Source organism: Urocitellus parryii, chromosome 7 (genome assembly GCF_045843805.1).
Source record: "Urocitellus parryii isolate mUroPar1 chromosome 7, mUroPar1.hap1, whole genome shotgun sequence".
Classification (NCBI taxonomy): domain Eukaryota; kingdom Metazoa; phylum Chordata; class Mammalia; order Rodentia; family Sciuridae; genus Urocitellus; species Urocitellus parryii.
The window spans coordinates 86,262,777-86,334,865 of record NC_135537.1 but is presented as its reverse complement, the minus strand read 5'-3'; the positions used below and the strand labels follow the sequence as shown (position 1 = coordinate 86,334,865).

General features: G+C 38.6%; 2 pseudogenes; both read right to left on the bottom strand.

The window, feature by feature from the left end:
* Nucleotides 1-44,935: 44,935 nt before the first annotated feature.
* Nucleotides 44,936-46,214, bottom strand: LOC144255753 (GMP synthase [glutamine-hydrolyzing] pseudogene; annotated as a pseudogene).
* Nucleotides 46,088-47,036, bottom strand: LOC113178151 (GMP synthase [glutamine-hydrolyzing] pseudogene; annotated as a pseudogene).
* Between the last annotated feature and the right edge of the window lie 25,053 nt (nt 47,037-72,089).

The window sequence follows — 72,089 nt, the reverse complement described above, 5'->3', positions numbered from 1 at the left end:
GAATAGTTGTTCAAGAGTTAAAAAAAAAAAGAATGATGTTGAAGAAAACTGGTAGGCTAGTGTAAGGATGAAAACAAGTAAAAAAAAAAAGAGGTTTAATTATCTATTGAAAATAAGGGATTGAGATTCCCCTCCCTCTTCTTTTTCTCCTCTGAGCATTTACCTTAGAAAATTTGTAATTGTAAGTAATTTCTCATCTTTTTAAAAATGTATGTATGCATACAAGTCCTTTTGAAGACTAGACAGGCCTTTTTCCAGTTTCATGACCCAGGAAAGTCATTTGCTTTGAAATGTAAATATCAAGGGAGAAAGTACTTTTTGTGAAAAGGTAGGAACCTAGTTTCAGTGGGGACCTTGCTGTGAGCTGTAAAGCTACTTCTTGTCATGAGAACTGAGAACACCTTTCCATCTCTGGGTAAAGCCAATTGGGTAACACAGATGGTCGCTCCAATCTCTAGGTCAAGTTAAAATGAACTATGTTCTATAAATGGTGTTGTAAATTGTATTCAAGGACTATTTACTGTTTATCTTAAAAACACTGATATAATGGGTTGTATGTTTGGCTATATAAAAGGGAGACATTTCTTTCTGTCTTTGCAATCAATCTCTTCTTGATGGATTGCCCAAGGTGTACATCACATTCTGATTTAATGCTTGTTCAATTTAAAAACTTTTCTTTCTCTTATATTGTTGGGGAGAGATTTTCTGGGTTGTCAGAAAATTTTGTTTTTAGATTATATTTATGCAACAACAGTAGCCTCATGCTTTAAATCCAAGGGTGTTATAGTCAAAAATCCAAAGAGGAGAAGAATATAACATGAAATTATGGCCAATGCTGATTTTGGGCCTAGAAATCTCTACAGTGGGTTATAAAGACATATTTGTTAAACTTTATAGGTAATTTTTATTCAACACTCTAAGATCATTATCAGCACTCTTGTTGTAAAACAAAGCCTATAGAGATTATGAAATAAAAGTTAAATTGACTTTAAGTACTCTGATACTAAATTGCCAATAATTGGGCATCCTACATTTGGTTATCTATGTCTTCCTGTTATCATTTTATAGGCTGAAAATAAATATCAAGCATTCAGATTGCTTTGCACTTCAAAACTTAAAGGAGCTAAGATTCATATTCCAATTCTTCTGGTTTTTTGAATTAATAGTCAAAGAAATTAAAATTTAAAATCTGCCTCACCCCATTACACATTTTGCTAAATCCCAGCTAGAAGAGTTCTAAATGCTTCTGAACCATCTTGGATTTATCTCTGCCCTTGTGTTCTTGACTGCTTCACACTGAATGAATATAATGTGATCAAGAATTTATATCATCAAGATCAGGCCTTTGATGTTCCCCACCTCAGAGCATTCAAGGATTTACAAACAAAGGATGACATGGCACTGGTCTCAGGGCCACCAAATTTTGTTTGATTTTGCCAGCAAGGACTGTTATCTACTAAAACGACTTGGTTTTGTCTGGTCCTGAGAATCTCAAAGCACATGCTCTCTGTAGATTGGCAGATCCCAGAAGGGGGGAAAATGGGAAATGGGAATGAGATGTGTGAAAGTCAGGGAAGTCACCAAGGGGAGTCTCTTTGAGCACCTCTCTGAAATCAATTTCTAGTCTGATGGGTAAATCTTCATCTCTCTCCAGAAAGAGTAAATGAGAAGAAAAGAAGATAAAGTTAGTGTACTAAGGGATGTCCAGTCACCTTTGAAAGGGAACAGTCGGGAATAACTACTTTTCAATAGCCTTGTTAATAACAAATGGTCTTGGAGCAGTGTGATTTCCTAGAGTTGTTCTGTCCATCTTCTCTTAAGTAATTTTTCTTTTTCATTTTACCAAAGCTGCATTTTATTTTTATTTTCCATCAGTGTTCTTGGTTTCATGTTGTATCTTTGTCTTCTTGAGATTTCTGACTGTGAGATAATTTCTTGGCTTCATGAGGTTATGAGTCAAGTCATTTCCTTCTCTGTCAATTAATTTGTTCAAACTTGTGAGAAATAATGGTCTCCTTACAAAACGACTTTTGTGTATGACTAGGCAAAATCTCAAGTCCTTTGATAGGTATTTTGTTCCACAGGCTTTTATTTCTTGGAGTAGGATTTTAAATCTTGTAAGACAGTTTATGCTCTCCTCGTGAGTGAGTGGAGTTAGAAACTGGCTGCATAGTTCACATCTGTTATGTCTGTCTATGTTGTTAGATTTATAAGGCTAGCAGACCTGAACTATCATGAAACTATTTCAACATTTAAAAATTTTAAATCAGTAGTAGCAGTGATGTAAGCAAGCAAATTTGAGACATGTGAAGCAGAGATAGTCTCCCATGTATCATTTATTTAATTAGGGATATAAAGAAAAATCTCAATTAAAAGTGACACTTAGGAACTGAGTTCACAGAAATAAAATAGGACCTTCTATTGGATGAGAAATTTTAGTATCTTCCTCTGAATAGAAATATCTACATGGCAGGACAGAATTCTGAGGATTTTAATTTGATATTTTGAGGCATTCCACAAATCTGAAGATCATTTCTGCGAACACTGTTCTATTAGAGGGAAGTAAAAAGACACATAAGGAGGCTGAATTCAATGACAGATGTTGACATTTAAACAAGGCAGTGTTTTCTCAATTCAGAATTTCACTCATTCATTTATCATGCAATGCTCCCTTTAATGCTTTTTGTCATCTGAAACAAATTAGCATCTACACCCATGGGAAAAAAGACACCTCAGACTGCTGTATCAGCACTTACGGTCTGGAGAGTATCCCTGTTCACTCTCTCTTATTTCACAATGTGTGCTGATGGCTCCAAATTAACTTCACGGTGAAAAAGTCCAATCTGATGTTTATATTTGAAGTACCTAAAAACTAAAAGACAATGGCTTTTCTTTTAGAGCCTGTGAATAAATAGTGAATTAATATATAAAGTTATAATTACAAATGTGATCACTGAAACTAAAATGAAAAACATCCATTTGTTAAAACACACACACACAATATTGTAGAGAAATGTCTACAATTTGAAGAAGATGAAAATTTTGGCACAAATCTGGGATTTAGGGAAAAGGAATCAAAAAAATTACAAAACTGAATGCAAAAAATTAAAGTTGAGAGTATCATGGTTTTAATAGCTACAATTAGACACAGGAAAGAAAAAAAATTGGAAAATCAAAGGATAGACCCAAAGAATCAGAGAGAGAGAGAGAGAGAGAGAGAGAGAGAGAGAGAGAGAAACACACGCACACACACACACACACACACACAAAGGCCTGAAGTCCTACCTTCGAGCAGCAACTGAAATGTCTTCAAAACTCCATCATTAAGAAATTCCAAGAGATAACTGAAATTATGGGATTAAAAAGTAGACTCTGCCTTTTGTTGGAATGGGTGGAAAAATCACAAATCAATTGATGGAAGAAGTTATGTGTTTTCATAATAAGAAAATGGAATAACATTTCATGAGTCCATATAATTAAATTACATACAGTGATATAAATAAATGAGTTTATTCAAGTGTTGTTAGAAAGCAAATTTGTGAGATAAATGCTTCTGGATTCAACAAAGTAAACATGCATGTATTTGTAAGCAATTATAGTCATAACAAAAAAGAATAAATCACATAAACTTATTTGTGCATAGACTATCATTTCAAACACTTGCAAGGATGGAGGAAGCATGATTGTCTTTTAAAAGATTAACTGGATTGTAGATTAAGGAATTATGACTATATTATTCTATAGTGTTTGACTAACTCAGTATAAGTCAAAACATTTAAAATAGATTGGTGGAACATTCTTTGATGGAGAATAATCTGATAATTGAAGTCATTGAATATTTAAACAATGAACTAGACATTTTTATAGGAAGAAAAACTTTATATAAATAATTAGACATGACGGAAAGTGAATTTAGAATCAGAATAAGACGTTTTCATATAAGGCTAGAGTTTAAACTTACTTTTAAAAGTAGTGGTGATGATTTGAATATGAGGTATTCTCTAAAAGCCCTTGACAATGATCCAGGAATATTCAGAGGTGAAGGGTTTGGATATGAGAGATGCAGTCTAATCAGTGCACCATAGTTTGATGGGTTAACTGGGTTGTCACTGTAGGCAGGTGGGATAAGTCTGGAAGAGGTGGGTCATTTTGGGATGTGTTCTGGAAGGGTTCAGCTTCACTGGGACCCCTTCCCCTTGCTCTCTCAGCTGCCATGACTGTAGCAATGGTCCTCTGTCATACCCTTCTGTCATGATGTTCTGCCTCATCTTGAGCCCAGAGCAATGGGGTTGACCCACCATGAACTGAACCTCTGACACCATGAGTCAAAATAACTTTTCCTCCTCCAAATTATTCTTGTTGAGTGTTTTGATCACAACAATGAAAAGCTGACTAACACAGTAATGATAAGACATCCTTTATTTCTGCATTGAAGGGGCACAATGAAACTAGAACGTTAGATGCATTAGTCTGTCAGTTTTGTGCAATTAGAATGAGGAAAGCTTAGATGCAGTTAGGAGTCTATTGCAAGTCTAGAGGGCATTGCAGTTCAGGAGAACTAAATGTATTAAAAGCTGGCACCAAGTTGCTCTAAGTTAATTCAGGTCTTCTGAGATAGATGAAGCAAACCACAGGAGCTGGGAGAAGTTGTGGATTTGATTACTTAATTTCTGTGAGTAGTCTTTGAGAAGCATTGATGGTCTTGAAAGATGCCCAAATGATGTAAAAGGTGATATATTGCTTCAGTGTTTTCTTTTGTCTTTCTAGTAAAATAAAATAGGACTAAAATATATAGGAAATAAAATGGAAATGCATACACTTAGAAAAAAGTCTATTTCTAAGGGCGAGGGACCAGCAGAGTTTTATTTTTTGACTTAATTTAAAATTAATTTTAATTAGGCAGAACCCAAAGTACCAATGGAAGTATTGGTGGTAAGATTCTGTGCTATTAAAAATGATAAATGACTATAAATTTCATAATATTTAAAACAATTATTAGTAAATAAAAGAGTCCTGCTTCTTGGAAGATAAAATGTGCGTTTTTCGTCCTTCACCCTAAGTTCCCTTGCACATTATATGAAAAAAATATATAAAGATTCTGAAAAGCATAGGAAAGATGACAGATTGGCCAGGAAACTTGGGATCCAAGAAATGGCATGGCAATGGTATTTTCCTTTTGCCTCATATATACCAGACTTGAACACAAAGAAGCCAGAAATGCAGAAATATGAGTGAGTTCAAACAGAAACCCCAATCCCACCCCAGACTCCAAAGCCTTGTCTTTAAAGAGATGTCCAGGAAAAATAAGAACCCAATGTCCAGGAAAAATGAGAACCACTCAATTTTAGCCAAATAGCACAGGAAAAACTGTGACCTCTCTAATGTTGTGTTGAAAAAGCCAAGTGAGGAGCCCAGACTTCCATCTTTGTCAGGTTATGACAAAGTACTTCACCCTCCCCCCTCTGGATGGAGTAAGAGAAAGTCAAGTAGAAAGCTGTGATTTTCATCTTCCCCAGATACTAATGTCCCTTCACACCAATATCAATGGGAATGGAGAACATGTTGGAGGCTGGAATTCCATTCCCATCTGACAGTGGGGCACCCTGTCCTTACCTACTGAGGTGATGTCTGAAGAGGCCCAGTAGTAAATCAGGACTTATACCATCTCTTGCTTCCCAGAAGCAATAATAACACTCCCTCTGAGGTGTCAGTGGAGGGAATATGGGAGAAATAATGAGGTATTGCTGCCTCTCTCAGCCAAGTTAGTATCAACTGAGACATAGCAGGCAGTTAAAATTTCCATCACTCTTGACCAACAATGAAGACCTCCTTCTCCACCCCAAACCCCACACTATCTCATGTTACCAGCACCTGAGTGAGGAACCTGGGCTTCTCACCCCACTTGGAAATAAAAAAGAAACACCTCCTCCCCCATTCCTGTATTAGGGGAAGCAAACTAAAATACATTTAAATGTGATCTGGATTCTCATAACATAGACCCCATAATGTTTAAGTCATATCAAAAACAGGTTCTCAAACTCCATGATAAGTGATAATCAATAGATACTACTTCTGTTAGGAAGGAGATGTTAAAATGATCTGGCAAGGACTTTAAAGCATCCATCATAAAAAAATGCTTCAACTAATAACTGCAAACACCTTTTAAAGAAATGCAAAAGTCATAACAGAGAGTCATAAGAGTAAATGAAAGTCAGAAAAAAAGGACAAAATGAAAACTTTAGAGGTGAAAATAATATAAATTAAAAACTTAATGGACAGGTTAACAATGGAATGGAAGAAACAGAGAAAAAGTCTCAGTGACATGAATTTTATCATTCAAATAATGCCCAAGTATTGATTATAGGCAGGAAGTTTTCAATGAGAGTGGAAACAACCCAAAGGATACTTTAGTATATTAAAAATCCAAAAGAGAATTTAGAATGAATTTGAAGTGTAGTTGGAGTGAAATTTAAAAAGAAATTCACCTCTGATTTTTTCAATTTTCATTTCCTTTATAAATTTATTAAGAATCATAAAGTCATTTAATACAATTTTGTTTAACAGAAATGCTGACTTAAATGAGCAAACAGCTTAGTATGCGCATATATGATATTATAGAAACAGATGACACAAAAGAAGGAGAACTAGAATACCAATAGCATTTCAGTAAGTAAGGAAGTATCTAGTGAGGGAAAGATCCATGAGGGATGTGGATTTATAGTCAACCTCTTGTGAGAACTACTGATGAAAAGCTCTTCATCTCAAGGTATGTCTGGAAATGTTGACTATCTCTGAACTATTTAAAAGATTCAGGAAATATAAGCCCATAGGAGGACCCCTGTAATCATAGAATCCTTTCATATTATATAAGTGGACTGACCAATAATATAATTACTAATATTTGTATTTGCAAATCTTATTCTTTCAATTCATCAGTTTAAGGGGAAATAATTTTATATTCATTATACCTATCACAAATTGCTTGGACAAGAATCGAGAACAATGCTCAGTGTCTAGTTGGAACATATTAAAGCTCTTTGAATAAATGAAATCATATCATTAAATTATTAAAACGTATTAAATAACTGATTTGAAAGTGAAAGCTAAGGAATAATTCAAAATACAATATGGAAGCCTCACGACCTTTGTTGTATTGTTTGGTGAGTATAAAATGTAATGAGCCAAACCCTTCCAATATCTGAATTCTGGAGTTACCCAATGTTCAAGAGCTTAACTGCATAGATGGTTCTGATCTATATTTGTCATAAGAAAAAAATGAATCTGGCATTTTCTCTGGTGGAATTTGAAAACAGGGATCTTAATTCATTAAGGGTAATTTGACAGACTTTGGGAGAACTTGGAAGAGTCATGTTTTTTTTATGTACAGCAATTTTCTGAACTATAAAATTAGAGAAATTGTGTTTTATTCCACCAAGGTTTTATTGTCCTTCTTGTTGTTTTATTTTTGTTCTTTGTTTTTTTTTCTTTTTAAGTAAACTTCTATTATGTTTTTTCAATGCCAGTAATTCAGAATGTCCTTCATATTTCATGTTACCAAAAGTATTTCTCTGTGATAAAGGGCTTCACAAAAGAATCTACCATTTCCTTAGAGAATTTCTGCCTCTTTCATGTTGAGTTTTTTGCTTTTTTTCTTCTTATTTTAGAGATACTTGTAGTTAATTGATGACTCTTGAATTTGAAGACTACACCTGAAAGAGAATCAAAGATTCTGTCTGCCTTTGGCCACACTGACACCACTTTGGTACCTTCAGAAATCACAGTGCTTTCATTTCAGTGTCACAAGATTGAAATTGTTTTATTTGTCTTAGATACATTCTATAAGTTGCTACTCATTTTAATGTTAACTCTTCTGAATTTATCTTAATCGAATTATACTGTTTTTATACTCGTTTTTACCACATTGACTATTTCTATTTCCTTTGCTTAATTTATATTTACATTTCTATGTACTTGTAATTAAGGTTTAGGTAAACTTCATCCTTATATGGTTTAGGTCAGTGGCCTTGAAATAATTCTGAAGATATTAACTCTTTTTAAATTTTTTTTAATTTGTCTTTTAGAATATTTTTATTTTCTTTTTCAAGACACTATTTGAAATTTAGGAAATCTATTTTTTTTGAAATTTATTATGTTTACATAGTAAAAATTTTATGTGTATATTGTAAGCTGAAGGTCAAATGATTTGTCTCACTTGACCTAATGAAGAAGAGACAAGCATGACATTATATTTTCAAAGTTCACTCTTGAACAAAACAGATTCTGTGTGCAATCCATTTATAAGTGGATTTTTTTAAAGATCTGGGACAATTTGAAAGAATTCACAGACAAACTTATAGTCTAATTCAAGAAAAGTATGAACAAGTAAAATATTTGTAGTCTCTTTTATCATTCACTACCATGTGTATATTTTTTAAAATATACATATCAATCTATTATGAAAAGGGCACAAACAGGCGGTACCTTGTGCTTTTTGTAGTGGAGAGAAATGTAAACAAACATAAAGAGATGCAGTATTCAAAAACAATTGCATAAAATTAAATGTAACACATTGACAATACTGCAATAACCTTGTAGCCACCTCCTGTGGCTAATGCAGTGAGCTCAAGCATTGCAAGTATCCACTTTAAATGCTGTTTGTCTCTCCAATAAATTTAGAATTGTGGTACAAAATGATCTCTTTTGATTCTCTTGTTTTTTACATAACACAACATACAAAATAAGTGTTAATCCACTTTTATGTTGTCAATATTTTCAAGTCAACAGTAGGTTATGATTTGGAGGAGTTAAAAGTTGTTGTACATGGGAGCCAGGGGGATTGTGAGTTCAAAGCCAGTCTCAGTAACTTAGTGAGGCCCTAAACAACTCAACAAGACCTTGTCTCTAAAAAGACTTATAAAAAAAGGGCTGGGGATGTGGCTTCATGGTTTAGCACCCCAGGTTCAAACACTGGTACCAAAAAGAAAAAAAAGAGATATACATGGATTTCCCACTGTGTGTTGGTCCATAACCCCTCATATTGTGTAACGGTCATCTATTTTATTTTTAATTTAAATTTATGAAAAACAATACAGGAAGAAGTCACCCACTAGCCTTAGACTGCATGGATTGCCCTGAATTGCTACTGAATCTGGATGTATCCCTCAGTTATAGGAGGCAAGCCAGTTAATCTGTATTCAGAAGAAATGACATAAGGTTTTAATTCTCCCCCTCATTAGCCATTGAATCTGGAATTACTCTGTTAATCTTGAGCTTGGTTGGGTGCAGAAAAGAGTAATGGGAGTTTAAATAAAGGAAAGATATAACTATAACTGATTAAGAAGTCTTGAGATAAAAAGTAATTGATTACTATATTTAACAAATTCTCCTTGAGTTCATCAAATACTGTGCTAGGCATTAGGGAAATAGTCCTGATTAACAATGAATCTTGCCCCTAATTCCTGGAGGTTTTACTGAGGCAAGGTGGAACATACTAATAAAAAAATTAACACTGAATGTACAAGTACACGTTGAGCTAGGGATTTAAAGAAAATTAATACAAAGTGGTGTGAGCAGGGCCAAAGGACACTGGCCTTGAGTGGAATTCAGGAATGACTGCCCTATGAACATGAAGCTAGAGGAGGGAGCTAAGGTCTAACCAATTGAAGGGACAAGAGAAGAAAGTGGAGTCCCAGGCAGTGACAGAAGCCTGCATGACATAGCTCTAGAAAGAAGGACAAGAATCGAGGAATTCAAAGAGGGTCGGTGTGCAGTGCAGTGAAGGAAACAAAGAGAAATGTTTTCCCTGGGCTTGCAAACCAAACTGAAGACATGAGTTCTTATATTCAAAGCAATGATGGTAGCATTCAAGGAAGTTAAACTTGGGTAGCAATTAAGATGACCAAATTGCTGTTTTGGCTATAATTTGAAGAACAGATTGGAGAGGGGCCAGAAGAGACTTATAGAAAACAGTAGCTGGTCATTGATAATATATGATGGTAGCTTTGCTATGGTGGAGGCAGTAACAATAAAGTGTGGATAGATGAAAAATTCAAGAAGTAAAATATTAATAGGATTGGTGACAAGTTTTATATGGTGGAGGTGGGAGAAGGCCATTCACTGAGACAGGCAACAAAAGAAGATGTGCATGTCTGGGGCAGGAATAAGTTCAAGTTTAGGATGCATTCTAGACACAGCTGCAGCTATAGAATCAATTCCTACCTTTACTTGTCCTGGACTGATGGGCAGGTCTTGGCAAGTCATTGAGAGGTAAGTTGTGATTTACCTAGAGCTGGATCCACTTAGAACACAGGAAGTAGCAGAAATTAAGGTCAAAGGTGTGTGAAAACCATCGAGAATAAGTTATTAATTTTCACATTCAAAATCAAATTCAGTCAATCACCAGGCAAACTTTTATAATTCTCCTTTGTTTAAGCAGATGAAAGAATCCAACTAAAACGAAAATAGAGATTTAACTGTTCCAATTTCCTTTAGATCATCTTCACTAGACAAGACGTGTAGACCTGGCTGAGGTGTGGAGCAAAATGAATTTCTCATGTGCTTCTTCTTTCTAACAAAATATTTCCATATTGATTATCTTAGGAAAAAGAATTTTTTAGAAATTGTTGATTTTCCCCCTCTTTAGGATGACTCAATGCCCAACTCTAGAAATAGTTACCAGAACAGAGAGAATAATAGACTTTGTTTCAGAAACAATAGCTAAGGTTTGGAAATTCTTAAATAGTCACAGGAAACACAAGTTTAATAAAACATGATGGTACTAGAGAAGGTGAATCCCCTTAGGTCATGAAGAACACTTGCCTTAGCTCCTGGGTGGGGCTCAGACTCATGGAACTGTTTCTTGGCTCAGCCACCTGGGTCACCATCTGCTGGAGCCAGTCTGACCCCAACTACTCAAAATCACTCTCCTTGTTTAGCTTCTGTCCTCCAAGGATGATGGAGATTTTTCTCATTATGTTCTTTAAGGACTCTATGTTTCCTTAATCCAGATCTCAATTTGGATTCATATATTTGCACGATTGTTTCAGATTTATCTCTGGCACTGTAGGATATTCTAAGAAAGGCAGGATTGCACTGGTCTAGACCTTGGACAGCTACATAGTACATACTCAAAGCATTTTGAGTGATTAAAAATATGATGTTAGAAGGCCTGAGCCAAAATAAATAATATTTTAAAATAATTTAATACAAACATTCCTAGTATTTCATAATAAAGAGTCTAAATTATATCATTTAATGATAAGGCCACAATATTTTAAACTACATTGAAAGTAATTGAAAAGTATATTACATATATATGCATACATTGATATTGTACTAAAACCCCCAAAGTATGTATAAAAACATAACTGTTTTTCCATTTGTGATTCTTAATACTCTAACAGAACAGCTTCCCCATCAGCATCTCATTTTGTTTTAAATCACAAATACATACTTTGTACAAATATCAATCTAAAACAACTTCATATGCACAGATAATTAGGCTCTAAAATTTTAAAAGGTAAAAGAAAGCATAAATGTCGCCATAACTGTTATAAAATTATGGCAAAAATTTGCACTATGGACACAATATCTTTCAAAAAGGCACTAATAAAAAGCAGCATGTAGTCATTAAAAATACATAATGATGAATAATTTTGGTGAATAATTTTGTTGGGCTAATAATTTCTGTTATATGCTGAAATGGTCACTTACAAGATGATACAGACGTCTTCTATAAAATCATTTAAAAACCCAGCAGTGTTTGAAAAAGAAGATTCTGGTATGATAGACAACGTGAATTTGGAAGGAATTTTAACAATCACCAGAGATTGGATTTGCCAAGAGGAAAAGAAAATGGAATTAGAATAAGAAATGATTTGTGATGATAATGCACTAGGTGTATTAGGTGCTAAGAATTGTGCCTGAACTTTTGTGTATACATTCTAGCATTTTATATATGTAACACATATAATTATATACACAAAAACTTTCTAAGTAATATAGTGGAACAAACATTCTTTGGTATATAGGTGCTTCAGCTTACTTTCTAGGTGGCCCTGGGTAAATCAACAGAAACAGTTGGTCCTCAGTTATTTGATGTTGTAAATAAAAATATCATGTCTCTCTCTTGAGATAATTATAATATTGTATAAGATAATACAAGTCAACACTGAGTCTAATACCTTGTGTGTGGCAGAGAGTTTAGACATGAAAGTATTCTTCTTTAACTCAAGTTTAAGAATCTGTTCCCCAACGTTCATGAAAAATCATATCCAGCTTTGCTTCTCTCCTCTTACAGTGTAAAAACTTACTCTGTGTGGGTGTGTATGTATGTGTGTGGCAGTTTGTTTCTAGATTTGAAGTTATATAACTGTGGAGTGCATTTTCATTCATTGAGATAATATTTGCTTCTCACAGCCCATATCTTGAACATAGTGAAAGAACAGCCGGGAGATTGTAGTAGGGGAAAAGTATTGGTAAACATGGATTCCTGAGACTGATGGCATTAAAAAATGAAAGAGAATATAATTTTAAAATGCAAATTAATGATTATTGTGTAACTAAAATAAAGATATAGGAAATGCAAGTATAAAAATATGATCAAATAAAAATATAAAAATATTTTATTGCTAATATAAATTTAGCACATATGTGTCTTTCTTATCAGATAATACTTAGTCTGAAAAACATAATGCTAGGGGCTGGGGATGTGGCTCAAGAAGTAGCTTGCTCACCTGGCATGCGTGCGGCCTGGGTTCAATCCTCAGCACCACATACAAACAAAGATGTTGTGTCTGCCGAGAACTGAAAAATAAATATTAACAAAATTATCTCTCTCTCTCTCCCTCTCCTCTTTCTTTAAAAAAAACATAATGCTAAAAAGTAGTATTATAAAAAATGGGAAAATATTTTTGTAGGATTCATTCTTAATTTGAAACAAAAGACTAAATTGTTGTTCTGTGAATGCTTTTTTTTTCTTTTAGGGAGTTAAATTAACTCAGAAGCACTTTGGATTTTTCTAGTCATTTGATTTGATTATGTTACATATAATTGCTTTATTTAGTTTGTGCATCACTGTGATCAAAAAACCCAACATGTACAACTTAGAGGAGGGAAAGTTTATTTGGGGTTCATGGTTTCAGAGGTCTCAGTCCGTCCATAGATGGCAGACTCCATTACTCTGGACCCAAGGTGATGCTTCACTTCATGACAAAGGGCATGGTGGAAAAGTTCTTCTCCCCTCACAATGGCCAGGAGACAGAGAGATGGAGAGGTGAAGGGTCTGCAAGGAAGGTACAGCTTTCCTTGGCACACCTCCAGTGACCCACCTCTTCCTGACATGCAGTTACCTTCGGTTATCACCCAGGCAATTTGAACTAGGATAGACTGATTAAATTACAGCTCTCACAGTCCAGTTGTTTCCCTCTGAAGTCTCCTGCATTAACAAATCTTTTTGAGAACATGTCATATCCAAACTATAATAATAATTTGTGTAAGCACAAAGGAAGAGAGAAGGAAGAGAAGAAATGTAAGAACCTTGGCCTATTCCTAAAAGGAATGCCATCAGGAATCTTTTTCTTTAGTTGAATCTTTGCCAGGACCTGGATAATAGTTTGTATCAAATGATACTGTTCAGGGGCTTGAAGTCATGCCATTCTATGCAATTAATGGGAAGAGTATTCTCAGATATCAACTAGCTGGAGGCACACTGACATAATGTAATAATTAAATAATCTGGATTGCAATCTCTTCCCTGTAGAAGATCTATTCACAGAGGACTGCTGCAATAATAGGAAAATTTCAAATATTTGCCAGGAAGAAAATTCAGAGCTGATAAGAAAACACAGAGAAATGATAGCTTGAAGCTATCACTTCATCACAGTAGAAGACTGGCATAATACCCCTTGGTTTAGCCATATTAAAGGCAGCAGTTGTCAGTTATCTGATTTCAATTAGTAAACAGATGTTTTGGGGAGGTTTTACAGTTGTGATAATTTAATGTCTACACTAAAATATGGTTGGTACAAATCAGCCTATTTTATTGGACACTTGATGAGAGCTCATGTGAAAATTCTGATAACGATAATTAATTGCAGAGTATTGGCATTACGCTGTCATTTCTGAAAATGCATGAATCATAATTGGAGTAACTGTGTTTTTTAATTAAGTTTATTTTTCAGTACAGGGAAGCATTCATGAACAAAAGAGGGAATTTTATTTAATGGTCAGATAATCCCAATTTATTTCCGTCATGAATACAATAAATGTTAAAGGACCATGTCAAAACCAAAGCTTCTCAAATTTTTCAGTTTCTCTCTCACACTGGAAACACTATAGGAGAGCTATTATCTTGAACTCATTCTTAATTTGATATTTATGTTAGGGTAATGCAAACAAAATTTTAATTAAGAAAATTTTGTCCTAATGCTGCTGTGAGTAAGGATTTTGGTGTATTTTCATCTGGAAGCAGCGCCAAGCACAGGACATTGGTACAGGTAGTTTACTTAGAATGTGATCCAGGAGGTAGGGTTGGCAGAACAGGGAAAGATGGGAAAGAAGGAAAAATCCTTCTGCACCTATGATGGATTTACTACTCCTGGGATGCTTTTCTAGTGGGTCCTCGGAGAAATTAACTCTCTTGCACTTCCTGACCAGGTTTGAATGAGGGTTAACCCACTGTCACACAAAAAGACCGAGTTGCAAGGGAGTGTCCTTCACATCTCCAGCTCACATCACACAAAAGCAGACGGGAGGTGAAAGGAGGCAACAGAGCTATCTGCTACTATCAGCTTCCTATTTTCTTTCCTCTTCTTAAGCAACTGAGTTTGTTTGTTTTTATCTTATGCATAAAATCTTCAAGTGTCTCTTTGTTCCAATTTAAAAATATTTTATTTTTTATCTTTCTAGGTTACTCTTAGTTAGCAATTGTGACATGTACAGATATAACATACTTTTATTTTTCTGTCATTGTGTATTTCCTTAATAACACTTCATTACTTGTTATTACTTTATGCTTGCTTTTCAACCTGGGTCATTTACATGCTCACCAGTCTTTGAGAGACAATAATTTGGTGAAAATTTTAATACCCACAGTGTATGCTAATATTGTAAAAATCCAATGATCTTTAGATTGTGTAATACAATAGTCTGATATCTCAGAATTAGATATTTTTAAAGTTTTAAAATTCTAACTTCTTTACCATGGTTAAAGAGCTAGAATGCCAACCAGCTAGCATGCTAATAAGATAATAAGATCTTGGGTAATGTATGCCTATAAAATGTGAATCTATGGCTTTGGTTGTGGTTTTCTGTTCCAAACCACTGGAATTATTATAGTTCTAGGGAAAGCAGTAAAATATCAACTTGCCTTTGTATTCAATTTATATTTGCTATTGTGATAAAATATTTTGTCAGAATCCTGCTTTATCATGGTAAAGAATTTGTATGAATTAATTTTTCTTCAGTTAGTTATTTTATTTAAATAATTACATATTTTAATTATTTCTTTAAATTTTTTACAAGTTCTAAGGATTTTCCTGGAAAATAGCTATGTAAGACAGTCACTTTGTCAGATGCCATTAAATGCTTAGTGCTCACATTGTTCAGTCCTTTAGTTTCATATCCAGAAATAGAAAAATTAAGACTGATTCTTTTTGCTGATCTGGCACTTTCATCTGCTGAGAAGTTGGCCAAGAGATCAACAGTTCCATGACAAGTCAGCAAATATAGAATGTGGAACTTGTTTTGATCTGTATTCAACAAACAGTGTAAAAAATGTAGGTTGCCTTAATATTACTAGATATTTGATATGAAGGGATTATTTGAAAAGATATTTAAAGCTAAAATAATGATTTTTTCCACTGTTAAAACACGTCCTTATATTTTGGAGAAACATGTTAAAGTATTTGTAGATATGAATATATCACATCTGGGATTTGTTTGAAAATAACCCTGGAACTTGAATAGGGATATGATTAAACAAGAATGATCTTGGTTAATTGTTGTAGTAAGTAGGTGGGAATTCATCATATGTTCTAATTTTTTATGTCCCATGATAAGAGTGTTTAGAATGCAGGCATATCAAAGAATAACAAAATAATCCTAAGTCTCTCATACCAAGGGAAAAAAATGAATTGCTTAAATGACTGACAGGTACTTAATGCCCTTCTTCCTTATCTTTTTAATCCATCATCTCTTTCTCTTTCTCACATCTGTTCCACCTTGACTGTGCCTGAAGCACTTCAGGCAGCCTCCTGTTCAAAACCTTTGGCACCTAATAGCCCTTCTTTCTGGAATGTGCTTCTTTGCATATCCACTTGACTTTCAACTTTTAGATCTCTTAACAAGTCTCCTTCCTCAGGGAAGCCTCCCGGACTGACTCTACTTCAAACAGCAATTCTGCTAACATATGGACCTTCTGCCTCTCAGCAGTCTTAATTCGTTTCACTTAATAATGCTTTTAACATTTACTTTATTTTTCATCTGTCTATTGACTTTCTCTCCCAAATACATAATAAACTCAATTAGGGCTGATATTTTTAATCTGTTTTATTTTCTGCTAAATCCCTTAGTGACTTCAAGGAATTTAACAAATATTTTTTGATGAAATAAATGAATCAAGTTATCACTAATATGTGTTAGTATGTTTATATGTTGCTATGTCCTATTGTTTTTTTGATTTTTTTTTTTGCGGTTGGAAAATATTGTCAAAATATTCTCATTAATTTTTTTCTCTTTCAGCTACAGAGACTATCATTTTATTTAGGATGTTAATATTTTATATATAAAAAGTTGATTATTATTCTTCAACAACATTATATTATATTTGAACTTTTGTTATTGTTTTTATATAATAATAAAAACATGAGAATTCCTTCTGCAATCTATTATCACCAGACTAGACTTTTATACTACCTGAAGTAGAAAATATGTTCTCTGTACATTTACTGTGCATATATTCTACCAGATTTTTCAAATTTTCAAATACAGTTCTCTATATAAGTATCTCCCTCAGATTTTATTGTTTTAATACCAAAAATTTCATACATAATATGATAGTAGAACAAATCTTTCTGAAAAAAATGCTTATGAAAAACTATTTTTTAATTTGGTGCCTTTTCTTCATGGGTAGACCATCACATTAATTAAATTTGGAACACTAAAACACTAAGGGAGAGAGAAAGATTATTTGAGAACTTAAGAAAGAAAACCTTAATGTTTTTCAGAAAATAAAATTATATTTCAAAGCAGTCCAACATTTAAATTGACTTCTCAATTGTCTTGGTCATTTCTATTATTTTATTCTCTTTTTTTCTCCAGGACTTTGTAATAAAATGCTACATGTTGTATATGTTGCATGGATATCAACTTTTACAAGAAAGTAGGGTTTGGATTTCTGCCTATTAGTAATTAATAAATCTCTATGTTGGGGTTTCATTTAACCTAGCATTTATTTGAGAATCCTAAGCATTTTGAGTGTCTGAATGGAGCTCATGTTCCCCTAATGCATACAAAGATGAGAAGCACTCAGGGATTCATGACTGTCACTTTCATTTTTAAGTAGAAGGTGACCTGTACAAAAATAAGTAACCCCTATTCTGTCTAGAGAAAAAAAAGAATTTGATTGAAGTCATCCTCTGTCAAACACATATCATCTTGAAATTTAACATATCTATAATGTTGGAATTAAGTAACAGCCTTGAAAATTAATCAGCACAACTTAAATTTAGTGATTTTTATATTAGATGTCTCTGTTATCACAGAAATTATTGATTATGTTCTTATTGGAATGTTGAAATAAATTTACAAGCAGAAGAAAAAAACTGGTAAAACTGGTCAATGTCCAATGTCCATATCAACTATATTACACCAGTGATTTGCACTTATATGGATAAATATTATTTGCCCTGCAATTATTTTTCTACTAGTTAATTTTTCTCTGTACTGAGTTGCAAAATAGTATTCTCAAATAAAAAGTGAAGATAAACTATTTGAATGAACTAGTCAGAGCACCCCCAAAATTCTAATGTTGGACATTTTTCTTTACCTCCTCTATCCATCTGATGCACTCTTCAGACACATTGTGTAGGAAAGAAAAAATACATGAGGAACTGTGGATATCTTACCCAATTACTCCTGTTTTAAGCATATGGCATGTTTTCTAAGCTAGATAGATGTTTGAACACTCTCTCAAGAACATTTGTGAATTCTCTAGAGCCCCCAGTTGCTGAGACATGTCAGAGCAATTTCTTTAATGGAGTAATGTGTTATGTTCTGGATGTTAACTTTCTCTTTGTTCTGCATTCTAGAAATCAGGAGATAATCTCTGCTTCTCTTTGTTGAGATGTATTACTCTTTTTTTTTTTTTAATAGTTCCCGAGTAACTAAAGGAATCTTTCCATCAGAGGACCCACAATTATTTCATGGCAAATGAAACTCCACCTCTTGCTTGTTTTAGTAGCTATTTGCTGCTATGACTAAAGGACCTGACCATAGCAATTTTAGGGGAGAAAAAGTTTATTACAGGGCTCATGGTTTCAGAGGTCTTAGTCCACAGAAAACTGGTTCCATTCCTTGGGGCTCAAGGTGAGGCAGAACATCATGGTAGAAGAATGTGACAGAGGGAAACAGCTTACATGTTGATCGGAAAGCAAAGAGAGACTCCACTTGCCAGATGCAAACATATATACCCTATACCATACCCCCAATTCCTACCACCTCCAGCCACACTCTACCACTTTAGTTACCACTCAGTTAATTCTTATCAGGGGAGTAACTCACTGATTAGGTTAAGGCTATGACCCAATCATTTCTCCTCCAAACCTTGCATTGTCTCACTTGTGAGCTTTAGGGGAACATGTCACATCCAAACAATAACATGCTTTAATGAACTTGGGATTTCAGATCTCCTGATGAACCCACTTGAATTCTAGCCCTTCTATAAGTGGTTTGCAATCTAATTGATTATCTTTTATATTACTCACATGGAATTCAGTCATACCTATGTCTTTACTGCAGGGGTCACATGTCAATATCTTCAAACACTCCCTTTTAAGACCTACTTCCTTCATTGGATGCTGTGTGTGATGGTGGTGCAGGGGGTGAGACTCACTGAATATCACTGATTCTCAACAAAAACAGTGTCTATTAATTAATCTTCATTCTCTGTTCTCTTGGCTTTAAAATCTTTTTTAATTGCTGGAGAAATGTGTCTTGGAGTTGAAAAACTGATGTTGTGATTTCTGCTTTGGAAGTCTTGAATAATAGTGCAACTTATAGATATGCATTCTGTAGTTTTAGTGCTTTATAAAATCAGAGACTGGAAGAGTTTTACTTTTCACATTTTAGATGTGAAAATTCTCCACTGTGACCTTAATCTCTAGGCTTTCATTTTTGACCTTTGGCTTGTCAAATAAAACCAAATTTGAACGTAGATAAGCAGACACGTTATTTGGAGGAATATTGCAATAAGGGGAAGGGAGGTATTGCCAGTAGGGAAAAGGATTGTATTTTAGTGGGGAGGCAGCTATGATCTTGAGATCTGCAAATTACATTGAGGTCAGACATAAAGGCACTTTCTTTATTTTAGGGAGGAGTAAATAAAGGTAGAAAAAAACCTGGGTGCAGCTAATTAGTATGATCAGAAGGTAGAATGGTCTGACTTTTAAACAAAAAAAAATTCCCTGGAGGGGAGGATCTGTTAAGGAAGTATTATTTCACACCTCAGGCTGTTGCTGGCTTTGGCACAGTGAGTCAAAGTGCAAGAACAGGAGAAAGAAAAGAAATCTAATATTGGTCAAGTCAAGTTAGCAGGTGCTTTGTCTAGGTTGGTCAATGGGTATAAACAGTCTAGCTATTCACTTATAAAGCAAAGAAGGGAAATTTGGAGATCTGTCAGACCTTGTCATGGGTAAATGTGAGGGGCATCCATGAATCTTATGTAAGTTATATGGGAAAGGCTGGTTGTTTGCAGTTAAGCTATTTGGGGAACAGGAACAGGTAGGGAAGCTTAACTGTGGGTGTTTTTCCCATGAGGACAAGGCTCATATTACTTCTCATGATTCGTGTAATCTGACCAACATATCTGTTAGCAAATTTTCTCTAGTTGTGTATGTCAAGAGATAAATTAATGAGATTTGTTTTCTTTTGGAAAGTGACAAAACCAAAAAGGTTTGTATGCAGTTTTTCAAGGGACACTGGAAACAAAATTGTCCTTGGCAGCTCTATTTCTGAGGAGGCACAAAGCTTTAGGTTCTTGAAACGGGGCCATGTAGCTGAAAGCTTTATCACGTCTTTCTTAAGAGGCCCCATGTGAATCATTCCAGGAAGTTCTAAGTCTGTGAAGAATATTGTCACTTTAAAGAAACTAGAAATCTCCCTAAAGTCTATCCTATTAGTCTGATCACTGGACTGGAAGATAGAACTCCAGTGTTCTATTTACAGCTTTAATGGGAATTTGCTATGATCACTTGAGGTCTCCCTTGTCTCAGTCTCCATGTTCCTATAAGTTCTTTACAAAAAAATATTTCAAAAGCTCTTTAAAATAGAGTCTATAAATTCAGCAATAAACATTGCATGTATGTCCACAAAAGCAAACACTGATTTATTGAAAACTTACTGAATGTATGCTTATTAAAGCCTATGTAATTTATAAAAGGTGGAATGAAAACTTTTTATCAAAAGCTTATTATGTTCCAGGCTTTGTTCCAAGATCTTTGCATGTAATTTTCATTTAACACTGGCAATAATATTTGGAGATTAATCTCATTATTACTTCAGTTTTACACAAGAGTTACCTACAGGAAAGAGAGGTTAACTAGTTTGTCACCAGGTCCAAATAAGCTTTATCTTTAATTTGTCCTTTCCTGTGCATCTCATTTTCCTAAGCCAAAAGAAGACCTTAATTCTCTTTCCATGATTAGACTATTACAGAAGTCTCCAAACTGGCTTTCATGCCTGTAATTTTCCTCTTACTCCTACTGGTGACTTCTGTAGAATATCTGTTACTGAAAGCTTTCTGCAAAGGAAATATTAGTTCTGCCTGCAGATTACATTCACCATCTCTCTGCACTTTCTCTAGCTGCTTACACCTACTGCTGCTATATCCAGACCAGTCTTGTGCTTTCATGCCTCTTGCCATTGCTTATGCAGCTCTAGCCACATCTTTCCCTTTGCCTGTTTATTCCAAGTCTAACTTAAATTTCTTCTCTTCCCCAAAGCCCTCTCTAACTCCCCTTGGGCCTCTTGACTGAAGACTATTATTTCATCAGGTTTTTTGACATCTTATTTGTCATACCTGTAACATTATGTTTAGTTAGTCATTTTGCCCTTGGATTTGTTTTGTTTGCAGTGCCAGGGATTGAACCCCAAACCCTGCATACGTTAGGCAGTTCCTCAATCACTGAGCTACACCTACAACCCCTTTTTTTAAATTTTTGAGATAGGGTCTCACTAAGTTGCCCTAGCCTTTAACTTGTGATTCTTCTGCCTAATCCTCCCTAATAACTAGGATTATAAGGGTGAGCCACCTGCCCCACTACATTACTACCCTTGGTGTTTAAACTAAACGTTTATCAGAGCCAAATAAGGAATAGAATGTAGTCTGTGATAGTGGTCTTGAGGTAGTTTTAAGACTTCAGTATATTATATGATAATGTAAATATTTAGTTTCCTCATAGAACCTTCTGTTTCTTCTACAGACAGCCGCTGTACTGTATTAAGGAAACAAGATAGTGGTGAAGCTCCGGTAAGCTACTTGATCACTTTAAATAATATGTTCTAATTTGCATTAGCCAAAGGAGAAGAGGAATAATGAGGCCAGTATTTGCTTACATCACAGGTAGCATTTCATAACCAAATTGAGAGGATTTCTGAATATGTATGCCATTTCATTAGAAAGTTATTTCCACTCATCCTCTTAGGAATGGGGCATTCCTCAACAAACTCTGAGGCTTAAGTTAAATACTTTCCATAAAGTTTTACAACTAATAAATGTTAATATTAGAAGGAGAAAAGTAAAAGTTCTTTAGTTGAGAAAAAAATTGTGGTATTTTTGTGCTGAAGGAAAATAAAGGGACTTTGTTTCACTTAGCTCCAACATGAGTTTAACTTAAGAGTAATTCAAGAGTTGTTTTCTTTGACAACTTGTGGTTGTCTTTTATTCTTTCTGGCAGGCCAGAAATTCTTCATTTGAGGAACATGATTAAATAATGAAAAGGATAGCACTGTGGCAGTTTTCAAAGAGAAAGATACTTGTTTATCAGTTTTTAGGATCAAATATGTGGAATTCTGTCTTACTCTGCTCTATCAGATTTTGCCCTGCTAAGTACAGAAGTACAGCTAACATACCCATATAGAGAAATTAATACTGCGCCTTTCACTCTTTGTGCCCCATTATCTGGCTGGGTGTGGAACATCTGTTTGCTTAGTGAAAGGGATTTCATTACATGCTATTATAGCAAATAATCAGAATTACTTAAAAGTTTAGTTAATTATTTAGAATGACATAAGCCCTGTTGAAAGTGAGATTAAAATGTTAGGACAATTTAATTTTAATCATAACATTTGGCATTATTAAGCCTTTTCTTCATTTTTATTATAAGCCATAGCACTTGGGCTGATACACAACATTTCATATACATATAACTGATGATTAGTCTGTGAAACTTAATGTGGTTTGTTTATGTTGACCTACATAATGCTGTTATTTGAGTGTTTATTGTTTTGTTTTGTCCCCCCCCCATTTTTCAGTTTAGTTCTACCAAGGTTAAAAACAAAGGCAAGAAAAAGAAGCCAAAAGACCCAAAGGTATGGAATATTTTCTGAATTAATTCCTGCCCAGACTCTTAAAAATGGATATATAAGTTAGAAATAAGCAATTCTTGCAGTATTTTGAAACATTTTGTAGAGAAAGACTTTCAAGGGTTTAGTCTATTTTGGCAGTCTTCTACATTTTGAGGAAATTTAAGGTTCATGTTGCACATAAATAACTCTTGAAAGAAACTCTTAATCTTTATAGATATTTATATTTTCTAGATATTTCTGACTAAAAATATAATGTAGTACTCTATTATGGATAGCCATAGGGTAGAGTTCCTGTCTTGGTTCTACCAATTATTTTCTGTGACCTTGAGCAAGTTATTTGACTTTCCTGTGCCTGTTATAATAACCTTTGATTATTGGGTAGTAAATCTTTAATAATTATTTATTATTATTTCTGTGCTGAATTTTAGGGAGAGATAAGAATATATAAGATATTGGTTTCTATATCTCATATAAGAGCAGATAAGATATTGGTTTCTAGTATTCAAAAGCTCTTGTTGGAATTATTTATTTAAATATTTATCATCTAAAATATTCAAATAAGAATGATGAATTCTAGTCATCATATCAGTCTTAGAATTGATGGGAACTTTTCCTTTTCACCTAAGGCTCTATTCTCACTATTTCAGCATCATAGTGCATTCCTCTTGGTTTCAGCATGTCTTGGGGGCAAAAGAGGAACAGGGGTAGAGAGAATGAGCAAGTGTTAGAGGAGGATGCAGGCAGCTTGCAATTCCAGTATAAGCTTCCTTGTACCTTTGACCATGTGTCTTTAACTAATATGGAAATTTAAGTGACATTTAAAGTTTTTTGGAGCACTGGAAACTAACCCAAATGTTAATTTGAATTTATTTCTGGCCATTGAAACTTATATTACTATGTGTTCCTATTTATCAGAAAATTTGGATAGGTTTTACATATTGTTTTAAATATTAAAAATAGGTTTTAAATATTATATAAATGTTTATAAATTTTAATGATAATGTTTTTCTTTCATAGACTTTTAAATTAGATGTCATTGTCATTTTTTTTTCTTTTAAACCAGCCAATGTTAGTTGGGTCTGGAACAACAACAGTAACACCAAATAATGAGACTATCAGTTCAGGTGAAGATTATAAGTAAGTATGATTGTTAAAATTTTTGCCTCATTATAACTCACATGCTTTTCACTTGATAAGGCATGTTAATTTAATGTACTCTAAACTTGTGTTTTATTTCCCTTTCATTTTTAAAGATTTACATATTGACAACTTGATATAATATATCTCAATTGAATTAATAGCATGGCTTGTCATTAAGAATTCATTATGAATTAAAGTCTCAGGAATGGTGATTTATTCAGTGAGCATATATTGAGGACGCACTGTGTTCAGGGCACTATGGGAAATCCCTAGAAAAATGTCTATAAAATGGTCCTTTAAAGTATTCAGTAAAGAGAATGTCCTATTGATAATTAACTAATGCTACTATCATAGGAGAAAGAAGCTATTTTGGAAGCTATATATGATGTTATGGTTTAACTTTATATGATTTTTCATGCCTCTCATTGTTGAAACTATGTTTTAAAGAAACTGATAATACCAAACAATCAAGCTCACATTTCTTAGGGAGTTTAAGAACAGTTAAAATTTGGGCTGGGGTTGTGGCTCAGTGGTAGAGTACTTGCCTCAAATTTGTGAGGCACAGGGTTCAATCCTCAGCACCACATAAAAATAAATAAAGGTATTGTGTCTATCTACAACTAAAAAATTTTTTTTAAAAAGAAGAAGAAGAACAGGGGCTGGGGATATAGCTCAGTTGGTAGAGTGCTTGCCTTGCATGCACAAGGCCCTGGGTTCGATCCCTAGCACCCCCCCCCAAAAAAAAAAACAGTTAAAATTTGCACTCATTGGGGCTGGGGATGTGGCTCAAGCAGTAACACGCTTGCCTGGCATGCACGGGGCGCTTGATTCGATCCTCAGCACCACATAAAAATAAAGATTTCGTGTCCACCGAAAACTAAAAAATAAATATTAAAAAATTCTCTCTCTCTCTCTCTCTCTCTCTCTCTCTCTCTCTCTCTCTCTCTCTTAAAAAAATTGCACTCATTTTCATGAATTCTCTAAGTAGAGGAATTAAGATCCAGTCTTTGTCCATTTGGGCTGCCAGAACAATATTCCATAAACTGAGGGGCTTACAAACAACAGAAATTTACTTTTCACAATTTGGCTTTTCTCAGTTCTTTAGGCTAAGAAGTTCAGGATCAAAGAGCTGACATATCTGTTGTCTCATGAGGGTCTGATTCATAGATGGTACCTTCTCACTTTTTTCTCACATGATACATGGACAAGTGTTTTAGTCAGCATTTTTGCTGCTGTGACCAAAAGATCTAACAAGAACAATTTTAAAGGAGGAAAAGTTTATTTGGGGGTCATGGTTTCAGAGGTCTCAGTCCATTGACATCAGCTTCATTGTTCTGTACCAGAGGCAGCACATCATGGTGGAAGGAGGTGGTAGAGGAAAGCAGTAAGGCTCTCAGACCCCAATCATTTTACCTCAAAACTTTCTTGCATTGTCTCACATGTGAGATTTTGTGGGACACATCATGTCTAAACCATAAAAATAGGGCAGCTTTCTAAAGATACTTTTGTAAAGGTACAAATCCCATTCATCATGTCTTTGCCCTCATGACCTATGAGTTTTTGGGGAACGCAGACATACAGATCATAATATAACAGTCTTCATTGAAGTGAACAAATATGTATGAGGCACTACTCTAAGACATTTACATATATAAATTAATTTAATCCATTCCTCCACTCTAGGATATAAATACTGATATTGTGTCCATAGTATAAATAAAGAAACTCAGGCAGTTGTAGTTGAATGACTTGCTCCAGGCACAAGGCTCATATAAATAGCAGAGCCAGGATTTAAACCATACTGTCTGCTTTGGGTCCCACACTCAATCTACTGTATCTTTTGAAAGTACTAAAATCTCATATTCTTTTTATAAAATATTTATTTATTTATTTTTAGTTATATGTGGATACAGTGTCTTTATTTTTTACTTTATGTGGTGCTGAGGATCAAACCCAGTGCCTCACGCATGCTAGGCGAGCACTGTACCTCTGAGCCACAACCCCAGCCATCATATTCTTTTTTAAAAAAATCTTTTTATTAGTACTTTTTACTAGTCTCAATATCACTTAAATTAATAGTAATTATAAGATCTTCATTTGTCTCTCAACCCTTTAACAAGTTACAATTAATACAATATTGATTTTTTTTTTTTTAAACTGGAGCTGCGGGAAAATGTGCTTGGTTTAGGGCTAAATTAAAAGTGCTTACTTAGAATGTCAGATATAATGTTCATTGACTATAATTATAAAGGGTATCTTTACCACACTAAGCTCTCTGGTAGTACTTTCCTTCCACATAAAATCAAGTTGTATGTTCATTACCATCATGTTGTTTTTTTCCATTAAATGTTCATCTAGCCTATCCAAAAGTTTTTTCAATTTTTTCAATTGTTTCTTTTGTTTCAATTTCATTAATTTCAGCTCTGATTTTAATTATTTCTTGCCTTCTACTTCTTTTGCTGTTGTTTTGCTCTTCTTTTTCTAGGATTTTGAGATGAAGTATGAGATCATTTATTTGTTGGTTTTTTCTTTTTTTGAGGAATGAACTCCAAGCAATGAATTTTCCTCTTAGAACTGCTTTCAATGTGTCCCATAGATTCCGATCTCACTTCTTCTTGTTCTCCTGCCTCTCACCCCTCTTATTTACCAAGGTAGACCACAGACACTACTAGAAGCACTCTTCCATAAGGTCATACAAACCAATGATGCTTTTCCTCAACACCAGCTGTAAAATGGAAAAAAAATCACTCTAACATTCCCTCCACTTGCAGTGTGAAGAGTAGGCCATAAAGAGATTCTTGACCTACTTTGTTCAACTGCAGGACATAAACCTTCATGCCAGATAGGCAGAGCTTGCAGGGTACCCCCTGAGCCTAGTGACAGACCACACCCTTCCTGTCCAATTATTCTTTCACAGCACTGTCTACGCTTCATCAACAAAAAATGGATAGTTCACTCTGGGTCTTTATGTGTTCAATCCATAGGCTCCTATGTCATGGAAAACCCTGATCCAATAAATTTTCTATGCTTTTCTCTTGTGAACCTGTATTTGTTACAGGGTATGAGCCATGGCATTGGGTGACAGACAGGAAAGGGACCACCCACTCCTTTGGCCACTCCTGCCACTTCCTTAATAATACATCATCTCTGTATTCTAACTGGAAATGAGCAATGCAAAATGCACTCTAAAAAAAAGAGAGAGAGAGAGAGAAACAGCCATGTATTACCAAGAGTTAAGTTTTCCATGTACCATGGATTGATCTCCTTCTTTAAAATACACGTGGGCTATCCCCATGGTTCTGCAGGTTGATGGGGGCCCAGTTTGCCATCTACACCACCCTAACCTAATGCACGCTCCTGTTTTCCCAAGCTTGGCTCAGTCCCTTCCTTGCTTGGATGCAATACTTAGGCTGCCTAATTGGGCTTTATGAATCAAGTCCTCCTGGATTTCAGTCATTTTTTTTTTCCTGGTTACCCATTTAGGCTTTTTCAGGAGTTTGGCCTGGGGCCAGAGGCAGGCCAGGCCTAGGGTGAAACTGTCCCCAGAGAAAGCATGTCACAGGTGTGGAGGAGCCTGACTTTCCTGGTTATCTTGCAAAACTGCATTTGCTCCTGGCTGAGAGCAGACTGCTCTTCCCCTCCCCCGACTTCCTCCTAACTGTGAGAACAAAGAAGCCAACTCCACAGAGAGAGGAGGTGTTTGGCAGTGTTCAAGATGATTAAAAAGAAGAAAAAGATTCCTCGTGGGTTTGGATGGGGCTTTCCCTTCCCCTTGGTGGAAGCTGGAGCTTTAGTCAACATTCTGATACCAGGCAAGTTTACAGGGAGTCTGAACCAAGCCTCACCAAGAACAAAGGATTTCTTCCTGCCATGAATCCACTGAGATGCATTTTTGGGGGCTGGGTACTCTCCCCTTTAACCACGTCCAGCACGTGGGTGGCTCTGGGCCCCCCGAGTTCACAGGGTGGCTTTGGGGAATCTCCTGTTCAATCTGTGTGTGGACCATGTAAATATGTGGTTTTCCATGTCATTCTTTGCTGCAGAGTCACCATCAATCAAGTCGCATTTTTAAATTTGTTGTTGGAGCAGTGTTTATGTGCTATGAGTATTTGGGGGAGAGAGGGAGGGAGGAAGAGGGTGACCTTTCAGAAATGTGGCCTCTGAGGCTATTGGGGTGATGTCCTGACACCAATTTGCACATTTCTGGGGTGGACTTCCATTAAAATCAATAATTATTTGCTGAGTGCACACAGTATCATTCAAAATGATTCAGGGTCATGCTATTGCTTAATGACAGGGGTGTGTCCTGAGAAATGTGCCATTAGCTGATTTTTGTCCTGATGTGACACCAGAAGGTACCCAAGCCCAGATGGCAGAGCCTACCTCAAACCCAGGCCATGGGGCAGGACCTATTTTTTTTTAATTTGATCTGACACAATAGTGAGATTTTTCAGCCAAATTTTCTGCCAAATGACAACAAGGATCCCCTTCCTCCGGTGTGCAGTTACCCATTTCTCATTTCCTCCTGAGCTCTCCCAGCAGTGCTTTGTTTGTCCATGTTTCCACCCACTTTCTGTGTATGATCATCTATGCATTTCCTAAACCCACAGATGACATCCCCGCCATGCCACTTGGCTCCCTCTGGGTACTGGCTAGACTCTCCTTCAGATTTATATTTCTACCAAGAGCCTATTCAAGGAAAACTAGATTTTTTTCTATCACACTTACCCAGGTCCTTCCATCCTCTATCTATTACCCAATTGCAAAGCTACTTCCACATTATTAGGAATTCATGACAGCAGATATCAAAAATCTGTATTGGATCCCCACTGGCATCATAACAAATTACCCCGTTGGTTGGCTCAAAAGAATAGATATGATCTCCTAGTTCTGGAGCCCTGAAATCTGAAGTTGGACATTTTGAGTTCCCATTAAGGTGACCCCAGGCTGTGTCCTCACTTCAGGCTGCAGAGGGGACTCTCTCATTGGCCTCTTCCAGCTCTTGGTGTGTGCAGCGATTCCTTGGCTTTTGGATGGATGATTCCTATCTCTGTCTCTATCTTCATATCACCCACTCTTTCATCTGTCTTCTTCTCTGTGTGTCTGCATCCTAATTCCTCTGCATCTATCTTGTAAGGATAGATGGGATTGTGTTTTGTTCACAATGCATAATTGAGGATAAGGTCCTCCTGCCAAGATTCTTAAAATCTAGACTATGGGTGCAACTCTGTGGTAGAGCACCTGCCTAGCATGGAGTAAGGCTCTGGGTTCAATTCTCAGCACCACCCCATAAGAGAATATCCATTCTTGCCATTTAAAGCATTATAGTAATCACTTTAAATTAGATTTCACTTAGGACCTATATAGGGAACTTAATGCTGGGTGCAGTGCCATATACCTGTAATCCCAGTGACTTGGGAGGCTGAGGAAGAAGGATTGCAAGTTAGAGGACAGCCTTGGCAATTTAGCTGAGGCCTTAAGCAACTTAGTGAGATACTGTCTCAAAATAAATCATTAAAAGGACTGGGAACATAGCTCAATGTTAAATCACCCCTGGTTCCATCCCCTGCTTAAAAAAATTGATTAAAAAAAGATAACTGAAAATGTGGCTATTATTTACATTTTACCAATGAGGGAATTAAAACCAGAGAGGCTATAACTTCCTAGAAGTCCCACCGTTGATTGTTCTGCTTTCTTAAACAGAGACTTTGCCATATTTCTCCCACCTTTACTGTGGTTTAGCAGTTGACATTTTTATTTTAAAGGAAAAAAAAAGATGCATACTCACAAAACCTTCATGGGCTCAATCAAAACCCATGCTTGCCCCCCTTTATTGTTAAAATAACCAGTAAAGAGAGTGACCAATGGCAAGTACATACATCAAGGGGTTGCATTGATTTCTGGATACCCAAGTGTCCATTCATTCTCCTGGTCTGCCCCAGGTGAAGGAGGCCTCGCTGTCCGAGGGTCGTAGGACATTCAGCAACTACTGGACTCCGAGTATCTTAAAGCACCACTTTGCTTTGTGTTCCCCATTTGGAGAAAGATTTATGGAAAGAACCTGGATGAGATGAAGGACTCAGGCTGGCCAGTGTGGAGGGTCCACTGAGCAACGATAGTCACCCACGAGGGGGACCAGATGAAAGAGGATGGGATTCCCGAGAGGGAAGACGGGTAGCACAGGCACATTTGAACACTCATGATGAAAACAAGAAACTCTGGGGCTGGAGAGGATGGGTTGGAAAGTAAGAGGTCAGCCATCGACAGTGGCCTGAGATGGATGGAAAAGGCTACTGTGGAAAGTTGGCGCAGATGCTGGGTTCAGCAGACACATGCAGCCTGCCAGGCAGACAGAGAGAGAGAGCAGAAGGAGATGATGAGATCATGGTGGGTTTTGGTGGGGCTGGAGAAGAGCTCAGGGACCAGATTGGAGTGGAAGACAATTTGGAGAATTTTCTTAAAACACTGAGGTGCTTTTTCTTACTTTATAAAATAACTTATTACCATTAGTCTAAGCAGTGACACTGCAATCATAATTGGCAGGTACATGTGTGCAAACTTATGCATGTGGCTCTGTTGTAAATATGTGAAATGTTACACACACCCCATGAGGCAAAAGCATGGGAAATAAACATCACTGTCAGCATCACTCACAGAAATGATCACTATGAACATTTTCTTCTAAGCCTTTCCTATTGTGCATACTCATTCATATCTATTTATAGACTTTTTTTTCTGCTTTGGGATTATGATATACAATCTCTCCTAGAGCCTAGTTTCCTTATTTAAAAAGCTTCTATGAAGATTTTTCAAAAAATTATTCCTTAAAACATGATTTTAATTATGCTATAGCTTTTCATCCACCATAGGTATATTATAATTAATTTAAACAATTACTTATTATTGTATATTTAGATTTTCCTTCTTTTTTACCCTTTCATGAACATTGATCTGATTAGCAAATCTGTAACTATATATTTTTGCCCACGTAAATTAGATTCCCCTGCTTTAAATTAGATTTCCCTTGTGAGGCCAGGTAGACCCAGAAGTTATTCAATATTAATCTTCTCTTCTCCCCCCAACCATGTGTATGTGATTTAAGATATTTTACACACACACATAAGTATGCATCTATATGTATGTATGCATGTATGGATTTATGCACATCCCGCACCCACAAATACAAGATCCTGCTAAACAGAGAGCAATACACCAGAGAAACCTGAGAGGTAGGTGAGCTATAAACATGCAGGATTCAAACTCAGTCCTGTCTGATGTGAACCTATAAGTTCTTTCCTTACAACACTTCTAATAGCAGCAATAACTAAACACTAACAAAGTACTAAGCAAAGTACTAAGTACTCTAAACTCACAGGACAAGCAAACAGATTTGAATCTGGCTCGAGGTTGAACAGCTGGTTCCCATGTTTTTCCAAGAAGTCTCAGAGAGTGAAAATAGATATCAAAACCTGACTTTGTACTTGAAAATGCTCTGTGTGTTTGAGATGGAACCCCCTTTGCATCTATCACAATCCTGCAAATATCCCATGGTGGCAGTAGTGGGTATTAGTTAATAGTACAGGCTCAATTCAGATCTCAGCTCTGGCACACCCGAGCTGTGTGAACTTAGACAACTTAATTACCATCTCTCTGCCTAAGTTTCTAATCTCTACAATTTGCATAATCATAACAGGGCATTGATAAAAATGGATTGAAACTCTTATACAAAATGCAAGTACTCCCTTGCAGTGTAGCTCTGATAAATGTTAGCTAATATCCAAATAAGTAATAGTAACCATGGCAGAGCATTATATAAAGAGTTCTGCAGGCATGGAGAGACAGTCTGCCATGGGAGCTAGGCCAAGGGCTTTGGGGCAGTGCTTCCTCACTCCTCCAAATCAATACGTGCACGTCCCCACACCTGCTGTCCTCTGCATATCCTAAATAAAACATCTGTAGCTCATCTGGTAAGAAAGGAGCCGGGGATGCAGCATGAAAGCACTCTACACTTAAAAAGGACATTGGACCCAGCACATGAAGGTGGTGGGGGCCCTGGGGGGACAGTGAATAATTCACACAAGGTGGCCAGAGTCCACGTTTCCAAACTCAGCTCAGTGATTTTTACCACACCACTTTACTTCATTTGTGGAGGTGTACAATTGTGTGTGTGTGTGTGTGCACCAAAATGTGTACTTACAAAGATGTATCATGTATGTGTATTTACATGCATATATGAAATGCATATATGCATGATTATGACTATTAGCGGATATTTACATACATGAATATATGTATGGATATCTGTGCAAGCACATACACACACACACACACATAAGCATATATGCATAGATATTTCCTTCTGTATACACTATCCAGTACCTACTGGCAGCTCGGTTGCATAATTTATGTCATGAATAATTGATACTATCTATACAGGAAGTTGAGGTTAATTTACATCAAGATGTTTCTTGCACACATTTAGCAATTTTTTCACAGCTACACGTAGCGCTGGGTGAATTTAGACTTGGTTTTCATGTTCATCAACGTGGTTTTGCTGATCCAGTGCTGAACTATGGAGATGTTTTCAGAAGAGCGTCTCTCAGGAAGCAAAATCAAATGTCATTGTCACTGAAGTCTGCATTTTGGGTACTGCTGTATCCCTTTGCTTCTCTGTCACTGGGAATAAGAGGAGCTGGGCTTGGCTGTGTCAGACAAAAGAGCCAGAGAGAAAAAGCCAGGAGACTCTGCTCCATTTCTTACCTATTTACTTATTCACAAACCATGTGCAAAACCCTGCCCTCCTTGTTTCCCCTCACAGGAATGGGGCTTGTAATCCATTCCTTTAATGAAAACTAGGCTGCACTGTACCTTTCACTGAAGTGAACAGCCAATGTCACTACCTCACTCTGTTTCCCTTAATAACCCTCCTTCATCTCCTCTAAAATCAGGGTAGCATTTCTTTCTATCTTAACTCTTTCTTTTCCCTTGTATAATAACCCAGGCTCAGTGGTGGCCAAGGAAGATGTGGATGGGTCTGTCTGTCAAATGCCTCCATCTCCTAAAACTTGGCTCTGCGGAAGTTAGAACTCAGCTCGGGAATCTTGAATGGATTTGATTTCTTTGCATGAAAATAATGCTCTCTCCCATCACCAGGATGTAGAGGGGTGAGGAATATTGGCCTGTTATCCTGTTTTGAATTTCCTCAGAATGTGATGCTGGGGATCTGCTTACAGGCAATTTCAGCCTCCTTACCAGAATGTGTGTGTCGTGGCAAGAAGATAAGATGCTCAGCTTGAAGGCGAAGGCAGTCATGTGCCACTACGTCAAGAGCTGGGACACTATGGTAGTGTGGGGAACATGACTGACAGGCGGGCAAGAACTGGTATGGTACACAGCCTAGCACTCAGGGAGTCCAATCAATGAATGGGTTGTTTCATTCCCAGGCATCATGGGAATTACTCACTATTTTTGGCCCCAAAGGACTCACTTCTTTTAATTTTATGCATGTGTTTTAAAACAAAGTTGGATAATTCTAATATCTCTCAGCCCTTCCTATGTACACAACAAAAGAAAATATAGCATTATTGATTTGAATTCAGTGGGTTCCTTCTATAGACAATGGCAAAACATAGAACAGCACCTTGGGATGCACTGAGGTTCAGAAATCTCAAATGATAACAATAAAAAAAACATAATATAAAGTAGCTATCATCTAAGCACTTCCTGTGTCCAAGGCTCATTAATTTAGTCTTTGCAATAATCCTAGCAAGAAACTGTTATTCTTCCCAATTTATGTGCAAGGAATGATGTTCACCAAAGTTAAGAATGCTTGATTTTAAAAAAACTTAAAATAATAATAAAAAATTTATCTTAGAGCAGATTTTTTTATATATATTTTTAGCTGTTGAGGGACCTTTATTTTACTCGCTTATTTACATGTCGTGCCGAGGATCGAACCCAGGCCTTATGCATGCAAGGCAAGAGCTCTGCCACTGAGCCACAGCCCCAAGCCTTTGAACAGTTTTTTTTTTTTAATGCTGAGGTTTCTCAGCAAAATCTTCTTTGATTCCCACAATGGTCCTGTGAGAGGAGTGTTGCTATTGTCACTGACAGAGGAGGAAACGTAACTAAATTCTCCATCGCTCACTTCCTAAGTACAGTAACCAGCCTGAGCCCACTTGCCTTCTCTAAGCCTGCAACAGGGATCTTGGTCTCAAAGAAACTGCATAACCCCGTCTTTGGAACCCAGAGCCTCCTTTACAGAATGGAGAAGTAGCAGAGTTGCACAGATATTCCAGTCCTGGTGTCATTGAACAGGGTAAAACAAAAGCAGTGCTCTGGAAATGAAATTGTAAAGCTCATGAGACTGTGCTTTCGATTCAATCAGAAGAGCTAAGCCGTTAGAAAAAAAGTAAAAACACAAAAATCAAAGAACGGAACCATTTATTGGATAAGGTGGCAGAGACCCACTCAGCCTCGGAGAAATAACCAGGCATATTCGGGCTGATAACCAGGTCTGGAGAGTGAAGTGTACACACTACTCGGGAGTTTGTTTGTCTAAAAGAAGAAGAAAACCTCCCAGCTCCGAGAGCAACGGAAGGTTACCAGCTGACCTTTTTGCTGTCTTTCAGGAAGTGCCAAGGAGCAAGGAACAATCAGGCTCGGGGACAATAGGATTCACAAAGTGCTGTTTGTTTTCTTCCATTTGATTTCTATATTCAGCAAAGCACTTCCTTGAAACAGACGTCCAGAGCTATCACTTATCCACTTTGCCATTATCACATCTGAATCCCACAGGCCAACTTCAAACGCAGGCATATACACACCTGCAGATCCTGAATGGATTTCCTCAACAAAGCCGTCCGGTGGACTCACATGGACACATACTTTGATCGACCCATCTCTTTGTGACATGAAACCAGATGTACCAGCAGAAGCGGCTCCAAAGAAAGATATGCTTCTAGGACCAAACATGTTGCCCTTTCCCAAACAAAACAAACAAAAGGATTACCTCTCTCTTTTTAGAAAAGATTTAGATGCAATGGAAGATTTATGGATGCTCCTCTGTCAGGCAGCTACCTTGACACAGGTGCTCCCAATTAATTTCTATGAGCCAGGTTCACTGTTCACCCTGTGGTCAGACAATTAAAAAATAATGATCTGGGTGAACCTTTTTATGTCATCCCATTCGAGGACGTGAAATGGCACTTATAAACATTTCACAAATCAAAGATTTCGTTTTATTCTAAAAAACTAAATCTATACCCTAAAGACTTAAAAACAGCCTACTACAGTGAGGCAGTCACAGAAGCTCAATCCACAATTACTAAACTGTGGAAGCAAACTAGATGCCCTTCAATAGATGAACGGATCAAGAAACTGCGGTATATACACACAATGGAATATTACTCAGTGTTACAAGAGAATAAAATCATGGCATTTGCTGTTAAAGGGATGGAGTTGGAGAATATCATGCTAAGTGAAGGAAACCAATCCCCCCCAAAACAAACGCCAAATGTTCTCTCTGATAAGTGGATGCTGAACCATAATGGGGGTTATAGGGAGAATGGAGGAACTTTGAGCAAAGGGAGGGGTGCAGAGGGAGCATGGGTGCAGGAAAGATGGTGGAATGATATGGACACCATGTAACTACTTCATGTACAACCAGAGAAATAAAAAGTCCTGTTCCAAACAACAAAGATTTAGTTTTATTCTGGTATATGATTTAATGAACAAAAGTATTGATGTTGTAGAATTGAAAGTTCCATCAGACAGATCTATCACCAAAACCAAAAAGAAATATATCTATTATGCAAAATGCACAAAACATAGAAGAATGTACAGAAGAACTCAACTAGACAAAAAATGCTTTATTTCCACTCTAATTTTGCCTATATATATTGACATAGACATATGACAACATTATATGAACGGGTAACACAGTCATTAAAAAGCAACCAACCAAGTAATATCCGTGGTCATTGAAAACTAATTGCAAAACACATTTAAGTAAATCATCAGTGTCATTTTTCTAGCAGCACAACATTTTGACTGATATTCGTTATTTCTGTTTGCTTTACTATGTAAAGGACCTTATTTACGTGGCGATGGATTTTTGTGTTTGTTATAGAGCCTATGTGCCCTGGGGAAGAATTTTAAATATCATGAAACTGAATTCCTTCCAGTTTCCTTTCTCATTAGGAAGACGGGAGAGACTGGCCCCTTAGTAGAGATTTGACTGAGAGAGAAAAGAGATGATTATGTGCTCTATTACCAATTCTGATGGACGTTAAGGTATTTAAAATGAACAAGGCTCTCTTTGTCATTTCATTAACGCGATTCCTTTCCAGAGAATGAGCAGTCTCATCCACTCCCTCCATTTTGGAAAAACAACACAATTTTTCTAAAGCTCATTTGAGAGGATGATGGTCCTTGATCTCTTGCTTGAGGATCTGCAGGGTTGCTGGGGGAACCGTGTCTGTGGCTTATCTCAGGCTACCCTCCTATAAGAAGGGCTGAACTCTGATTCCAGAAGAATCATTTGAGGCTTGTCAGTGCAGAACATCCTAATCATAAACTGAGTGGAGTGTGAATTCTACTGCATTTGTTTTTCTCATTCTTCCTTTTCTTTTCCCTTCTGGGAAGCGAATCTGGGATCAGAATGTACGGTTTCAAAAGAGTTCATAATTCAGCAAGCTGGATTTATTTATTTGAAGTGCACCCCACTACAAGGATTTTATTGTTTGCCTATTATTTTTATTGTATCCTCAGAAAATCATTTTATAATCTAAAGTTTTGCAGATTAAAAGTCATGCCTCCAAGTTGGCCGTGTTGAAAGAAATGTAGGATAAGAAAGAATAAAAGTAACGGATCCTTACGAACACTGTTTTTTTTTTTTTCTTTTTTGGTACTGGGGATTGAAATCAACCACTGAGCCACATCCCCAGGCCTATTTTGTATTTTATTTAGAGACAGGGTCTCACTGAGTTGCTAAGCACCTTGCCATTGCTGAGGGTGGCTTTGAATTTGAAATCCTCCTGCCTCAGCCTCCTGAGCTGCTGGGATTACAGGTGTGCACCACCACACCCGGCTGGGTTTTTTCTTTTGCTTTGGAATATCTGAAGAATTATATAGCCTCCAGAGAATTACTTACTCCACCTCTGAGGTTGCTGGGATCACAGGTGCACCCCACAACTGGCATATGCCATGCAGTTCTGAGGATAGATCCTCTCACATCTTTCTGCTACTGTACAAAATACCCACTTGTATAATCAGTGAACCACAGGCTATCTGAGCCCACCCTCTTGGCATGATTCTTCCAAGAATGGAAAGAAAGAAATCAAGATGAGCTGCATCAATGCTAATTAAAACAAAGGCCCAGATATCTGAATAATTTAGTTATTGAAGAATAAAGTAAAAAATGGAAGCATACTTTAACTACTCTACTGAAGAGAAGTGTGTGGAATCCTTTGCAATTGCCTAAGTTTCTGGCCTAGGTGACCTTGGCCTTTGGTCAGCAATGTTATATCTTGCTTTAATGTGGCTTCTCCAACTTCAATGAACCCCCAAGGCCTTCACTTTGCAAAAACAACTGATTCATTCTTTTGAATAGAGGTGGAGTCACATTTTGTGGATCTGAGGCTCACATAGGTCAGAGGGACTTATTTTAAGAAAATGTAAAACAATACAAATACACAAGGTATATGGGAAGCGCATCTTGATTAAGGATGAGAAAATACATCATAACAAGTTAGTATCGACTTGAGAGTCAGACCATTTTCCTCCAGATGTTTGATCAGAAATTCTTAAGTAGAAACCATTCCTGGTTGCATCTGGATTTCCCTCCCTAGCTTTAGTAGTTCCACTATTAATGTGGATGTGCACCAGAGGGAGGTCAGGGATGGAGCTTTTGCAGCATTAAGGCACACATCTGTCTGAACTGCCCCTCCCACAAGCAACCTTCCCTACTGTCTGTCTGCTTCTGGCCTCCTGCCCCTCCTCTGCATCCTGTGACCTCTTCTATCTTAGCATTTGCCACCTTGGGTACAACAGGGATTTTTGGAGTAGGAAATTTGAATCCCTCTCCATTTTATCTTCGGCTGCTAGCACAGTCTGCGTGGTGTCGCATGCATGAATCAATATTTCCCATTTCCCAATAACAACAAACAGTTGCATAGCGATCACTATGTGTGGCACTCTGTTATAAGCATCTGACACAGGAACATTATTATTGATATTATGTAGATGAGGAAACTAAGAAGTAGAGAGCTTCCATTACCTACATGCGGCCAGGCAACTAGCTCAGGTAAGAGCCGAAATTCAGACCTACACAAAGTCCTGCTCAGTCCCTGCTCTCGACCTTGTGCTATATAAAGCTAATAAAAAGGAAATGCTCTATGAATATTTCTTCCTTCCTGCTTTGAGTGGCATCTGAACTCCAGGCCTTAAGGCATATGCTTTCTTACAATGGTTGGCTCCTTTAAGAACTGATAATCCAATTTGTGGATTTTTTTTGAAGATTTGCAGCCTCTTCGGGCCCCCCTACAGTTCCTTACCTGTAGGAAGCATTTACACACTTGTTACCATCTCCCCAGAGATGCTGGAGGGAGGGGGTCTACATTATGGCCGGCCATTGTCTTGCCCCCCCCTCCAGTTATTCTAAATGCTACTGGGAGACCTGGGAAGCTGTCAGAATGTGTGGTTCCAGATGGGAGGCAACTCTTCATTAGCTGTACTTAGCATTTGCTACCCTCAGGGCCAGCCGTCCAGACCAATGTTAAGTATACAGGGGTTAAGTATACAGAGGAAGGTCAGAGGATACCCTTTCAGCAAAGTGAGGACAATCTGGTAGTGACAGGATAAAAAACTATATTTAAAGAGGATTAGGAGACAAATTGCAGAAGAGGAAGAAATGAGAGACGGTGAGTAAAGTGAAGAGCACCCGGGTTCTCACACGGTAGGAGTTTCCCAAGTACACAGGCACCTATGATAACCAATTCCGATATGTTGCTATAAAATAATTATTTGCCCAAAGAGATTTTACTGTGGTCCCCCCACCCACACACACACACACACCCCAGTCTATTGAGTCTCATAATTGACTTTGAGAACCTTCCTTGTGAGAAAAATGTTATCTTAGTTCTGAAAATAAAATCGCCTGCTGCTAAGTCCCATCCAAATAACTTATACTTCTGCTTTCTAGACAGCAAGCCAAGTTTACTAAAATTCCCCCTGATCCCCAATCAAGGTTGATTTCTATGAGGTCGAATTTCCCTTTTGTACGAGTAAGAAATAATAGGCCATGGGGAGATTTTTCTTTCAATTAAGGGCAACTAAAAAAGGGAAGGCTTCTCTGTTCAAGAGATAGCTTTTGTGATTTTGTAACCCAGACGATATATACTTTCTGCAACATTAATCTGCCTCATTTGCCTCAGATGAGAGGTTTTATATGTCATTCCCAGGAAAGAATTGGTGACCTTAACTGTATAATGGAGTCGAGTTCCTAGAAACTCACCAGGATGCGGGTTCCTGGCATATTTCAAAGCATTTGCAGAGCCTGGCAGAAATCGGCAGAATTATTTCACAGTAAATTTTCACTCATTTAGGAGGCAGTCGTTGGAGTTTATGATCCTGTGGCTTGGCAGCAGTGACCTTACGTGGGGCACCACCTACCCAGTGCAGCTACATAAGCCGATTGAGGGAAGCGAATTATTCTAAAGCATCTGCTATCAATTTACAGGCACCCTTTTAAAGACTGGTGAATTAATTAAATAATAATTGGCTCTCCCGAAAACTGGTTCTTCTCACTTAGTATGAGTTCATTTACGTCTTAAATTTATTTCATTTATGTCAGAATTTGTCCACTTTGTTAAAATTCTAACAATGCCCATCATGGAGACCCCTCTGCTTGATGCGATGTTATCTATGTTGGCTTAATAGAATAGATATTTTATTCACCTAAAAAATTAAATGTAAGAGGATGAGATAAAATACCCAGTGACATTATCAGAAGTTAGGTATTTGATAGTTTTCTAATAGGTGGCTGTTTTGTGGACTGCAGAAGTGGATTTTTTAGATAATTCAGTGGCTTAGTGTTTGAGTCAGGTTGTCTTTTGGTAATTCCCACTTTTCCTTTGGTCCTTTTTACAGGATAGGAAATGTTTCTTGGTGGACAGGAGACCCCTTTGTGTAACTGAGCCTAATCCTTGGCTCGTTATTTTTCTTGGGAAGCGCATGCATGAAGGATTCTGTAAATGAGTGATTGGGGCTTTTATATGTGTGCCCTACATTTGAAGGCAATAAATGGGGAGACTAGAGAATCCTTTTCCAAAGAAGATCCTGACAAGGGATTTTTATCTATGCAGAAGGGAGCCAGCAGGTGGCAGAGCCCAAGCAGGCAGAGAAGCAGATTGCAGGAGGACACAGGCAGGAACCAGAACACAGGCAGAGCAGGTGCAGACAGTCATCAGCAAGAGCAGCACCACAAGGCAAATCCAACTGGGAGCCCAGCAACGGCTCCACCCAGAAACCAGGGAGAGAGAAAATAGGAGAATACCTCCACATTTGAGAACCTGTGCACACATTCATGGTTCATCTCAGCTATTTATTTGCTACCAGTTTTCAAGAGAGGATATCACAGGGTCTGTCATTCGATGGTGGCTCAGTGGCTTCTTAGGACAAGATTGGGCACGCTCAGGGCAGTATGGCCATAGACTCAATAGATGCTGATGAAAAGGAATTAGTTGAAGACAAAAAGATAAACTGGGTAAGTGGTTCTGGAACAAGGGAAAGAAAAACCAAGACGAGATGCCCTTATACTTGGCAAAGAGCCATGGGTCTCCGCACACCTTGCTCTCCAGTGTATCCGTGACAATGGTTGCATCCATCCTGGCCCAGAAAAGTTTTACAATTAAGTATACAATTGATTGTATATTTACATCTTCTAATATAATTGCCCACCGACCTTTCTGTTCCTAATGTAGGAGAGCAAATCTGAGTTTGAGAAGGTGACGTGACCCTTAGAGTCAGACTCCAGGTGACCCAAGGTTGTAGTGCCATCCATCCTCAGTAATGGCTGCGATAGAATTAGCTACAGCCAGATGAACATAGAAGCATACACCATTCGCCAACTTGTTGTTACTTTCATTGTGACCAGCTAATCTTTGTGAACATAGAGATGAAAGAACAATGGGATGTGGAATAAATTCAGAATGTTCCCGTTTTTAAAAATATATTTTCTGATTTTTTTTCATTTGACTACTACCCTGAGCAGCTAAGTCTTATGGTGTGATAATTAATCAGAAACTCACAGATCTTCTCATTCTGCTAGTTTGACCTAAAGACTTAACAACCACAATTAATCCAAGGGCAAGAATTGTCGTTGTGTGTCTTCAGAGTCTAAGCGTATTTGGCATGCAGGAACCTTATCTAGCATCAGCTGATATGAATGGATTCTAGAAAATGCAGAAAGATCTGGGAGGTGTCCTCTTGTTGGTAAGAGATAGAACATGAAGAAGGGACAGAAAAGACAGAAAGAAGGCAAGAAGAGCTACCTAACGTGCTGCCAGAATCCCTTCCAGGGCCAACTTGCAGCTAAAGGAAGCATGATGGTGAAGCACAAAGGGAATTCAAGGCACTGAATGGAAAGTCCTGGATCTTGAGCATGTGCAATAACCCAAAGAGCTGACCTGAAGTTAGCCTGTTGCCTCGTTTTCATATTATTAATATTGGATTCGCTCCCCCTGTGTGCATTTTCCCAGGGAAAGAGAAATTTACGCATGCACAGTAGAAAAGCAATTATGTTGGACTCAACTGTCAATCAAGGTGTCAATCAACCTCAAATCCACCCAGGGGGAAAAGGGGAAGAACTAGTACAGCCAAATAAAAGCAAGCTCCACTGTATAGACGGGGCCTTGAGCTATTTTGCAGCTTGGCCTCTTCTGTTCTCCCAGAGTGAACTTTTGCTTTCAATAAACCTTGGCTTTGCTTGCCAACTCTCAGGTCTTGCTCAATAAAACTGGACCTAAGACTCCCGGGGAACGCTTCCCTGGGTACTGGTAACACCTTAAACCTCTACTCTAGCAGAAATCACTCTGCCATACTAGTGAAAGGGTAAAATGAAGGATAAAGAAGAATATGAAGGGTGTATCATGCTGGAAGTGAAGGAGATATTCAATCAAACCTGAACCGTGTATGGAAGACCAGAAAGACTAGCCAGTGATCAAGGGCAAACCAAGGTGACACTGCAGCCATCCTATTGATCAAGTCAAATCTCTGACATTGTCATCTGAAACACATAATCTGCCAGCATTTCTTTCAAAGGAGTTGCACATACTCCTCTTGAAGAAGGGTTGAAAGAAACCCTGAAAGTCTGTGTTTCTTTGAAATAATAATGGGAAACTCTTTTCCATTTCTTGTTTTATCATGACGTCAACATCACTGAATGTGACTTGGCAAAACAAACGTGGCTAGAAATTTTTGTGCAGTCTGCATACTTTCGATGTCTGCAGTGTTAATGGCTATTTTTTTGAAGCATATTGTTTACTCTTGGATAATCTAGAATTGAGATGTTTTGGTCCAAAGTGGGAGCAAATCAACTACATGAATGTGTTGCAACTCTGAACTGGTGGAGAAATCAGTTTTAAAAAATGTTCTTCATGAATGTTCAGTGACAATTAATAAGGGCTTATGGTAAATCTACTATATAATTTAGTGGCATGCAGAATTCAGTAAAAATCTCAGTCTTTCACAAAGAAAATAGAGGGGAAGAAAAGTAACACATGAGTTGGCTCCTAATTGTAGAACACAGACTACAATTTTGCAGAAGTTCAGAAGTCTCCAGTAAATAGTTCTAAGATCAGGAGGTCAGACCTGATACACATTTGGCTCCTGATTTGTTTTCCAGCCTTTTTTGAGAGTCAACTCAGTGCTTTTTTGCAAAATACTCACAGACTAGAAAAAGCTAGTTTGGAAAACTAACCACACCAGAACAAGGAAGAAGAAGAATGGGTGGAAGAAGAAGAAGAGAAAGGGAAATTAAAAAAAAAATGACTATGCCCCAAACACTAAAAATATCAGAGAAAGCATTTTAAGGTAAGTCTCAAAGGCGAGCAGATGTCTCTTTCTGAGGAAAAGAAAGGGGCTCACAAAGTCTACTTTGGTCTTTTTTGCCAAAGAATACTAAGTTTACATTAAACACAGGCATGAAATGAACTTCACAAAGATTATATAAAAATAGTTCCTTTAAAAGAAACTATTGATGCTCTTGAAATGGTCATATTAGTAAAAGATCAGATCAAAGACTATTTTATGCCTTTCTTTTCCAAAGAAACTCAATCACTTGTGATATTACCTTGGAGCCCAAACCATCACATAACAAGAGAGACAGGAAGAACATGGAGCAGTAGAAATAAATGTTCGAAGCCTTGCTCTTGACTGACTGATACTCTAAGGTGCTTTTGGTTTGGGGTAGAAAGTGTTCGCACAGGAGACATGCACAGCAGGCCAATGAAAGCCGGTGAGCTTCACCTCTGCTGCCACACAACACGGTAAACAGAAGTGTTCCGGGGAAGGGAGCAAGGTGAAAATGGCATTGTCCCCGGCTGAAGTTCAAAGCTCTTCACTTTGAGTTGAAAGAGGGTGCAAGTCACCAACACCCTGTCTCGCGCAGAGAAAGGTGTGAAACTGTGAAGGAGGTTATGAAGACAGTCTGTCCAATTCCCTATCTTTAGGCACACACAACACACACAATTGAAAATCGCTTCATCTCTCCACCCAACTCCACAAATGCACATACACAAGCACACACATACACAGATGAAGGACACACACTAGCATATGCTTGCACATGCCTGTGCACACCCATCCTACAGGAACACACCACAAGGCACATCTCACACTCACAAGCATGTGCACACTTAGAATACAGGCTCATGGGTGATCGTGTTCATGCATACATACTTCACAGAAGTACACAAGCACACACTCTCACACATGCAATTCCACCTAAGGCATACATGCATGCTCACAAGGAGTCATAGGGCAATGATACTAACACAAGATAACATGCACGTATTGTGCAAGACCGCCCATGCTCACCGTAATGCATGCCTGTGCATAGCCATGTGCAGACAGATGCAGTCACTCACAGAAATCCTTACAGACACAGGCACACGAACAGCCATCCAAAGACTCTTGAGAAATTAAATACAGAAAGAAAAAGGAAGCAAGTATAAGAAGGATGGAATGAGCACATTTTTAAGCCCCTGAGACCTCTTCCTTTGTAGAAAGGAGATGGCACTTAAATTCACAAGGAACCCTGTACAGATTCCATCTGTGTTAGGATAGGTGTGTCTGAGTCCAAAACCTCGGACAGCCCTTGATTAATTCTCTAAGCACACAATTCAGTTCCTGGCTGAGTTGAGCAATTTGATAAAAGTCACCAAGAAGAGTAAACAGGAAGAACTTGACTAGCATTTAATCATGAACCACAGGACGCCTCCCTAAAATTCACTTCAGTATTTCACTTAACAGGAAAGGGACCTGGGTTTTAAAATAGAGGCTTTACTATCTAAAATTCTTTGTAATTCATCTTCCTAGATTAGCAGTCTGACAGTGATGAGCTGCTCATCCTTGATATGTGGATTTGTTGCATTTAAACATATTCATACACATGGAAGATTGAGATGGGCTCTTGTAACTAACTAGGGTTCTGTGCATTCAAGACACCAGCTTGCACTGGAAATGCTAAACAATGACGTTTTAAATATTAACCACAGTAAATTGGAAGGGAAAAAAATCTCCAAAGCTGTACTTTATGAAACATTTTGATGATCATGTTTTGTCTGAGAATGAGACCACCATTCTCTGGGGTGCCTGTTCAAAGCCTAATTCCTTGCCGCCCTCTAGTGGTGTTTTTAAAGAACAGCTTTCAGATCATTGAAAATCCTCCTCCTTCCTGTTTCATATTTCTTTTTTTTTCTTTTTTTTTTTTTAACAGAACAAAAAGTTTATTACTCCCACTCAGTAGTTCCTGGGGGCTTTGAAGTTAAATCATACATAATTCGAGAAATACCAGGAATCTTCTTAATCTCAGTGACCATCTTTAACACCACCTCCACAGGGATCTCGTTGCCAGGTGTCGCAGGCACACCAGTCATGAAGTCACTTGTGATGAAGGTTCGAATGACCACAGACCTCTGGCATGAAGGCTGCTTCTGAAGTGGGTCTCGATCGAAGTGCAAGGGGGTCAAAATCACTGGCATCTGGCTGATTTTCCCAGAATACCCAGACTCCCTGAGGATGTTGTGAGCCTCAAAGTCAGCCTGACGCAAAGTGCTGAGCACCCCTGTTGTTAAGAAAGTGGGCGTCACGTCGGTAGGAGGTTCCTTAACTGGTGGGCCAAAGATGTAGACAACTCTGTTTATGTTGTGACACATCCGAGGAATGAGCCGGGCAAGGAAGATGAGCGATTCCCAGTCAGGTTCATCTTTACTGGAGATTCCACAAACATAACTGTAGGACCGACAGTCACCCTGCACACCCACAGTTTTAATGGGCAGCAAGAAGGCACTCAGGGAATGCAGGCTTGTAATCTGCATCAGCTTCTCCTGATCCTCCTCGGTCGTGCAGGCCTTGACTCTTTGTAACAGTGTATGAGGCTTCTTAACACTTGCAGAAAAATCAGCTACTATTTTTAAAATATTGTTGGTTTCAGGAAAGTCCTTACAAATATAAGGTTCTTCAGCACATATCACTCTGATTGCCAGGCCAGGACCTGGAAATGGATGTCTGGAAACTAAATCTTCAGGAAGTCCAAGTTCTCTGCCTAAAATTCTCACTTCATCTTTATGAAAATCTTTCAGAGGTTCTATTAGTTTTCCCTCTTCTCTCAACTTTCTGATGAGCTCTGTGTCATTGTGATGGGTTTTGATGAGCTCAGCTTTGCCACTGGCAACAAGGGATGCACTTTCAATTAGATCAGGTCGTAAAGTACCTTGGGCAAGGAAAACCTCCTCTGGCTTCAGATTCATCTCTCCAATTACCTCATTGGCAATCTTAACAAAAGTGTCACCAATGATTTTTCTTTTCTCCTCAGGACTTGTAGTCATATTTAATGTTTTGCTAATTCTTTTTCGAGGGGTCCTGTCTTCATCTGATATTGGTAAAGTAGTTGTTCCATTGTAGAAGGAATGAGCAGCATTAATCACTTTGACCTGAATCCCAAGCTTTTTGAGGGCTTCCTCCACAGACTGGCTTTCTCGTTTCCTCATGAAGCCATTATCAATGTGCACAGCAATGACTTGATCTTGGTTCAACGCACGATTCAGCAAAGCTGTACAAACCGTTGAGTCTACACCACCACTGAGTAAAACCAAGACTTTTGATGTGCCAACTTGCTCTTTGATCTCCCGAATGCATTCACGTTCTCTATTCTGCACAGTGAAGTTCCCACTGCACCCAGCAATATCATAAAGGAAATTCTTCAATATTACTTTCCCATTTTCTGTAAGGCCAACTTCAGGATGAAACTGTGCTCCCTATAATTTTTTAGACTCATTTGCTATACCTGCTACAATGTTTCCAGAACGTGCCACAACCTTAAATCCATCAGCTACTTTGTCAACACTATCTCCATGAGTAAGCAGAACAATTTCCTCCTTTTGAAGGCCCCTGAACAATGAGCATGTATTGTCCACACTGATGTTGAAGACTCCATCTTCTCTAACATTTTTTTTGTGCACCGTACCTCCAAATACCTTATTCATCATCTGCATGCCATAGCAAATCCCAAGAACAGGCTTGCCAATGGTGAATATTGCTGGGTCAAACCAGGGAGCATCTTCTGCATACACAGAATTAGGTCCTCCAGAGATGATAATGGCACGGAATCCTTGTTCCTTTATGGCAAAGGCTGGTGTTTCCAAGGGGAATATTTCAGACTGTACGAAGAGTTCCCGCACTCTCCGGTCTATGACTTTCCCATACTGAGCACCGGCATCCAAGATGACAACAGCTCCTTCGTAGTGGTGGCAGCCATCCTTGAGGTCTCCTCCAGCATTCTCCAGCTTGGAGTCTCCGTTGCACAGAGCCATCGGGGCCGCAGCGGCAGGCGCACGAGACACGCTGTGAGCTGCCGGAGGAGCGGACGCCGCGGAACTAGGCCGAGCGCAAGGCCTGGAGGCGGAGAGCGTCGGGCCTGATCCGCGCGCGAGCCCAGCGCCACGGGAGAGCAGCCCTGTTCCATATTTCTAAGAAATAATGAGCCACTACAAATACTTTAAGGTGAACAAAAGAGTTTTCAATATCTGACAATTTTTGATCTACAAAAAGTTATGGTCATGGATATGGCTGGAAAGTCTCTTCCTGATTGTTCAAATATGGGCTACATCTAAGTATAACTCGTGCAACATGTACTTGGATTTGTTTAAATTAATATTCTAAAATTAATAAAATGTGGATCTTCCAATCCAAATTTTATTCATTTTTGACTAACATGGCTTTCTGAGCCAATGGAGTTGGAAGCATTTCCTGTGCTCATACCTGAGCCTTTTCTAACTGTTTATCTCTTCTTGGTAAGGGGTCTCCTCTTGCCTCATTCATGAGCTATTTGATCTTTATTTTCCAGATCAGTCTATCTGTCTTGAACATTCCTAATTCCTTTGCATCTCTTCCTTCTTTCTCTTCCAGTGGCCATCCCCCTGAACCTAGACATTAATTGTTTCATACTTATTTTTTTAATTTTTCTATTTGTTCTGTTTAGTTATACATGACAGTAGAGTATATTGTGACATATGATACATACATGGAGTATAACTTCCCATTCTTGTGGTGGTGCATGCTGTGGAGTTACCCTGGTCACGTAATTTATATATGAACATAGGAAAGTTACGACCAATTCATCTCTGTCTTCTCATTCCCATCCTCCATCCCATTCCCCCACTCCCCTTGGTCCAACCCAGTGAACCTCCACTCCCCTGCCAACCCCTATTTTGAGTCAGCATCTGAATATCAAAAAGAACATTCAGCCTTTTTCCCCCTGGGATTAGCTTATTTCACTTAACATGATGGTCTCCAGATTTATTCATTTATTGGCAAATGCCTTTATTTCATTCTTCTTTATGGCTGAGTAATATTTCATTGTGTGTGTGTGTGTTTATCCATTCATTTTCAAAGGGCCCCCTAGGTTGGTTTCATAGCTTGGCTATTGTGACTAGCATTTGTGAAAATATTAATGTGACTGTGTCCCTGCAGTATGCTGATTTTACGTCCTGTGGGTATAGACTGAGGAGTGGGATAGCCAGGTCAAATGGTGGTTCCGTTCCCAGTTTTCTGAGGTCATGAGGGTAGAGGCCTCAGGCATGACTAGTGCTTTTATAAAAAGAGGCAGAGGCAGTTAGCTCTTGTATACTATGTGAAGATCCAAGAAGGGGTTAGCTGTCTGTGACCTGGAAGAGGACCAGAGTCACAACGCTGGCATGCTGACCGTGGACCTCAGGGTGCCATTTATTGTGAGAAATAAATGCTCATTGTTTAGACCACCCACTCTGCGGAAATAGGCTAAAGGAGTCCAAACCAATCAAAGCACCGTCTTGGGTTCATTGACTCCATAAATCAGATGCCCAAAAGGCAGATTTATATGAGAAACACAAAGCTTATTAAGACTCGCAACTGCACATCAGTCAGGGGTAACTCAAAAGGGGTGTGCTTTATATTTAGGAACCCCACCATGTTCTGGGGGAGGAGACCTGGAAAGATTTCCCTGCTGGCTCTGGCTGGGGAAAGGAAGAGTAATCACTGTGAAATAGCCCAGAGTCTGATCCCTAACAAAGGCTGGCTCTCTGGGGGCCATGGGGTGTCTTTAGTAAAGATTTGCCTCTGTTGGGAGGAGGTCCTGCCACTGAGGCTCACTTTAGCCCCTCTGAGGGAAAGCAAAATCAACAGCAATGGAGACTTTGCAGGAATTCATTGAGAATGTCTCAGAGCAGGGAGCCCTGAGCTATGCTGTGAAGGCGACAGTTCCATTAAAACAGTGAGATACTCCTTCTCCGGACCCCTTCTTATAGGTCCAGTGCTGTCCAATAGAGCCCCAGTGGACTAGAGCTGAAAGGACTACACAGCCTCTCTTTGCAGAGAAGTACTCAGGAAACCCAGAGTCAAGAGCTAATTCATGAGCTGAGTTATAGATGCTACAGCTAAAGGGAATATTGAAGATAACCCCACCTTCAGACAGACTGACATCAATCCGTCTTCACACTAAAGGTCCATTCCCATTGGCTTCTGTCACCCCCACAGATACCTGTCTGACTCCTACCATGACTGCTAGGCATGACAGAAGAAGAAGAACCAGAATCCAAGGAGACAAGGCCATCACCAGACTAAGGCTCAGATGTGACTCCCATTGGAATCATTAGACAAGGGTCTTAAAACAAATATCATTAATATGTTAGGGGCTCTAAAGAAAAGGGTAGAGAGCATGTATGACCAGGTAGGTCACATAAGCAGAGAGACAGAAGCTCTAAGAAACCAGAGGAGGTGAGGAAAATCAAAGGTGACTCACAGGGATATGAAGAATACCTGGTATAGGTGTATCTGTGGGCAAGACCTAGTGACCCTCAAGATGCATCTCCAGAAAGTTCTCTAACCCAAAACCAGCAGCATCAACATCAACAAACGGAACAAAACCAGAGCCTCAAAGAACTGACATGTCAGGCCAGGGGAGCCAGATTTGGACTCACCAAATATTATAGGAAGAAAGCAAAGCTAATCTGATCGATTTTATTATGATCATAATTCTTTCTTAATTCCAGATCATTTAAAAATGTGGGGCCATTTCAAAAGGTAGTGTACGCCTTACTGGAATACCAAAAGGAGAAGAGAGAGAGAAAGGAGGACAGTACACATATTGGAAATTAAAAAAAAAATCCTTCCACAACATTTACAGCTACTTACATCACCAAAGCTTCTAACGAGATATTTTCAAAATTGATGGGCGACAGCATGAACACCGTGGGAGGATAGAAAGCCTGAATTTCCAGGAGTCATGAGCCCCTTTTAACTATAGCAGATGGTGACCTAGAAATGACCCTGGGAGAGGGTAAAGCTGGAACGGCCAATGAGGGGGAGAAGGGGAAGGATCGTAGACCAGCCGGTATCATTTAGACTTAATCCAAGATCTGCGGTGAATCTTTGCTTAAAAAGAGATTGTCATTATGCATTCTAGAGGCAGACAAGGCCGGAAAGCCCATAGATCGTCATAATTACTGCTGAAGTCCAACAAAGGGGAATGAGAACAGGGTTGAGGCCAAAACTTTTTCTAGAGCTGGAACATGGAGTGACTCCTGTAACTAAGTAGGAACCGTGGTGAGGACGGTGGGCACATGAGAAGAGTCCAGATGCACCCTGGGCAATCCTACTGACCATCAGTGGTATGGAGCCAATCTCTAGTGCAGGAGCCAGCATTTCTAGAGGAGTGATCAGGCCAACAAGGAACTAACAAAGACATGACTCCATGCACCTTCCAGAAAGAGGCAAAGATCTATAAAGGGATAAGGAAATGCATTTTAACTATGGATGGGACCTTGAAAATCGTGGAGAATGCTGTCCACATATTTGGGGCTGGAAAAATGCGGAGGTGGCTGTTTTTAAAATTTCTGAAGGACGACCATGAAGGCATCTTCTCCCCCAAATGCAGATGCTGTGGGCATCTGCCTGCAGCCTGCCTGACTTCAGCTCCCTAATTACCAGTTCTCCCAATGGGTGAATTAGCTGAGTAGCTCTCTGATTTGTCCTGATTGATTGCCATCAGGGTACCACATTCACAGATGGAATAATCAATGAAATGCATTTTTAGCAATAGCTATTCTGGCTTCCTTTAACGTACATGTCATGTCAAGGCCTGGTAGTTATATCTTGCATATTTTAAGGCAGCTTCCTCTTAAGAATCACATTTATGGATTTTGAACAAAAAAATGCCTCTGCAGCTCAGTATGTGTGGGTGCTACCTCTACCGACCCAATCAACTGTGGATTGGAAATATTTTTTGGGGAAAATCTTATCTGTATGAAACATACACTGACGTTTCTTCTCATCACTTGTTTTCCTAAACAACATAGCGTCCTAACTATTTTACACAATGCTTACATGGTATTATGCATAAGTAATATGAAGACGATTTAAAGAACGCAGGAGAAAAATGTAAGAAAAGGAAAGACCGTGGAATGAATCGGACATAATTTTCCTGTGAACATGTATGAAAACATCACAATGAATCCCACCATGGTGTACACCCACAAGAATGGGGTCCTAACTAAAATAAAACATAGTCCATGTATAACTAAATAGAACCAATTCATTAATTAATTATACAAGAGGATAAGTGTAGGTTATGGGCAAATACTATACTGCTTTGCTTGTTTTTTTTTTTTTTTCTTTGTGCCAGGGAGTGAACTCAGAGACACTCAACCACTGAGCCACATCCCCAGTCCTATTTTGTATTTTACTGAGAGACAGGGTCTCACTGAGTTGCTTAACACCTCGCTTTTGCTGAGGTTGACTTTGAACTCATGACCCTCCTGTCTCAGCCTCCTGAGCTGCTGGGATTACAGGTGTGCACACCCAGTCACTTTATAGAAGAGACTTGAAAGCAGGTGGATGTTGGAACTTGCTGGGCATTTTGGAACCATTCATTTTCAGAAGCTGAGGGACAATCTACCTGTAGCCCTTGAATGATATGATAGAAGGGAAACATGATTATGTGGCCAAATGGTCTTTTGCTGCTTCTATTGTAAGGATTTTGTTTGGTTATCATTTATCACATCATGCAAAGTCTCTTTTATGTACATCTCTGGGAAGAATTCTTATAATGCTGTTGATAGCTGATGGCCTGTTGTTTTTCTGAGCAATTGGTCCCTGGCATGGGCTTTTATGTGAAGCATGGCACAACATGCTTCACATAAAAGCCCATATTTCCTGCTTGACTGGTCAGTGTAAAGCTTAGAAATAAATATGTGGGGAGCTTATACCACTTGTTGATCAAGAAGTTCCTGGAGTCATAAAGACAGAAGCGGATATCCCCATTGTTTGAGGATTCCGAGACAGTGCTGTTAGCAACAACTGGGATTCATATTATTCACCCTGGAATCTCCAGATCTATCAACTCAAAACCAATAAACTCACTAGTAGCATCAGACAACTGATTTCCTCTGAGGAGCTGAAAATCATGTTTGAGAATATTGAAACTCCTGAGTTTTAGTAGGGTGTCAAACATCTGTCTTTGATACCTGCTCTGCAGGGCTTTCGGACTGAATCTCATTTATCTCTACTCTGCATCTCCAGGCTGCACCTTTTTCAGAGTCAGCGATTTAACACAGCTACAGGTGTGTGCAGAAACAGGCAAATGAGGGGAGTGGCCCTCTCGGAACTCACTGGAGGGAAAACCCCCTCCCGCTGTATTCAGGACTGAGCAGACCAGTGTCTCATCAACCTTCATCCTGCAAGGAGAGACAGCTCATGATCATTACTAAGATAAAAGTGATGAAATTGTTTTCAGCTTGAACCATAAGACTGCATAATCTGCTGCTGCTCAATTTAAAACATAATGAATTCTTCTGTTCGGGATTGGGCAAACTTCTCAGGAATGAGGTTACATTTTCAGAGAAGAGCGATAGTCCCAAGCTTCATCAACCCTCCAAAAACATTAATGCATGTTCATGGAGATATCTTAGACAAACATCCTGAGGATTTTTATCTTGGTGGGAAGTCTCCATTATACGGGACAGAAACCATTCAGCATGTACCCTGAGGACCATTAAATTCCCCAGGGCTGGCGATAATGAAGATAAACAGTTTAACCTTGGCTAGACTTGAGACCTTGGTTACCACAACGTCTCATTAGGAAGAAACACACTGGGGAAAAATATGGATAAGTGCATTCTACAGCACCATGCATCCAAGTGCACCCCACATATGCTACCCTTATGCTCTAATTTCATTTTCTTCCTAATGAAACGTTGCGGTAACCAAGGTCTCAAGTCTAGCCAAGGTTAAACTGTTTATCTTCATTATCGCCAGCCCTGGGGAATTTAATGGTCCTCAGGGTACATGCTATCTTTGCCTTTAATAGAGAGAGAGCCACCGATTGATTTTGAGGGCCTCAGGTTCTCTTGCTTGGTGGGTCACTTTCTCCAAAGCAATAGTAAAGAACTGTAGTTTATAATTGCATTGAAATAAAATGAATATTAATATTAGTTTATTAATATTATTATATTATTTTTTGACCTAAAAGTTATTTTTTTCTACTAATCAAAAGCAGTAAAATATTTTTCTTGATTTCCTGACGTACCATGGGCCTCCAGCACTAATAGAGAAATCAGTCCTGCCTGGTATGCTACAATCTTTGCTGATTCTCTTTGAGACTTATCAGTTTTTATCAAATGTCCTCCAATGAAAGATCCAATTCTTGTAGTTTCAAGCCTTTTGAAACTCTTACAACCTCCTGTGAAAGTGCAATCCATCTCTGCATCACAGATTTCTCTCATGCTATCAACAGAATCGATCAAGATATCAGAACTGAAGCTTCACAAGAGCACAGACTGTTTAATTTTGTTGTTGTTGTTGTTTACTGCTCTATCCCAAATACCTAGAACTGCAGCCTACCACCCAGTGAATGCTCAATGTTTGAGTGAATAAAGTCAGTCAACGACACATCTTTAAAATCCATTTATACTGTACATTCCTGAACTCGGTTAATCACCACGGAATCTCCTCAGTTAATCCATCCATCTCCTCCCATGGGATTCCCAGAGTATTCTTCCTAAGCTCTATTCTGAAGATGCCACATTTTATTCAAAGTCTTATGATAGTTCCCCATACTCTTCACAAACACAAGAATCCAAAGTATTTAAGTGTGAGACATAAAGAGCTCTTCAAGGTTAAACAGCAGGCTGTATCTAGCCTCATATCCAAAAAGGCTGCTCAAGTCTTTGGTAGACTCTGTTGGGATCCCAGCTTCCAGATGTTATACTTCTGTGGACTCGACCCTTGCCAAGCCCCTATTAATCTCACCTTCCTTTTCCCACATTTTACCTGGACTATTCCCAGCCCGTCATCTCCAACGCATTCCTTTGGGAGCCCTGAGCCCTTCCAATGTCCTCCTGCTACACCTGCAACCTCCCTCCTAGATAGCACTCCTTTGGCTATTGTGGCTCTGCATTTAGGCATCTGTTTCTCCAGGTGGAGTGCAGGTTTCCTTCAGGGCACGTATCATGGACCACATTTTATCTCTGGAAACAGGCAAAATATCTGAAACCCACCAGGAATGTCATCAACAAAAGCATAGGAAGGACTTACTAACTAAGACTTCCCCAACTTTGAAAGGAAGTTGATATATTTCATAATGTTAAGAAATTAAGGTTATAATTGCCACTTCTATAATATAGCAGAATAAAAGAACTATGTCCTACTCTTAACAAGAAATAGTAAAGACAATCTAAATTAACATCATGACACAGAGGTGTAATTTTTAGAATCTATGTATCCTCAACATGGGGAGGCGTTGGGCAATATATATTTTTATATTCCATTTAATGAAGGCAAAAATGATATGTCCTCTTTAGGAAGATATTTGGCATTGTCTTAAAAAATGAAACTCACAGCTCCTTTCATTGGTCAGTTTTGTTTTCTAGAAAAATCACATGGTCACCGACTGTGTTAGTCAGCTTTTCGTTGCTATAACAAAAAGACCTGACAAAAACAACTTAGAGGTCGAAAGGTTTATTTTGGTTCATGGTTTCAGAGGTTCAGTCCATGGCTGGCCAACTGTTCTGGATGAGAAATGAGGCAGAACATCATAGAAGAAGGGTATAACAGAGGAAGCAGAGAGAGAGAGAAAGGAACACTCTTCCAGGGCACACCCCCAGTGACCCCACCTCCTCCAGCCCTGCCCCACCTGCCCACAGTTACCTCCCAGCCAGTCCATTCAAATTGGTATGGACTAACTAGGTCACAGCTCTCACAGTCCAATCACCTAACCTGCAAACATTCTTGCATCAACACAGGTACTTTTGGGGGACCCACTCACATGCACACCATAAAACCAGGAGACTTCAGTAATTCTCGAGAGCACTGGCTGACAGTAAGAAGTAGGAACAGCCTGGATGTACATCTGCAGGATGATATCCATAACAACATTTTGAAGCAGATAAATCTTAAAACACCACGGTGATCGGAAAATCGCAAAAGGATAATTACCGGGTGCTGCTCTCTGCCTAAATAGAAATCCCCCAACCAACACTGTACTTACAAAAGCATTAAGTTTTAAAAATGCAGAAATTGGAATGAGATAGGAAATGACCCCTGGATTGAAGTTGCCTCTGGGCAGGAACATAATTGATGAAAGTTAAGAAGCATCCCAAGAGTAGATCTTTATTTGATTTATGGCATTTTAATTTCTTCAGAAATTAAAGTCAAGCATCAGAGATGGAAACGTGGGCATCTGTTATATAGGCTTTGTCCTTACCCATGTGTCTTATATTTCCTACCAAAAGAGATTATAAATCAAGCAAGGCTCCGGAGTTCTGGAGTCGAAGCCAGGTCCTGCCAACGGACCGCACAGAACCCAGCCGAGGAACGGGGTGGCAAGCTGAGATGCACATGCACAGGAAATGCACATCCTGAAGAATCTCAGAAACACTCTTAAAGTAGCTGGGAAGGCTCATGAGCAAGGCCAAGCTAACCACTTGGGAAAATGAAAGGCAAGGGATTGCTGTAGAAAGAAAGAAGAAAATTGGCTAAATGATCTCTGTAGCTGAGGCTGGAGAAACATCCAACTCCCGGTCTGGTCCTCACAGATAAGATGATTTGTGTAAGAGTCAGTGCATTGAATATGCCAGTCCTCAGTCTGGGGTCTTTGCCTCTCCTACCAAAAAGCATCCATCAAGGCCCGAGACGTCCATGGTGTAACAATATTGACAGGCTTCTTGCAAGACGATCCAAAGAAACTGTAACTCAATTTGCTTACAGAAAAATAAAAGTGGCAACGATAAAAAACATGCAGGGTGGAGCTTAGATAAAAGAAAGAAAGGAAAAAAAACAGGTTTTCCAACAAATGCATATTCTGCTGACAGGAGGAAAGACAGAGCAAAAGAAAAGAAGTCAGGATTTCAAAGATGGTATTAACTAAAACAGCCTTTTGGAATTAGTGCTGTGCTTGTATCAGACAGTGTGTTTTTTAAAGCACAATGACAAAAATGCAGAGTGATTAGTGACTCATTGTTAATTTATTAACTGGGGCCATTTAAACCTGTTAATAAATTAGTTAAGGATTTCTATTTTTTTCTTTGACAGGTAATAATCATATGTATTCATGGTGTGCCCTGTGATGTTTAAATACACACACACATGTGTGTGTGGGAGGGGTGTGTGTAATGGTTAAATTTGAGTAATTAGCAAGGCCCTCCTCTCCAGCATTCATTATTTACATGTGGTGACAACATTCAAAATCTTCACTTTTAGCTTTTTGAAATATATTCTATAAAATTGCTAACTAGGGTCACCTTACCATGAAACAGAATGAGAACTAGACTGTGAATTTATTTACCGGCTATTATAAAATCCAGAAAAGTGTCCATTTGCTTTCTTAATGCTGGAAGTTCAGTATTATGAGCTTACCCTTCAAGAACAAGAAACAATAGTAGATGGCAATTCAGATGCTGTAGCATGTGCCTCTAATCCCAGGTGTTCAGGAGGCTAAGGCAGAAGGATCGCAAGTTCAAAGCCAGCCTCAGCAATTTAGTGAAGCCCTAAGAAACTCAGTGAGACCTGTCTCAAAATAAATAAATAAATAAATAAAAGGGCTGGGGATGTATCTCAGTGGTCAAGCACCTCTGGGTTCAATCCCTGGTACCAAAAAAAAAAAAAAAGTAAATGACATATTTACAAGCCAAGGGACCAAGGGAACAGGATTTTGTTCTAGTCCTGCCATTTGTTTGAGTGAGCTACCAACTAATCTGAGTCTCATGTCCTTAACCTGAAAATATGGAAATAAATGATCCATGACATCCCTTTACATCCTAATATTTTAGAATATTATAAAATCTATGGGCTGTGGAAATTAGAAGAAAGAAGAAAGCATCTCAAGGAAGAAAAAGATTCTTCTAGTAAAGAACAGAAGGTGCATATTATTGCATGAGTACGTATTGAAGTAGTATGTGCTCTTAATATCACATACCCAGAGGGTCTCAGGGGTGTTAGAAAATCACTCGATTTACAAATTTGAATATGGAAATTCACTGGCATTTTACTTTCTGGCTTTTGGTATCAGAAGAACTGCAAGAGTTTGCCTTTAATTTCTGAAATGATTTGAAGATTGGGTCCCCCCCCGCCCCCCCCCACTACCCCCAAGGATATAGAAACTCACGCTGGAGTTACTGATGGATTTAGCTCTGGGCATAAAGAGAGAACAAGGTTTATTTTGAAAGAAAAAGGAAGAACGTGGGAGGAAAACACCATGAACTTGTGAATTGAATCTGGAGATATTACAGGGTCCTGTTGTGGGGCTGGGGTGGGAGCCTAAAAGGAAGGAAGCAATTAAAGAGTTGGCCAAGCAGGGGGGAAGGTCTCCATGTGCTTGAAGCAGAAGAGTACTGGGAAGGAGGTGAGCGAGAGTTAGATGCAGGACACCCCAGGGCCCTGACAGCCCCCACCGATGACACTTGGGCTCAAACTGGGCTGCTGAGTCGGCTCACCATGAGAGCAGGGTGGACAGCCCGACTCGTCCACCTATATAGCGTATTTGACTCTGTATCTGTGAATTTTATGAAAGAAAAATATATATAATTTTCCAGATGTATTTTAAAAAATTAAATGTGCTATATATAATATACATAAGTATATAAAATGTATAATATAAAAATATATAAACACGTATATATTTAAGTTCATATATACTTACATCTATAAACACTTATATATTTACATATTCTATATTTACATATAAATATATATTTATATATTTATATGGTGTTTATATAAATATATATTTATACTTATCTATTTATAAATATATATTACATATTATATGAACACTTATATATTTAAGTTTATATATACTTATATCTATGAACATTTACATATTTACATATTATATATTTTATATACTTATATGTAATCCATATTGCATACATATTTAATATCCATACACATGTAATGTGGGTAGAGAAAGACTTACTGATTGGTTTCTGTGTCTAAACCACAATTACACACTAGCAGGAACCCTGAAATCCTAGAAAAGAGGAATTCACCCATTGTCTGAGTATCCAGAGATATTAAGCAAACAGATCCTTTCCCCTCTCTGGGCCTCAATTAACATATCCACAAAACAGACACAGGGATCAGTTGGTTCCTGTGCCATTTGTGCTATGGTCAGCTGGCTGTGCCATCTGGCAGTTGCCCTGACTTCCTTCTTGCCTTTCTGTGGCCTCTTCTGGGTCACAACAAGGACCCATACCCTACAAGTTGCATTTCTCCTTGAATTCCTCAGCACCTGGGTTCCCAGGGTGGATGCCTACCGCAGGACATGGGAAGGAGGAAGAAGGCAGAGGTAGCATTGTGGCAGCAGAAGACAATTCTAGGTCCCGGGTTCCTGTGGAGGCTGTGCAGGTACAACAGTAGCAGTGGTCACAGACCCATGGGCAGCCTTGGTAGGTAGCACTGGGAACATGGCAGGCTGTACCTGGAGCTTCCGAGCTTCATAGCTTCAGATGTGTCATCAAGAAAAACCGGCTCCTCGCTCTTAGCAAGTAGGATGGCTGCCACTCCAAAGCAGCTACTGCAGCCACAGGTGGCCCGGCAGCCCAGAGGACATGCTAGGCATGGGGGCTGGATCATGTCATTATTCACTGCTAAGGGTAATGGCACAATCCCATTGCTACTAGCCCTCTAGGGACCTCATCTTCCCTTTCTGCTCCTCCAGCTCTTCCAACAGGTTTATCAGTGTTTCCCTGCATGATGTCCCCTCTGTTTGCAATACTTGCACTGACTTCTGTTTACCTGGATGGACACTGGTTAAGATCAGACTCAAGGATCATTTCATATTCTGAATTTATTTCATTACTACAATCTGTCACCTTAATGCCACCCAAAGGCCCTGATGCTATGTGGTTTCTATTCTGTGGACCATTTTCAGATTAGAGTTGAAAATGTGAAATAAAATAGAAGAATTCATCATGGGTTAGATTCAGGATCCCCAGCAGGACTGTCACACGGTACATAGTATCTTCAGGACAGATTTCTTTCCCTCCCTTTCTTCCTTTCTTCTACTTCTTCTGTCTCTGCCCCTCTTATTTTTCCACCCTCCTCTCATCTTTAACTTTGCTTTATGTTCTTTTCAGAACAACCAGCAGAGGGTGAATGTTCTTTGCTTAATCTTTAAAAACCTGGAGGAGAGTGAGTCCTTCCAGCCTGCCTTCCTCTTCCTGCATGTGACTGACCTTGGATGCCCCCACTTAACTGGATGCCTAAGCGCCTTTCTCTTGCAGATCATAGCTAACAAAAAGACGATGATGGAATAAATAAAAATCAATCTCTCTCTCTCTCTCTCTCTCTCTCTCTCTCTCTCTCTCTCTCTCTCATTTTACACCAGTGACCTGTTTGTTTCTAAAAAAATTTTTAAAAATGTGCTTCATGAGACCAATATTTAAACCAGTTAAGAATGAAGTCTCTCCAAGTCTAATTTGAGGTTGCTATAAAACTTCTTCCCCTACAAACATACATAAAGCACCAAGTAGTAAGGCAAGAAAATCAGGCTGGTGAATTAATAGTCCACCAGGAGCGACCAAACGGCATTACAGAGGTGTTACATGAAGGCCGGTAGACGTTACAGCTTGATTTTAATCAGCACAATGGGGTTGTTTTGTGTTGATATCTGTGAATAGTCATTTATTTTTTTTTATTTTGCCCTCTGCAGAGGAAGCTTCTGGAATGACATGGGAAGATGCCAGAGCTTTGCGCGCCACAAACTACTTTTTAATTCGTCTTTACATTAGAGAAAACGCACATAAAAAGAGAGTAAAAAATAATATGTGACTCATTCAGAGGAAAATCATTTCAAGGTTCAGAATTTCATCCGTTGCACTCTCACAAGCCCTGTCTTAATTGAAAATGTGTGTTTGAGGACTTTCCGTGGTATATTTATTCTCAGTTCTGGGTTAGGTTGGTTAGTTTTAATTTTATGAAGGGTAAACACAGTGTCTTCAAGTTTTAGCTGAAAAGAAATATCCAGGGTAAAGACAAAGTTACTCATCCACAGAACCGTGACACTGAACTCCTGCACAGCCACTGTGCCCTGGACAGGTGGTGGTTAATTTGGTGGGGAATAGACTCAGGGTCCCTCTCCCCAGGGAGCTATCTTCTAGGGGTTCTGCACTCTTCTGCTCAGTGACCAATTTGGGTCAGACCCTTCTATACCATTTGATATCTATTTTCACATGGGTGTGACCTTTTTGGTTGTGAATGCACATTTTTATGTGAGATTCAACCATCTATATTGTACTATCTATCGCTCACTTGGCTTCTCCCCTATCATTAGCATTTTCTCCAGTATATGTAGCCAAACTGTATGATATTTTTTATCACTTGTCAGAAATATATAATATGGATGTGTCACGATTTATGTTACCATTTCCTGTGGGTAACATATAACTATTTTACATATTTTTCCTGGTGAGAATAATAGGACTTCTGCCGTCCAGTTTACCCCATGTGCTACCCCAAGGTCAACACTTCTCAGATTTGATGGGACCCACAATGCTTCCATTTGGCCATGATGGCTCATGTTTCCCCATTGTCCAGTTTACAGTCCATAGTCACTCATAAAAAATCATCCACCCACACTCCCTGTCATGCTCAGATACCTTGTGCTTTTTCAATTCATTTGGCAAACACTAACTCTGGGTAGCTTCAAGTTTCTCCCATTTTCTGTCTGAATCTATTCAGCAGCATGTTTGCAGAAAATCAAACAGGCTGACCAGTCAAAATTCATTTCAATCCTCAGACTAGTCTATCTGGCTTCCTGGCTATTATATTGTGTGTGTTGGTCAGCTTTACATTACTGTCATGGATAGATCTGAGATGATCAACTAAAAAAGAAGAAAGGTTCATTTGGCTCACGGTTTTGGAAGTTCCAGCCCATGATTGATTGGCTCCATTGCTTTTGGGCTCACGGTGATGAAGCACATCATGATGAGGAGTGTGTGATGGAATAAGCTGCTCACCTCACAACAGCTGGGGGAAAAAGAAAACAGGAAGAGATTAGCATCCCACAATCCCCTCTAAGGATACACCCCCAAAGACACAGAACCTCCCGCTAGGCCCCACCTCTTAAAGGTCCCACTTCCTCCCAACAGCCCCAAGCTGAGGACCAAGCTCCTTTGGGGGAGATTTCAGATCCCAACTCCAGCAGTGTTTCCTGGTCTGTTTATTTTCTGTGTCTCCTAGATAATGGTTCCACGTCTTGTATCTTCTCAAGATCTCTGGAATCCCTTCCCCTGAAGCTCCATCTCACTCACAGCTGGGTGCCTTACCCCTTACATAACCAAGCTAGGAAAGCATTCAGGAAGGCTGGACAGGAAGTCCCTTCTGCAGCCACTGTATGGTCCCCCACCCCTCTGTGCCTCTTTTATTTTCCACAAAATCACCCCACCCCTCTGTGCCTCTGCAGATTTTCCATCTGCAGCAGTTACCCCAGATATCCCCTGGACAATTACTTCTTCCAGTTTCCATTCCACCCTTCCCCAGCCCACCACCAATGATTGCCCAGATCCTTTTATAATGCAAGTTAGGGATCAAAAGATGTCACTCATATTCAGATACCTGTTTGGAATGTTTGTATTTTGACTTGACATTCATTTTTGAGTATCTATTATATCTCGGGTTCATGGATCTGCCTCCAGTTTAATACTATGTTGCACAAATACTTATTTGGTATTCTTTGCTGTATTTTTGTCTTGCAAACTCTTAAATAATGTTACCAATCAAGCATTGCAGCCTCTTCCCTGAGATACATAGTTTATTGAAGAAAACTCTCCTCATTGCAAGGTAATGCAAGTCGTTTTCTGTACTTTCCTCCAAGTTATTTACTGATTAATTTGTTTGTATTTAAATCATGACTCCATCTGGGGTTTATCCATTGTGGAGGGGAAAACAGAAGTCTACAATATCAGAATATTTCATTTTTTGCCAGGTTCATTCTGCTGGTAGTTTCCCATGAGGAGTGGCACATGCCTGTCATCTCATCTCATTATGGAGGCTGAGGCAGAAGGATCACAGGTTTGAGGCCAACATCAGTAATTCAGTGAGGCTGTACACAACTGAGTGAGACTCTGCTTCAAAATAAAAAATGAAAAGGGCGGGAGATGTAGCTCAGTGGTAAGGCACTCCTGGGTTCCATCCCCACTAACAACAACAACAACAACAACAACAACAAAAAGTGAAATAATGTCAATTTCCTTTTGATAAGCTTCTTTGAAGGAAATGATACTCAGACTAAAAACCATAATGATGCCACAATATGCTATTCACACCACATTTATCTAACAACCGGTCCTTGTGAGTATGAAGACTTAATTAAAAATCACACAGCAATCTGTTAGCTGGAAGTTGGAGGTCAGGCTTGGCAGATAAAACCTCAGAATTTCCTTTACCATATGTTTGAATTACCGTGTGGATTCAGGAAGGATTTATGTGGCCGCGGATGGCACATATTTCAAAGGAACAGGAGGCAGCTTCAGGGAAGCTACATGGTCAGAACCAAACCTGGGTCTGCATGCTGTCACTGGAAATAAGGTACAGCTGCCATCGGTATTCAAGAGGAAATACTGGTTTGATGGCTACAGGAAGACAAGTGAGGAAAGGAAACGAATTCCAAATTTCATACCCACGAAAATCAGACCCATTTCAATAAATGAGAAACAGAAAAACAATTCTAGAGGGTTCTCTTTTTTTCTTTTCTCTCTCAAGGAAATATAAAAACCACCCAGTTATATCACTTCTTGGGCCAAAATGCAAGAGAACTCTGTGTCTCTGGCCTTACTCTTGAAGCTGCGGGCTGTGTTCAGTCCTCTCTGCACCCCATGGCAACGGTCAGCTCTCTCCGCCACTCTGTTCTCTGTCTTCAGCCACCTGAGGAGCTTCCCCAGGGCCACCTGTGGAGGAGACTCATGCATCTGGCTCCCATCAATCCTGCTGCTGTCTGAAAAGGCTTGCATGGAGCACCCAGGCCAGACACAGGTGCAAAGCAATAATCATAGAAAACATGCACTGGTAATAAAACCTCTTTCCTCCTTGTATATGGCATATACTGTCTGTGCTCAGCACTGCCTGTGAATTGTCCTGCACATGCATCCCAGCACCTGGATGAGGCAGGCACTCATATCACTCCCATTTTTTGGAAAGGTGGTACAGAGGGAGTGGACACAACTCATAAGTCACAGGAGTTGATCGAAAAGTCCAGGCCCCTTCTCTGCCCTACTGAGTTCTGCTTGTCCCACGTCCTTGGGAACCACAGTAAAAAAAAAAAAAAAAAAAAAAAAAAGTCACACTGCAGTTTCTATTATGCCTTCTATCTTTGGTGTAAAGGGATGATGGGCAGGGCAGGAGGAGGAGAGAAACAGTGGGGTTCAATGCTGTTCTCTGAGAACTGGGCCAAACCTAAGAGGGGTCATGCATGGTACGGGGCTTGTTGAAGGGGTGAGTACCAGACTTCTACTCTCCAAAGAAGCTAAAAGCATTGCTTTTGCCTCATGTGTGTGAGGCGGAAGGTGCTTCCCAAGCCACCTTCTCAACATCCAAACACAAAGCTCTTCTGAGGGGCATCCCACATCACAACAAAGTCTCAGAATCTACCCTGAAGAATGACCCAGACAGAGAATTGGCATCGAATTTAAGACAGATTTGAAACTTTTCAGTATTCACCCAAATCAAGGAAATCTTTGCACGACTGTTTTGCAGCATTTTGGCAAAACAAAAACAAACGAAAGAACGAAAAGATGTGCATTAGGCTTTTTCATCAAAACCTTGTTTCAGGGAGTGAGTATGGAGGTAGGAGACACGGTGGAATTACATGGATGTCATTACCTTAAGTACATGTATGAACATACGAATGATGTGATTCTACCTTGTGAACAACCAGAGATATGAAAAACTGTGCTCTATATGTGTAATATGAATTGAAGTGCATTCTGCTGTCAAATATAACAAATGAGAATTTTAAAAAAAACTTGTTTCAAAGCTTTCCAGTGGTGAAACAACTAGAAAAGCAAGGAGTTACCTGATTTGATGAGTTATACTGAGAGAAGAGATAATTTGTCTATAGGCATCATTCATTCATCATTCATTCACTCAACAAACATTTCCAGAGACTCCCCTTAGCATGGGATCCCTTTATAACTGGGAGTATAAGTGTGAACAAGAAGAAAAAAAATCTCTGCTTTTATGAGATGATGTTATAATGGAGGCTACAACTAATAAACACATAAATGAAGTAACAGAATATCATGTGGCAGGTGACATGTTACAAATAGACAGCGATAAATACAGGACAGTGACAGCAAATGGCTGGGGGCCTGATTTAAATGGAGCAGTCAGATGCATTTATCTAAGGTTAAAAATGAGACTTCAAGAAGAAGACATGGGGCTTAAATGGCAGAATACTTGCCTAGCGTGTGTGAGGCCCTGGGTTCGATCCTCAGCACCACATAAAAATAAATAGGCAAAATAAAGGCATTGGATCCATCTAAAAAATGTTTTTTAAGTAAATCAATAAGAGGAAGAGGATGAAATCAGCCAAGAAGACTTCTGGAAGAAGAGTGTGCCCAGGGATAGAAGAGCTCTTGTACAAAAGGTCTGAGGTAGACACAGGCAGCCAGTGTGACCAGCACCCAAGGAGGGAGAGATGTGGCTCAGGAGAGGGGGCTGGGGAGTTGGGACGGCCACAGGACACCCAGCACATCAACTGAGTGAGCAAAGGTGAGCATCTGATTATAACTTCAATAAGAAACCACTGCAAACTTTTCCATATAATTTTCATACAACTTATCTTGCCATCGGCAAAGTTTAGAGAAAGATGATTTTCCTGATGAGGACATCAGGACAGAAGACACTAGATACTACAGAGGAAATTTCACCTAGTGTTTACTATATTAGTAACTGCAGAGAGTATTTAGCTTAATTCTCAGTATTCCCCAAGAACTAAATGATCCCAGCTTGTTTTTTTTTTTTTTTTGTGTGTGTGTGTTCAATATAAGAAGAATTTGGAATTTTAAATTAAGTAGTGTCAGGAGGCTTTCAAATGCCAGTGGTTAGGGTAGAAGGGTAGAATTGGTTTAACCAAACAGTTATAGAAAAATGCTTTTCAATTAGTTTATCTCCATCTCAACAGATAAAAGTGATGGGATAGCTAGAACTTAAAATGTTTTAAAACATTGCAAAAGCTCTAATGCTTTGAACTTAGACTGCGGGGGCTATTAAAGTCAGTCATCGTAATCAATTTATTATACCATGGTGCTTGTACATGTTCAATGCCAGACAGATTTCAGATTTATGGGCCATCATACATTATGTATCAGCTATAAAAAAGTTTTATGCTATTGCACTAAATTTCAAGAAAATAAAAATTCTGACAAAGAGGATGCTACCTTTAAAAAAAATAACCCTCTAGTTCATGACAGACACCTTGTAGTTGCTTCAGCCATCAGTTCTGTGTTTAGATCCTCATAGAAGCACATGAGACATTAATAGCAGTCTTCAGAAGCAAAAGTGGTGTTTAGAAGGAAGAAAGCTTTCATTTAGAAGGAATTGAGTCAATTTTTCATTTCAAAGTCATGAAGGTTTTAGGAGTACTAAACCCAGGAACTACTCCAGTACAGGAACATTAGTCCTGAGAAAAAAGCACATCTTGGCTTTTCACTTGGATGAAAGAGAGGAGGCATCGGACGCAGAACCGCGTTTTAAAAATCATGATTAATAGGGAGTAAAAAACTATCATTAAATACTGACATAACTCTTTACAGAGGAGGGATTTCTGCATCCACTGCAAACACAGGAAGACGGAGAGCAAAGTGAAATGAAAATACTGCTTGTCACAGATTCTTAGTAGGGTGAGCTGTCAAACTTGAAAAGTTAAAAAAAAGTAAGCATTTATAAAATATGCTATGCTGGACCCCAACTTATGCCAAGCTGAAATCTAAGAAGTGATTAAAAGACCTCACATACTACTATTTGAATTTATTTTCATACCTAGATAATTTTTTTTAAAAAAAGGGCTCACAATAAAATGGTTACTTTAAATTTTTTTCTAAGATGCACAAAAATATTTTCAGTATGAAAAGCCTTCTCACTGCCACTATATACATGTACATATATATATATATATATGTATTATATATATATATATATATATATATATATATACACACACACACACACACACACATACACACACCACATACATAAGTGGTGTATTTGCATGTTACATATATAACTGTAATATATAAATAATATATTAGTATGTAGTTCCACACATATATGTATACAGATCATTAAATAATACACATGCATTTATAGGTGATTAAATCAGGCGTTTGCATGGCTCCCTCCAGGCTGTTAGCAATGACTATTAAGTTAATAAGTGATTTTTCCATACTTCTAAACCTCCCTTATTTCTTCTTTTATATCTTCTTCCTTACTCTTTTCCTTTCTTCTTTCCTCATATTTCAATCTTTCTTTTATTCATTCCTTCAACAAGTATTTATTCATATCTTGCCTAAAAATTAAATAAAAGGAAGGATGGGGATGTGGCTCAGAGGTAAGTCACTCCTCTGGCATGCATGAAGCCCTGGGTTCAATCCCCAGCACCCCCCCCCACAAAATAGGGAAATAAACATTAAGCAAAACAGTGCATCTTCAAGTGGCGACATCATGAATTCTCTGCAGTGTATCTTAATGGAATCTTTTTGTCTTCTCATAGAAAAATATTAGGATATATGTTTAGAGAAAAAAATGTGGCCAGAATTTTTTTTTCAGAATAGTATTAACTTTTTATTTTGAAATAGTTTCATACTTACAGAAAATATAACGATTTTACAAATTGCTGTCATATCCTACAAATACCTTCTGTACTTTTCACTCAGAGTCTCCAAATATCAGTAGCCACGCACCAGCCCATCTCAATTATTTTCTCTCTACTTCTCTCTGAAGAATGAGTTGAAGCCATGATGTTCTATTGCATGTAAATTGCTCTGTATTTCTCATATGACTATAATATAATTATTCAATTAGGAACTCAATATTGAAACATCTTGGTAGCTAATCTATGGTCATCCCCCTTTGAATCAAATTTCAAATTCAAATTTTCTCAATTATCTTACTAGTCATTCTTTTTTTCCCCAGGAAAATAAAAAAAACATTTTCCTGTCTGGAATCTCACCAAGGTCTTACACTGCTTTGGGCTATAATTATTTTCTAGTTTATTTTAAGCCAGAACAGTTCCTCGGTATTTCTTTAACGTTCATGACCTCCACTTTTGAAAATACAGAACATTCTTTGGAAGCAGACTGTCAGGTTGGGTTTGTTAGATGTTCCTTATGATTAGATTCAGACTACCCTATGTTTTGTTTTGTTTGTTTGTTTGTTTGTAACAACATCGCAAAGAGACACTGTGTCTCAGAGCATTCTATCAGGGACATGAAAGACCACATCATTAAGTGTGATCTTTAACACTGATCATTTAGTTAGGATGGAACCTGCCAAATTTCTACACTATGAAACCACTGTTTTTCCTTTTGAAATTTACTGTGTATCTTTTGAAGGAAACATTCTCTTCTTGTCCAACTTTTACTTTGCAGTATCAGTGACAGTTGATGGTGTCTGGTCTGTAATGACATTGATGCCCATGTTTACCACATGGTGACATTCTAATTCCACCACTACTTCTGTACCCACTGGTCCACTTTCTAGATTAAGGCACAGCCCTAGTCCATTCGCCTATTCTTTTATATCATTAGGGATTTATGAATAATTATTAGATTCCATATTACCACCTAACTATTTATTTTAATGTTAAAATTTCCAAGATTGGCCAGATTGGAATTTCTTTAAATCAATAACAAAACTGTCCTGAAGGTGAAGGAAAGGAGGTAGTGTAAGTAAATATGGAGCAGCATTTTAATCACATACTCTTATGTTAAAAGCTAAAGAAAAAAAAAAAAACATTCAAGGAAGCATTGAACTCTAATTTATAGGCATTTTCTGGCTCTGAATGAGTAAGCAATTTTGAGGCTACTTTTGGTGATTCTAGTCAAGTAAGGAGGAACTTTTATTTCTGCCAATGGAGGTTCATGTTTCACCACTGGAGAAATGAGCAACCAATGTGCAGAGGCTAGAACAAAACCACTGTATGGCTGATGAAAATTGGAGGTATTCAATTTAAGGTTGGTAACCTACATAAATGATGTGGAAATAAATTCATGCCTATGTACGTGAGTATATTGAATCTGAGAACAATGATAGTCTGATGTAACAATCCAACTCTTGACAGACTGTGTATTGTTCATGTGTACCCTTTATCATGTAGCCAGTAGCACTCATTAAATGAAGAATTCTTTCACTACTTTTGTAAAGTTAAAAACAAAAAGATGTCCCAATTATGAAATACAATGACATCCATAACATTATTATTGATGATGGCTTTTGTGGTTTTCTTCTAGCCTCTCCACATGGGTTGCTCATTTCTCCAATTTTTTTTTGGCCCCAAAGAAGGTGTTCCTTGGAAGTTAGAAAGGAGGCAAGCATATTGACTCTCAGAGTTAAACCATAAACTGCAAAATCAGCCTACTGAAGATCAAAGGAGAAATATGTAATGCCAACAGGGCTCGATTGCAACCTGATGGAATTCTGTCTAACAGAATGTAGAGTAGGAAGAAATGCAAATGAGAAGCAATTACAAATGCATGGATTGTCTATCCCTGTCTGAAGAACTGTCCAGGAGGGGAAATTGCCACTGTGATCCCCAAAATTAATAAGGTCAGTCTCAGTGGGTAGTGCATCCCTATAGTTTGCAGATGCAAGCATTACACACTTAGGTACAGTTGAAATCTTATACCTCCCATCATTAATCCCTTTCCCACCATGTGATTTTCAGATCACAATTTGGCCTAGGAAATAGAGCCTGAGAGCCAGTGGACGACATGTGAGACACCATTAAACATTCTCTAAAGTTACAGCTCTCACTACCAACTAGTATATCTGCAAAGCCTTCATCTATACATCAGTCTCAAGCACAGGGTTACTGAGAGTCTGCCCCCTGCACCCTCATTTTTCTAATGGTAAGTCAGAATTTTAACTTCAAGATTATAAATAAGCAAGATTTTAGGGGAGAAATAGGCCAAGTTCAGTGAACAAACCCTCTGGATCTCCAAATTGGGTTTGCGATAGCCTCCACAATGCCAAAGCCATGAACAACCCATCTTTAGAGACCCGATCTACTGAGTACCCATTCTCTACTATCCACCATCTTCATGGCAGTCTCTAGCACCTCATACCTCTAAAACAGGGCCTGGCATAAATGAATTCATAAACTTCATTGTTTTCAGTATAATTTGAGTTTTGTAATGATGTATAAGCATTTTTAAACTAAAAAACTGCAATGAGGATTATCTTAATTCTAGGAAATTCCTCCTCTGCCTCTCATGATTAGTTGTAATTACCAACTTTATTTGTGCTACTTAAGTTATTGGGAGAGTCTCACCTGTCCTGACCCTGCTCTCTCTCCATACCTACCTGGGATATTTTGAGAATCTCATTGCTCCTGACTTAGACCAAGGTGCTTCGGCTGTGTGTTAGATGAGTGGTGTCTCCTTGACTTTAGACAGAATTTCCATTGCTAATCGGTCTTTTGGATGCTGCTAACTAAGTCAATTCCAATGGCGCTTTCCAAATGCCTTATCCAAAGGGAGCCTATCCACATCTTCTCTACCTATCAATCATTTTTCTGTCCTTAGCCTATAGAGGAAATTATTCTGGTACACATATTTCTTCTTAACTCTTTCCTTCTTCACCTGCAAAGACATAACTGCCCAAGACTCAGACTACAGCCACTTCACCCTCTCCACCAACTTCCTCCTTCAGTGAAGCTACCTAATAGACAAGGACTCCACCATCTCTGTCTCCAACCTTAACTTCAACTCAGAAGGCCAGATTTTAATGGTTCATTTTTTTTTTGGTTTTGTTTTGTTCTTTACAATCCACTTGGATGCCCAAAGGACATCTCCAAATTAATTGCCTAACAAGATCCTTCAGTCTTTCCTATTTCAGATAATATTGGTGGGTACTGATCATTTAGGCAATCAAATCAAATATAGGACATCATCTCTAGGTCATCTCCTTCTTTCACATTCCACGTGCAATATATCAGCAAGTTCTGGCAGATTTATCTCCAAGACATTGAGAATCCTCCCACCTCCCACCTTCACAGCGATCACATTGGTCTGAGCAACAGGTGACTTTCTGCTGAGGTTCACCTGGCCTCCTGTTTCTTGGGTCTCATCCTCCCTTCCTGTTCTATTATTTATTCTGGCCAGCAGAGTGCCTTTTTAAACTAGAGACACAGAGTCTACTGGGTTTCCCTTTGCAATACCTAACAGCTTCTAATTATGGTTAGAATGAAATATAAATCAACAAAATCTATCAATGCTTCAACTGCCATTGAAAATCCACTTGATGACCTTGATTGTCCTTTAATACAGCACCAACTCCCAACCCTTGCTCCCTGTGTCCCCCTAGACAAACAGGTCCTCTTGCTTTTCTGAATGTGCCAAGTAAGCTTCCACTCTCTGAACTTTACTCTTTGTGTTACCTTTGCATAAAACACTTTTCCTGAGCTGGGGATGTGGCTCAAGCAGTAGCGCGCTCGCCTGGCATGCGTGCGGCCCGGGTTCGATCCTCAGCACCACATACCAACAAAAGATGTTGTGTCTGCCGAGAACTAAAAAATAAAAAAAATAAAAAAACACTTTTCCTGCAAATCTTAACATAACTGAATCCTTCTCTGTTAAAGGTCTCATTTCTGTAGAGAGCTATTCCCTGACAAAGGTTTCTAAAACATGACTCTTCACAGCCTTGTACATTACTTATCCTTTTACTGAAGTTTTCACCATGTCACATTACATTGTATATTTGCTATCTTATTTATTTTCCCCCAGAATGCAGTTTCTCTGAGGGTGGCCACATCACAGGAATGCCACAAATGTTGTTTTTTATCTATTATTCTTATTATTTTGATTGAGAGGCAATCATCGGAGGTTTAATGTGCCAGTTCAATTTATATATGTAGTGTGTAAGGATCAACTTAGAATAGCATAACCCTCCTCTTAAACTTTATCATTTATTTATGGTGAGGACATTCAAAATCCTTTCTTGTAGCTATTTTGAAATTTGCAACATATCCTTGTCAACGATAGTCTCTCTGCTATGCAATAGAACACCAGAACTCATTTCTCCTGTCACCTGCCACACTGTGCCACACCTTCTCCATATCCCCGCTTTCAGCTAATTTCCATGTCTCTAGGAGCTACTCTTCTCTTCTCAACTTCTTGAGATTGATTTTTTGTTTTCACATTCCACATGTGAGTGAAATCATGTGGTTTAATCTTTCTGGGCTTGGCTTAGTTCACTTAATATTAAGTCCTATGGTCCCAGCCATACGGTTGCAAAGGGTTTCATCCTTTGTATGGCCAGACAGCATTCGTTGTACACAAGTACCATATTTATCCATGGGTGGACGTTGAGATTGGTTCCATTCCTTGGCTATTGTGAATAGGGCTGCAGTAAACATGGAACTGCAGGTGGCTTTTGGACATACAGGTTCCATTTTGCTTTACAGCTAGTGGTAGGATTGGTGGACCTGATACTAGTTCTTTTCTTCATTTTTTAAGGAAGCTTCTAGAATGGCTGTCCTAATTTACATTTCCACCCGAAGCATGTGAGTTCTTCTTCTGCATCCCTGTCAGCATTTGCTATTTCTGAGTCTTTGATTAATAGACATTCTCATTGGAGTGATGTGCTGTGGTGTTGACTTGCATTTCCCTGGTGGTTAGTAA